Raw genomic sequence first — 72,089 nt, forward strand, 5'->3', positions numbered from 1 at the left:
AGACAGGTGTAGGAACTGCAGGAGGTTGGCCGGCACAGGGAGGGACCAGGGAGGTGGGCTGGCTGCGGGAGGTTGGCTGTGGGAGTGCACTGACCACCAGGGGGCAGCTCTGTGTTGAGCATCATAGTGGCTGGTTGTTCTAGCATTCCTGTCGCTTAGGCTTTTATATATACAGATTCTTCAGTAATATTCTAATTTCTTCTATTAAGAATATTCAAAATTGAAGTGAAGAAAGGAGAGGTGAAAGAAAGATAAATAAGTTGATGAGTGTATCTATAAGTACTTCACATTTAACTGGGGCAAGTATGACAATAGCTTCTAATACTAGAAAGATCAGAGCCTGAAGTAGATTCCATACTTGATATAACTTTTTCTTGGATAATGGCTACTGATTCTCTTAGCAAGGCTGGTTTATCCATCTAAATTCTCTCTGCTTGAAGAACAAGGATATGTTATTTAAAAGCCTCAGAGGCTTGAGACACTAACAGATGAAAATCTAAAGAAATCCACACACAGTCATATGTGGTAATCTTTTATTTCCCCCTCTAATCCTGCATCTCATTTCAGTGAGCATGAGCATAATGGAATAGACTCAGCAGGCTTAAGGTGAAGACAGCTGTTGTCCCAGAAGAAGAAAAAAGTTCAATTTCTTTGTCAGCTCTTGGTATATGAATATAGAAATATTTGGATTTTACAGGAAAGAAATAACATGTTTCAAAGATTTCTAAGAAATTTCATTAGAATAAGTTTAAAATAAAAAAGCATATAGATATTAAACATCTTTTTACAGCAAAGACAAGTAAGCAATTCTTATCAGATTGTTTCAAAATCATAGTAAGGCAAATAACTGAAGAATTGTAATGCAATTAGATAATACTGTGGATTTAATATTCAAAATAATAAAGTTAATTATTCTTTAATGTTTTTAAATAACAGTTTCTTTCATTACATGATAATGGCTAGTTATCTATGTTCAAAAACTTCTCTCAGAAATTATAAAAATACTGAAAGAGACATCCTATCTAATAAAAGAGAAACATGGTAATTGGCGTACGACCGCTACCCTTTTCATTGGCTAATCAGCGAGATATGCAAATTAACTGTCAGCCAAGATGGCGGCCGGCAGCCAGGCAGCTTGAAACTAACATGAGGCTTGGTTGCCTCAGTGATGGAGGAAACCAACGTTCCCCGCCTGCCGCTGCCTCTGAGCTGGCAGTTTAAGAAACATTGTAACAAATACGCCCAACTTCAGCCAGCAGATTGGCAACATTGTAAGCAAAGGCCAGAAACCTACTTTCAGCACCGGAGGGAGGCCTAAGAGCTGGAGCCAAGCCTCAAGCTAAAGCTGGCCCAGAATTAAAAAAAAAAAAAAAAAAAAAGGAAAAAAGGAGCGTTTGGGAGTTCAGTCACCCCAGCCTGAAAACAGCCCTCAGCCCCTAACCCAGGCTGGCCAGGCACCCCAGTGGGGACCCCCACCCTGATCCAGGACACCCTTCAGGGCAAACCAGCTGGCCCCACCCGTGCACCAGGCCTCTACCCTATATAGTAAAAGGGTAATATGCCTCCCAGCACCGGGATCAGCGGAGCCGTGAGGCCTCCCGGCACTGGAATCAGCATGACAGGGGGCAGCGCCCAAACCCCCTGATCGCCCTGCGGCTCTGTGTGTGACAGGGGGCGGGGCCACAACCTCCCTATCCACCCTGCTCTGTGCCTGATACGGGGGAGCTCCCCCCCCCCCACGGGCCCTGCTCTGTGTGTGACGGGGTAGAGCCATAACCTCCCCATCAGCCCTGCCCTGAGTGTGAGAGTGGCGGCGCCCCAACCCCCTGATCCGCCCTGCTCTGTGGGTGATAGAGGGCAGCACCCCAACCCCCTGATGGGCCCTGCTCTGTGCATGACAGGGTACAGAGCCCCAACCCCCCTGATGGGCCCTGCTCTGTGTGTGACAGGGGGTTGCTCCACAACCTCCCCATCGACCCTGCCTTGAGTGTGACAGGGGGCGGCGCCCCAACTCCCCAATCAGCCCTGCTCTGAGCCCGACCAGGGGCTGCACCTAGGGATTGGGCCTGCCCTCTGCCACCCGGGAACAGGCCTAAGCCAGCAGGTCGTTATCTCCCGAGGGGTCCCAGACTGCGAGAGGGCACAGGCCAGGCTGAGGGACCCCCCCTCCCCCCCCCCGAGTGCACAAATTTTTGTGCACCGGGCCTCTAGTCCATATATATAAAAGCCAAGCGACCGAAACAACTGGAATGACCAATTGCTATGATGCAAACTGCGGCCAGCCAACGGCTCGATGGGGGTGGGGCCGACCTGTCAACCTCTCGTGGCCCCTCCCCCCAGTTGGCCCGGCCCCGATCAGCCCCACCATCCCAATCAAGGGTGGGGTGGGACCAACCCCCCACATCTCCTCCCCCTGGCCGGCCCTGATTGGCCCCGATAGGGGCATGTCAGCTGGACCCCACCTGTGCACGAATTCATACATCGGGCCTCTAGTAAAATACTAACAGTAGTAGAGACCAAAGTTACCTATAAAAAGTCACCCTGGAGAAAATTCCCCTTGTGAAACTGCACAGTTGTACTAATTAAGAAATGTTCCATGTCCAGAGCTGTGCTGTGCAATAGTATAACAACCAGACACACGTGGCCAGTAAGCACTGAAATGTAGCTATTTCAAATGGAAACATTCTGGAAGTAGAAAAATACATATCCGATATCAAAGACTGGGAACAAGAATAAGAACGTAAAGTATCCATGAATAATTTTTGTATTGGGAATATTTAAATAATAATTTTAAAAATATTGGGCTGAATATTACATATTATCAAAATTTATTTCACTTGTTTTCATTTAGGTTTTTTTAAATGTGGTTAATAGAATATTTTAAATTACGTTATGTGGGGAACATATTTCTAAGGATGCTGGTCTAGGCCTGTAAACCAGAAACATGGCTAGAGAGAAATCAGACAAGAGAAAGTTTCCACTCTTTTCCAGGAAGCCCTCAAATCAAAGGCACGGGGCCAGAATCACTGACCTCCCTCTTCTGTAAGATATGTTCCCTGGGGCCCTAGCCAGTTAGGCTCAGTGACTAGAGGGACAGCCTTAGACCAAAGGGTGCCAGGTTCGATTCCAATCAAGGGCATGTACCTTAGTTGCAGGCTCAATGCCCTGCCCTGGTTGGGGAGTATGCAGGAAGCAACCAATCGACGTGTCTCTCTCACATGGATGTTTCTCTCTCTCCCTGTCCCTCCCACTCTCTCTAAAAATCAATAGAAAAATATCCTCGGATGAGGATTAACAACAACAAAAGATATACCAGTATTCTTTGGCAGAACCAGAATTGGTTCCTCCCTCCAGGCCTCCTCCCTCTAGCAATAACTTTCTTCCTATATTCACTAATGAAGCCACATCTGCTTGAGTTGCACAGAGGCCCAAAGTAAAGAGCATAGGCCATAAGGAAGTGCAGCCTGGGTGATAGGCAAGGACACGGGAAAAGCCATGGGAACACTCTGCTAAGGAGGGACTACAAGTTCCTCCTAGTGCATTATTCAGAAATAAAATCACCCCATCATATTAAAAAGAATAGGTAATAAAGAAAAGAGGCCTTTCCTTATGTCAAAGGAGTAGTAAATTTTAAAAATTTATAAAACAGAAATTTCTACTGTGTAGATCAAGCGTGTCACACTTGCAGCCCGCAGGCCACATGTCTCATTTATTTGGCCCGAGTTAGCCTTTGAGTTTGACATGCTTCGTATAAGATCAATTTCTGCTCCAGCATGTATTCAAAGAGAGAGACAGCACAGAAATATATAGTACAGAGTATCAAAACAAATGAACACACCTTTACCAATGGGATATTGGGCTTGAATAGGTCTTTTCCAATTCAAGAAGCTTGTGGACAGATTCCATAGCATGAAACAAGAATGTTAATCCACTTCAGATTTAGAGGAAAAGCATGCCTGTGAACATAGAAAATGTGACTCCAATTGGTTTTAGAGACTCTGTGAAATAAGGGATAAACTGATATGACAAGAAAGAACATTAGCTAAGAGTTAATAGATATAAGAAAATAATTTAGAAAAACTTAAACAAAATTAAAATATATATTGGAAGCAATGGAGTACAACACTAAGGTAGATAGAAACAAAATGTAGAATATCAGCTCTCTAATGCTGGTAACAAGCCAATTGCATCTGATTCACATGGACTGCTTTTCAAATACACAGACATGAGACCCTAACCTTGCAGAATGGGACCCAGTTGATATAATAGGGCCTTGAAAATGTTAGTGAAATTTCTCCAGGTGATTCTAAAATGCATGCAAGTGTGGGAAAGACTCATGAGGTGAACCAGAGGAGCTAAATACTAACGGAGGAGGGGTGGAGAGGTGAGAAAGAAAATGACAAATACAGAAAGAAGAGAATGAAGATAAAAATAATCAATTACAAGCTTCTTTGAGATAAAAATAAGGAAATCGAAATAATTTTAGGATCTTTAAAATAGGAAGATAGATAGATATTTTCAAATTGGAATCTGATTATAGAAGTCTATAGAAAATGAGTGGAAAAAGAAAAACATTCCTGTCATATCTTGGTGAGAGTCTTAACTGACAAAGGTAAGAAACAAATCTTTCAAATATCCACACCAAAAGTTACTTGGGGTAATTTCAAAGAATAAAAAAGCATGCCTTTTCTTAAAATACAAGAGATAAGTTGCCAAGAACATCTTAATGTTCATCTGGTACTAAAATTTCTAAACTAGTACTTGGGGTTTGGTGGGGCAAGACCAAAAGCATAAGTTTTAAAAATTTCATCTGGGAAGTGAAAGTAGATACTAGAAAAAGTAAGTAATGAAAAGTAAAGTTTGCACCTTATGGAGAAAGGAGAAAAAAAGCCGGAGAATATGATATTTGGTGGATATATAATTAGTAGCTTATTTTAAAATATAAATAAATATATGTGTTTAATTATAAGAAGTAAAAAAATAGAAGAGAACTTATTAAAGAAACTGTAAATTGGAGTAAAATTCCTAAATTTACATGGTTGAAAAGGGAATAATGACTTGATCAAGCTAACAATAATAAAGAAAAGAAAAATGAAAAATAGAATTTAAAATGGAGCACTTATAAATATGGATGCAAAAATTCTAAAGATAATATTAGCAAAAAATAGACAATAATTTATTAATAGAAGTAGAGAATTCAAGGTTAATTCAATATCAGAAAATGTATCAAAAAAATTCAGCATAGAAAAATGTAAATCAGAAAAATCATACTGATAGATGCTATGAAAGCATTTGACAATATTAAGCAAACACATCTAATAAAACTCTAAGTAGGAATAGAAATAGTCTATTTAAATATAAATAAATCTACTCATCAAATTTCAACAGCAAATATCACATTAAGAGATAAAACACTAAAATATTTTATTTATAGTTTGGAATTCAGCAGAAATGTTCACAGCTGTCATTATTTTTCAATGTTATTTGGGATTCCAGCAAATTCAATTTTAAAATGAAATAACTTATATGAATATTTTAAAAGAGATAAAACTGTCATTTGCTGATAATGCACTTGTATGCTTAGAATACCAAAGAGATTGTAATATTAAAATGACTAAATTTTAGAGAAGAGATTCGTAACATGAGTAGATAAGAGATATAAAAAAATCAATTGTTTTATATTATAAGTATGAATCTACATTAAGAAACATAAATAGGAAAAGAATAAAACAATAAAAATCATAATAAAATGAGTAGAATAAACTTAAGCTCCTAGGTCCCCAGAAAAGGCTTAAGAAGATTCTTACAAAATTTCGTTGACACTGTATATCTTTAAGAATCACTAAAGTCACCAAAATACCTAACAATATCATGTCCTGACCAGGATGTGAAGCAATGAAACTGATACACTGCTGGTATACAACCACTTCTGAAAAACAGTTTGCTAGTGTCATATGAGGTTAGATGTAATTTACCGTACAACCCAGGAATCCCACTCCTAGTTATTTACAAAAGGGAGATAAAAACATGTCAACACTAAAACCTATCAGTAAATATATAAGGCAGCTTTATTCATAATCACCACAAAATGACTATCACCTGGTAAAAAGAAAAACAAACTGCAACTATTCAATGGAATAGTTACTTCATGATTAAAATATAAACTACTCATACCTGCAACAACATATATACATTTCAAGGGCATTATGCCAAGTAGAAGAAATTCAATATGAAAGGCTACCTTCTGTAGGCTTTTATATTTATACTAGCGGCCCAGTGCACGAATTCGTGCACCTTGAAAGGAACTGTGGGCCACAGGGCTGCGGTGGGCACATGTTCAAGTCTTGGCCCATCCTCTGCCCCCCTACTCAGCCCCTCATGCCACAGCCCTCGGTCCCCTCTCTGCGGCAGCCCTGTTCCCACCACTGCCGCTACCACGTGCTGAGGGCGCTGGCCCAGCTCGCACCTGCTGACAGCGCAGAGCAATTGGGGCTGGTGCTAGCAGTGGGTGCGAGGGGCAGCTGCTGCCCTGATCACCCCTTAGGAGCAGGGGGAGGTAGAGAAGCCCTCAGGGGTGATCTGGGCTGGCAGCCGCTGCTCACATCCACTGATGGCACTGAGCGATTGGGACCAGCGCCGGGCGCCGGCAGCGGGTGCAAGCAGTGGCTCCTGCACCGGCTGTGGGTGCAAGCGGGGCCAGCACCAGCAGTGGGTGTGAGCGGGACTGTCACCGGCAGTGGGTAAGAGAGGCGGCTGACATCCCAGATTGCCCCTCAGGAGCAGGTGGGGGGTGGAGAAGCCCTGCGGGCGATCGGCACTGGCAGTGGGTGTGAGCAGGGTCAGCAGGTGCGAACGCCAGATGGGACCACGCTGCATGGGAGCAAAGAATTTTCAGTGACCACCAGAGGCTCACCCTGATAACGATAACAGCAACCGGTGCCCCACCTTGGTCTGGCACCCCCGCTCACCTGCTCCACCATCCTGCTGTAGCCGATGCCTGCCTTGTTCTGCACGCATCCCCTGCAGGTCAGCGCACACCATTGTGACATGTTGTTCAGTCTATTTGCATATTAGGGTTTTATAGAGAGAGATGATATTCTAGAAAAGGCAAAACTAATTGAATGAGAAGAAATCAATAGTTGCTAGAGGCTGGGGATTGGGAAAGACAATTAACTAAATAGGGGCATGAGAAAACTTGTAGAGGTGATGGAAATGTCCTATGTCTTAACTATGGTGGTATTTACATGACTGTGTACAGAGTTCATCAAACATATCAACACCTCAAAAATATGAATTTTACTGAATATGAATTATAGTTCAGCAAACCTCATTTGAAAAATTAACTGAAGGCCTCAAAACAAGGTGTGAATAAATGGGAAATCACACAATGCTCTTAGACGATGACTTAAAATCAGACTATATTAATTCACTCAAAATTATCATTTAATTAATGTGATTCCAGTTAGAATCCCCAAAGGTTGTTCTAGAATCAGATAAAATAATCTTGAACTTTATATGAATTAATTAATTTTCAAAAATAGCCAAGAAAATAAGAATGAATGATGTTAGGAGACTTGTCACACTGTTATCAGTGGAAGTGGAATTCTTGAGGTTCTATGAAGAAAATAATTTCCTAAGGCCCCCACAGGAGGATGGGATTTTGTGGAAAGCTTTATTGATGATGTAAAATTAAGGGGGTTCCCCTCCAAGGTCCCATCTCCCTCCATCTCACCATGGAAGAAGCCCAATCTTGTCTTCAGCAAGGCCAGAAGTAAGACCACTGCCCAGAATTTCTGTTCCATATTAAAGTCCAGTCCATTCAGCATTTGGCTAGCTTAGCCGGGTTCCCAGCTGCAGTCCATTGTGGCTTAGGTTCACATGGCCATGAGCTGTGTGACTGCTTAAGGCCACATGGCTATGGAGAGAGAAGAGGTGAGTGCATGGGAGAGTGCAGGTCATGGAGCAGGAGAGAACAGAGTGAACAAAAGTGAACAAGACCTAACCGGTTTGGGTCAGTGGATAGAGCATCAGCTTGTGGACTCAAGGGTCCCAGGTTCGATTCCGGTCAAGGGCATGTACCTTGGTTGGGGGGCACATCCCCAGTGTGGGGTGTGCAGAAGGCAGCTGATCGATGTTTCTCTCTCATCGATGTTTCTAACTCTCTATCCCTCTCCCTTCCTCTCTGTAAAAAAAATCAATAAAATATATATTTTTTTAAAAAGTGAACAAGAAAAAGAGCAATAGGACTATTTGGGGATTTTAACTTTCCAAGATTTTACACTATTCTAATGAGAGGGTCCACCCCCGAGCCAATCCATTGTTTCCCAGGCTAGACTGACAGGCAAGCACCTCTCCGACATCACCCTGACTTGCTGTGTATGCATCATCTCTCCCTTTGTTGGATCCCTTCCCTCAGTGATTTGCAGGGAATGAACCAGTGGTTCCCTGTGGAGCTTGCAGCTGTAGCTTCCTGGTGAAGCTGCACAGATGACCATGATTATAATGTCTGGCCTCTCCTTTGTTCTCTTTCTATTATTTATAGTAAGTAGCTAATTATGATGATAACAATACTAGATATTAAAATACATTATATTATGAAACCATTATAATCAAATATAGTATCAGCATTGGAATTAACAGACTGGGGTACAATAGAGGATATAGAAATGAATTCTAGTATAAAAGTTAATTTACTATGTAATAATTTTGTTAAAAAAGAATAGCTTATGAATTGATGAACATGAACCGCTTATCTAACTGAGAGAACACAATATGGAACTCCTATCTCATATCATAAACAGCAATAAATTACAGGAGGATAGAAGATCTAAATATTATAAAATTAATATCATTAAAATAATTAAAATTAAAAAAATGAGGGGTGGGAAGCCTTCTGAACCAAGACAGAGGAAACCCTGAAGCTATAAACTAGAGAGGAAACATATTTAGAATAAAAAAAGCAAATGATTTCTATAGGTAAAGATACCAAAAATGTTTTAATTTACATATGTGCAATAAGATAATATACCTGGAGTCCTTTAAAGTTTACAATGCAAACAACTCAATGGAAAAATGATCAAAGTATCATAAGTTTAGAAAATATAAATTAATGTAATGGTGAAATATCACTATATTATTCATACTGTTGACAATGTAAAAGAATGACACACATTGCTGTGGAACGTTATGATCATACTTTGCTGGTATAAATGTAAATTACTGCAATCTTTTGGAAAGCAGTGAGGCTGTATCTACTTCTTTTTTTTTCTTAGCAAGTCCTGCTCCTGGGGACATATTCCATAACAATAAAATCACCAGTACAGAATGTTCCTTGTTCTTTTGTTCATAATGGCAAAAAACTGGAAATAAAATTAATTCTCATTCATGAAGAGAAATGGCAGAATAATATGCCCCATAAAATATTATTCAAAAATCAGAATGGAATGAATTGGTTTGTACCAGCTGATGTGATAACATTTCCACAAGGCACTATTGAGTGGGGGGGAAAGATACATAAATGAATGTAATCTGATGCTTAGATAGATAGATGGATGGATGGATAAATATGTAAAAATTCTGATATGTGGGTATATAAGCATAGAGGAAAACATTAAAACATAAAGAAAAGACTGTTAGGTATGCAACAGAATTGGAAAGAGGTGGGAAATTAGGCAGATGACAGGAAAAAAAGGAGGGAGAAACTACTTGAAAAACTACAGTAATTTAAAAATTTGACATATAAGAGATTATCTCCTTTATGTACAATTATACATATAAAATATGTGTGATTCTATAGATGCATGAATTAATAAAGAGATTTGAAAAAACAAAATTATATCTAGTCTACTGATATATGGGATCATACATTGTCAAACAAAATAACTTCATGTGGGAAAAAAGCAAGTTCTTGTGTGTATGGATATATATATATATATATATATATATATATATATATATATATATATATCCATCCTATCTAATAATAGACAAACATGTTAATTGACTGTACCTTCGCTACACCTCCCATCGGATAATCAGCATGATATGCAAATTAACCCAACCAAGATGGCAGCCGGCAGCCACACAGCTGAAGCAAGCAGGAGGCTTGCTTGCTCCAGTGGTGGAGGAACCCAAGGTTCCCCGCCTGCTGCGGCCTGGCTCTGAGCTCCAAAAGCAAGAAAGTTTCAATTATAGAAGCTAAACAAACCCCAGATACCTGCTTTCAGCAGGCTGTGGCCTGAGAGCTGGAGCAAGTAGGAACTGGCTCTCAGCTTTAGTGACGGAAACAAAGTTTCAATTATAGAAGGTAAATAAATCCCAGAATTAAAAAAGAAAAAAAGGAGAGGCTGGGCGCTTCAGTCACCAGCCAGCCTGAAAACGGCCCTCAGCCCCTCACCCAGACTGGCCAGGCACCCCAGTGGAGACCCCCACCCTAAAGGGGGTGTGGCCAGCTGCAGACAGCCATCAGCCCCTCACCCAGGCTGGCCAGGCACCCAAGTGAGACCCCCACCCTGATCCAGGACACCCTTCAGGGCAAACCAGCCAGCCCCCCCCCCCATGCACCAGGCCTTTATCCTATATAGTAAAAGGGTAATATGCAAACTGACCCTAACAGCAGAAAGACTGGGAATGACTGGTCACTATGACACACACTGACCACCAGGGGGCAGACACTCAATGCAGGAGCTGCCCTCTGGTGGTCAGTGTACTCTCACATTGGGGAGCTCTGCTCAGCCACAAGCCAGGCTGATGGCTACCAGTACAGCGGTGGTGGTGGGCGCCTCTCCTGCCTCCTCAGCAGCGCAAAGGATGTCCGACTGCAGCTTAGGTCTGCTCCCCACTGGCAAGTGGGCATCCCCCAAGGGCTGCCGGGCTGCCGGGCTGCCGGGCTGCCAGAGGGATGTCTGATTGCCAGCTTAGGCCCAATCCCCCGGGGAGCAGGCCTAAGCCAGCAGGTGGTCATTACCCGAGGGGTCACAGACTGCGAGCTGTGAGAGGGCACAAGCTGGGCTGAGGGACGCCCCCCCCCCCCCCGCCCGAGTGCACAAATTTTTGTGCACCGGGCCTCTAATATATATATATATATATATATATATATATATATATATATATATATATATTAGCAAAGAGGAAAGTATAGAATGATACTAGGCTGTTAATCTTGACACCAGAGGTTTGAGGATGGGTGACATGGGGGAACATACAATAACAAGAGTATACTGTTGGTTTGTGATAATAAACTTTTCTCTGTACATCTTTGTAGTAATCAATTGTTGCAAAAAAGTGTGTATTATTATTGTAATTTGAAGAACATCGATGAAAGGAAAATATATTGTGATGAAGGAAGAAAATTACTATTTAAGGTTAATGCTAAACATGCTTTTGAGGGAGCAAAAGAGATCCAGGGAACTGATTTATTGTTGAGTCCCTCGGGGGAGCAGTTCATTTATAAACATACATTTAATTCCAAAGCAAACATATTAAGCATTTGCTTTGGGATACCATGGACTAGCATTTCTGAAAATGTGGACTTCAAATTACCTTCTTCAGGATCACTGGGGAACCTATAAAAAGGAGTATCCAAAAACTGCACCCCAGAATTTCTAAATTACAGCCTCCTGGGGTAAAACTCAGGAATCTACATTTTTATCAAGCCCTCTCACCTCCCAAAGATAATTCTATTGCAAAAAAAGTGGGGGGGGGTGGTCTGAAAGACCAGTGATTCCTATAGTTGACAGATCATAAGAATCACCCATTTTAACAGATATGATCCAGCATGTTTTGGAAACACAGCCTCAGGCAGCTTCAGCAGAGCTTCTATAAACAACTGATATAGCCAAGAAACAGGACCAATGCTTTACTGCAACGTGTTTATAATTTTACAGTAATATTAATAGTGTTTATGCAACAGACAAGGGAAAGTGAGATCACAGGTTGTTTTGGTGAGATATTTATGCTAATATTTTCTCACACTTAGAGTCTCTCTTTCCACACAGGCCACCTTATTATAACTATTATCTTCCTCCTAGCACATGGCTGATTCCCTCACCCATCATTTTTGGGCTTTTGTCACTGAGAGACTATAAAATGACAAAGCCAGAAATTTTGTTCCTTCAGTAAAAATTCCTGAAGGGGAACCCCTTGGCCTTTGTTAGAAACACATTTTTTAAAAAGCCCCAACTACTATAGGAGCTATTTGAGCAGAATTCATATTTGTGAGGACTTATATATTTTTTCCTTGTTCAGTTCAAAGCCTTACGAGTGATTAAGCCCAACAGCTCAGTTACCAATCTCTAACAAGTAGACACAGACTGCAAATCCAGTTTCAATTCCATCTCAAACTGTGTCCTCAGTGTCCTTGTCGTATGAAGAGAATGAACTTGAGGAACTTTACAGATGTATTTAACATCTTCTGTAAGTTTGAAGATATTCGGTGGAAGCTAGTTCTGCAGCAAATGCAATGCTCTGTGAAAATGTAGAGGACTTCAATAATGCAGAGATAAGCACGTTATAGGTGGAAGTGGGGTTCTTGGGGGTACTGCTGGAATAAGAATTTCCAGGGGCCCCCACAGGAAGATGAGATATTGTAGACAGCTTGATTTCTGCGGAATTATACCCCTGAGTTTCCAAGGTCCCATTTCCCTTCATCCCACCATAGAAGTCTAGCTGCGGCTTCAGCAGCTAGCTGATCAAAGCCAGTGTCCAGTTTCCATTCCTTGTTGGAGTAATCCAACCCAGTATCAAGCTAGCTTAGTTTACGTTCACTGCTGCAGCCCATTAGGCCATATGTGTGGGCTCTTCATGTCCACATGGCTATGAAGGAGCACAGGCAGGTGAGAAACCAAAGGAACTAGAGAGCCAAGAACCAAGAACCAAGACAGCCAAGCAAAACAAGAGAGCAAACTCCTTTGGGGGAGATTATGTATTCCCAAATTTTCATGGGCTTGCATTGGCCCTGCCTCCTCTGGCCAATGATCTCTGTTCCCAGGTTTGACTGACAGGCATCTTCTGTATGTCATCCTGACTTTACTGTGCAGGCGTCTATCTCCCCTTTGTCGGACCCCTTCCCCCGGTGATCTGTGGGGAGTGGGCCGTTGGTTCCCTGGGGAGTGTGAGATTGCAGCTTCCTGGTGAAGCTGCCCAAATGGCCATGCTTGTAATGTCCAGCCTTCCCTTGGCTCATTTCCTATTAGTAACTAGCTAATTACAATGGTGTCAAATATATCTTAAATTAGTAATGTTCTGGTGATACTATGTCATTTATACCATATCTTTTGTGGAGGTTGCCTTTTTGCAGTACTTTCAGCTTCTGGGTTCCCTTAATACCTATCCATGAATTGTCAAGCTTTGATTTTTAAATATAATGAATGTGGCCAGCATGGAGATACATGTGTAACAAGAAAAACAAATGTTTTAGCTGGTGTGAGAATTCTTAGAAAGAGAGCAGTCCCTTGTTCAGAACACGCAGCAGTAACTGTTTGGAATAGAAAGCGAGAAATAACAGGACCTGAGTATGAGTAAATTGTTCTGCTTGAGACAAGACAATGAACTGTTTGCCTAATAAAAATGGGAAGAAAGAGGGCAGAAAGGAAAGGAAAATAAGAGATGAAAATAAAGAAGAAAGTCTAGGTGAAGCAAGAAGACAGGCTGTGTAGTGTGTGATGGGATTTCTGTAGAGACACCATATCTGCATTAAAACCTACAAAATTTACAAAATGTTCACTGCTAGATTTAAAAAAGAAAAAAAGACAGAGAAGGCTCAGAGCTTTTCACATAAGTGACAAGGGGAGGAAATGAGGCATAATAATTCTCTGCTGAGAATTTATAGAAATTAGGAAAAGCATTCTGGCCATGCATTGGGGCTTAAATCAAGTTTATAGAAATTCTCAAGGAGCAGAGAAACTCATAAAGATGCCTACCTGACTTCAGTGTCTTTTCAAGATCAAGAATTAGTACATTATTAAGAATCTGAGGATTTCCATGTGGATCCAAAACAAATGACAGCATGTCTGCGTCAAATGCAGGCTCCCATTCCAGTAATGAAATGTGACTGTCTGAAGAATAACCTCATCATGCCTTAAAAGTATGAACAAATTTGGTTCTCTGATATCTGTACACAAATTAGCTCAAGCAGATAGCAATATGTGAAGTCTGTAACGAATGTAAAGTGTTTCGTCATGCAGAAAACGTCACCTGGCAAAACCATTTGTATTATCTAGACCAACACAATTTAAGTAGGAATAAGTAATATAAAAGCTATTTCATAATTGACTTTCAACATTTACATATTTATTTGTTCACTGGGTATTTATTGAACACCTGCATTCCACTGCAGAGTCCCTATGTAAGAATTCATTCTTGACGAAACTCAGTATCCAAGGAGATAGATTTTTAGACATGAAAGTTAAAAAGAAAAGAGTCAATTTAAAAAAATTTATTTGCTAGAAGATATTTTCAGAAGCTGAGTGTCCTTGGTTATATTTTAGGAACTAATTAATACCTAACAAGTCACACATAACAAAAGCTATAATATACCAGGTAACAGAAAGACCACTTTGAACTTAGTAATCAGTAAAGCCCTTACACAATGAAGACGGTACCTTTGGTTTGTATTCCAGCATAAACAATGATGTGGAGGTTAAAATGTTAAGACATCTTCAGGTCCGCTGGGCTTGGGGGAGGAACACAGAGATTTTTGGGAAGAGGAAAGGAGGAAGAATCAGGAACCTCTGGTCTACACCTCTCTAATTATGAGACCTGGGACAGGTTGCTTAACACTTTTAAATGTCTGCTTTTGGATTGTAAAGTAGAAATGAATAATACCTACCCCACCTTCCTCACAGTTGTGCTATAAAAATCAAATAAGTTTACATAGGTGGAAATAATACAAACATTTTAAAGTTTCATACAAACATAAGTTAATTTTCTTTTTGTTACTATCAGAGATTGCCCTACATTTTGAAGATGAATAACCTCTTGGGTTCTCAGGAACATCTTCTATTGGAGTTTATCTTAGCCATCGTGAAACCAAATACTAGTGACTTCTCTGACACCTATCTGTTCTCTCAACTTTCCACTTAACCCTGGAGTTTAGGTTTTTTTTAAATTTAGTAAGAACACTTTCAAGGAGTTCTGCTGCCTGTTACCTGACCATGATATGCCTCCAGACTTAATAAAACAAATTGCTGTCCCCTCATGCTCAGTTGACACTGACTTGGCCCATACTTAGACATAAAACCTCAATCACATCTGATGTGAAAATTACCATAAATAAACCTGCAGTGTAATGTATACTTTCAATCCTAGACTGTGTGTCTAGATTTACTCTAAAAATAAGAGGAACCAAAAAGGTTTTAAGCACATGTTGGGAAAGTGGCAAATTTACATATACAAAGTTTACATAGATTATCTCATACATATTCAAAACACTCCTTATAGATATTAATTTATGATACATCTTTTTAAAAATGTATTTTTATTGATTTCAGAGAGGAAGGGAGAGGGAGAGAGAGATAGAAACATCAATGATTGGAGAGAATAATTGTTTGGCTGCCTCCTGCATGCCCCTTACTGAGCCACCAACCCAGACATGTGCCCCAACAGGGCACCATAACCTCCTGGTTCATAGGTCAATGCCCAGCCACTGAGTCACTGCAGCTGGGCAATTTTTGATACCTATTATTTCAGAAAGAAATAAAGGCAGTTTACAAAAATGTATACAACATGATAAATTTAGATTTTAACAAAAGTAAGAGAAAATCAGATGGAATGTAAAATGAAGGTAGGAAAGAAAAGATAAACCCAAGAGTAAGTGAAGTTAATATCTAAAACCATGCTTCAAAGTTATTTATCTTTGTTAAAAAGAAGCCAAAATATATTTGTATATGTTTTACAGTACCCTGCAGAAAAAAGGAAAGGCAAACTATTTCATAAATTATTCTTATATATTTTTAAATAATACTTTATCATTTATTCAATGAATATTTATTGAGTATCTACTAGATGAAAGGTAAAAGTGCAGTTCAATGAGCTACCAGTATAGTGGTGATCAAGATAGACAAAATTTCTGCCTCTTGGAGTTTGCATACTTGTAAGGGAGACAAATAGTACATGAACATATATACTATAACATCAGGTAGTAATAAATGATAGGGGAAAATTAAGGTATGGAATTGAGAGTGCCTAACAGAGGAGGGTAGTTATTTTAGACCAGGTAGGCGATAAAGGCATCTTTGAGGAGGTAACTTTTGAGCACAGATATGACTGAAGTTGATTTCATTCTGCGTTAAACAAGAAACTACTAAAGATTTTAAATAAGAAATAATATGATCTCATTTATTTTTACTTTTTAAAAATTTATTGATTTGAAGAGAGAAACATCTCTTTGTTACTTCACTTCATTCATTCATTGGTTGCTTCTTGTATGTGACCTAAGTTTTTATCTTGAGTAAATGAGTAGTGGGTCATAATGGAACCTGTCACCCTGAGGGTTTCAGTTTCCAGAAGTCTTTTCAATAGTGGCCGCTGTTTATGTCAGCCCCTCCCCACCTCCCTGCAAACATGACTCCTGAGCAGCAGCCCTTGGTCATGGGCCTAAGTCTTGCTGCAATTGCACACTGGGGGGGGGGGGGGCCCAAGGGTGGTAACAGCTTCCAGCGGATGGGAACCTCCCGGTGCTTGGTGCTTCACAGGCCTTTACCGCTCCCACTCACTTGCACTCACTTCTCTAAACAGCCCCTAAGTTAAAGCCTCCCTGGTCAAACCGGGTAAGACAGACTAGTGCACAGTTTGGGAAGCAAGGGGGTCCAACACAGAGGAGGCCTGTGAGATGGAAGAAGCCAGGAGGGTCGGGAACCCAGAGGCCAGGAGGGCTAAGAATCATCCATGTCAGTACTTTTCAACTTGGTAATAGCTTCCTCTGAAAGGTGTTTTAGAAAGTTGTGCAGGTATTCTTTGTTCTCATAATAGGGAGAGTACTCCTGGCATTTAGTGGCCAAGAACTGGGGATGATAAGAGTCTTCCTATATTCTGGATGGTCCCAGAATATCAATTATTTTGGATGATCCCAATTATCAAAGAATTGCCTCATGTCTCAGTAGATTTGAATGCCTGGTTAAACAGTCATATAAGTTTCTGTGTGTGTGTTGGGGGGCGGGGGGGCGGGGGGGGGGCGGGGAGACTATTTGATCTAAGCTTAGTTCTTATTTTAACATAAAGTATTTTTGCACAGTTTTAATATATATTTTACCTTTTCAATTAATGCAAATGCCATGTAAATCAAAGAAGTTTTTATGGATTTACTTGAAAATTTCTGAAAGTTAATTTATCATTTTAGAAAAATTATGTTATGACAGCATGGTATTTAATCATACATTATAACACAGCCATTTCAGTCTGTAATTCTATATTTATTGCGAGAAGATTACTATTTGTTTATGTCTTCTTGTACAGTTGAGCTTGGACAGTCATACATTGAAGTACATATTATTTATATTACACATTGTTTTTTCTCAGATTACATTTGGGTAATTATATTGATGTTTTAATACTGTGTATGTTGTTAGAGGATATCAATGTAATTCATTTAAAAATGGTAAAAGGAGCATAACAATGGATGTTATAAAACAAAATATTTGTTATGGAGGAGGTATTGGTCCCAATACAACTGAATAAGTGATACACATGGACATTGAAATCTGTGAAAATGGTGACAGTTTACTCGTAAAGAGAGCCAGGTGCTAACATCTTCAGTGAATGAGAAGGGATGATTACAACAGTGGCTCTGAAGATGTACTTCACCTCCAATCATCTAGGGAGTTTCTCTCAGTCCTAAATCCCAGGATGGCCACATTAGAATCTCTCAGAATGGAGCCTAGGCATCAGTATTTTTAAAAATTCCTCAGTGCAGCCATGTTTTGAGAACCACTGAGCCAAAAGATCAGGAGAAAATGACAGGGAGGAGCTGAAGGTGTTGAAGTCTGACGGCATGCCATTTTTTAAATCAATGGATTTTCAGGACTAGGGGAAGGAAAGAAATGGTCCAAAATTAACAATGGGGAGCAAGGAGAACTCCCCACTCCAACTCGGGATCTGAAGAGAATAGCAGGCACTATTGAAAAGACTTCTGGAAAACCGGAACCCTCCTGGTGACAGATTCCATTATGAACAATAGTTGTAAATAAGAGGATGCAGTAAAGAGAACATTTAAGGATGAGGTTGGGGATGTAGGGATGTCTGCCAAGTTCCAGAGCCACAGAAGGATATGGAGTGACTGTGAAGGGGACAAGTTTAAGTCATATTAGGAAATCTCCACCAGAGAGCGTGCTCTGTGTGTGTGTGTGTGTGTGTGTGTGTGTGTGTGTGTGTGTGAGAGAGAGAGAGAGAGAGAGAGAGAAAGAGAGAAAGAGAGAGAGAGGGGGGAAGAGAGAGAGAGAGGAAGAGAGAGAGAGAGAGAGAGAGAGAGAGAGAGAGAGAGAGAGAGAAGAGATATCCAGGAGTGACCGGGAGAGAAGGATGGAATGCATGATGAGATCTGCCTGATGTTAGAGGAAGATGGGAAAACCGTTCTAATTATAGCCCCTGCAGCAGACACTGTCAGTGCTCAGACTAGAGCCACGAGGTTCCTTTACCTGGCCTGGTGCCCTGCCCCTAGATTCTTTGTGTTTTTGCTTATAGAGGTTGGCACCTGTAACTCTCTTCAGAGGATTGCCCTTGAGCCAGTGGAGCACCTGGCAGAGCTGGAAATGCCTGGGAGCTTATATTCCCACAGAGGCAGCCTTAGCCCATCAGTGACGTGCACAGACAGGAAGACTGGCTGCCTTGCCTTCTCAGGAAAAACTCTAGGTCTTTTTTCATTCCAGAGGGTGTGTGTGTGTGTGTGTGTGTGTGTGTGTGTGTGATATCAAGCTGAAATGATCCTTCTCACTTTGCCTAAAAGTGTCCCTTTGTTTGGCTTCTCCCACTTCCTTACAAGTTTCTCCTTGGAAACACTTTAATAAATCACTTGCTCTTATATTCTTCTCTTGGGATCAGCTTCTGGGAAATTTGACCCCACAGACTCTCTTTCTTATGGACATCAGGCAGGAGCAGGAGGCACCCTGGGAGACTCTGAAAGCACCGCTGAGGACATCACCGAGCAAACTGGGGATGGTGCAAAGTAGAATTACCGAGATGACTAATTCTGATAGATCACAGAGTAAGTTTTTCCATGGGACCTCGTAAAGAGGACAACATTCTCAGTAACACCTTTCAGAAACTCTCACACCTATTTCAGAAGGATGTTTCCTACACCATTATCATCACTTAATATAATAAAATGTTGTCATTTAGGAACAAGCAGCTGTGTAGGTTGTATGTGGTAGTCTGTATACCCAGCTGTCCTGTAGTTTACTTCATCTAGGGATAGATTTTAGATTGCTTAGAAAAAGAGAGGGACCTATATCCATCAGGTAATCCCCTTAAATATTGTTTAAAGTAGCTGAGCTTTCAATAATATTGAGTATCAGTCAATTCAAAGTTATTGTTTTCTGATTAGCATTTGTAACTAAACCCAAGTTGCTGATTCAGTGAAGAGCAACACATTTTAAGTGTCAATCAAGGTGGTGCTATAATTGTCAGCGATTATAAAATGGCATAAATGGTGATTTAATGCATCCACCTGACTTCCATCTTTGTCTTGCCCTCGCCAATATTCAATATTTTGGAGGCAGAGTTCAGATAATTGTATCAAAAAGGTTGTACTTAAATCCCAGAACTATCCCAACAAAAACAGACTTTCACAATTACTGCTTCATATTAGGAAATGCATAGGTTTTGTTTCCTCTCTCCAAAATACACTTTAAGTTCCAAAGGAAAGGGAAAAGGGGAAGAGATGTCCAAACACAGTATATATGTGGGTGAATTAGAGAGACAGTGGATACAGATGATTTTTAAAAAACACTCTGATGCTAGAGTACATCTTGATAAATCAAGTGATGGCTATAATATGGAATTTTTAATCAATAGATTGCAAGCTTAATAACAACATAATACTAATTTTAATTACCAGCATGATAATAGGAAGATGTGAATGTAACAAGAGCAAAGTCATCCAATTATTTCTAGGGGAAGGCATTTCCACCACTAAAAGTAGAAAAAATGATGGTAAGTATAACGTGAGGTTGCCAAAGCGTCAGCTCTCTTAAGACCTTTCTTCAAGGGGCAGTCCACTGAAATGAGGGAACCCCAACAGCAGGGCAATGAAGAACGGGTTGCTCGCTGTAGTTGGGGATGGGGAGGAAAAACTGTGGAGTGGAAGATGTCTCAATAAGACCATCTACCCAGGAAACGGCACAGGGGAGAATCCCATACGGAGCGCCCAGAGAACAGTAAAGTTGCTGTCGGAGAACATCAGCAGTATTTGGCAGCAACTGCAAAGCTGCTGTTAGATGATTGAGGAACAATCCTCTGATGAAGAGGACCACAGAGTCATCACTTTCCAACAAGTACTCCCACAGGCAGAACTTCTCCTTCCTTGATCACACACACACACACACACACACACACACACACACACACACTCTTCTGGCAGGCAGCAGGCACAGGTGCATGGACTATGGAGGAGAGAGATGAAGAAGAGGAATCAGGCTACAACGTAAATAATCTTTCTCAGTCTTGGAAGCCACGTATAAACTGAATGCTAGGTTTTTGGAGGATTTTCGTAACAATTGAAATAAATAAAAATGTGCTACTCTACGTCAGCACAAGTGATTAAAGTGCCACTTGTTGTCAATATTACATTATCATCTCAAAACACTGAAATATGCCAGCCAGTTCAGTGATAATAGAAAATATGCCCTGTTTTTACAATGCTGAGCTGCAACCTTGCATTTCTGTTAGGGTCTGACCTCTGTCAGTAACCTGGCCTTCCATTTGAGCTTTTATTAAAGAAAAAAAAAAAAAGCTGTGTGGCAGAAAGAACTACACATAGTCTAGTGTCAATCTGGCTCTATTCTATACCAAGTTTTATGATTTCAGACAAGTTTCTCTCTTTTGTTAAACATCGCTGAGTCTTAATTATCGAAAATTTAAAATGGGGTCGGTAACACTTACCTAAACAGTAAGCACTCAAGCTCAAGAAAAACTGGTTTTCATCCCACCCATACCCTAAACCTCTAGACCAATTTTAAATGCTACATTTTTCAAACAATGGACATGCATCACACTAATCCCTGTTACCTTTTAAATCAGTGAGTTATTTCCTTTTTAATCTGCTAAAGAAGTGAACAGATCGTTTCCCTCTAGGATTTTGTTTTGTTTTGCATCTTTAAGTGGTACTTAACATTTAGACAGCGATTGGACTATAAATCTGGAGTTTGTGTGAATTTACAGCCCCAGCTCGCTTTAGCTTGTTAAGTCTGAGCCTCCGCAGCTTTTGCAGAGCAGGAATACATGCCTAAGTGGTATGCCTTTCCGTGTGCATATTTGTCTTCCTTCATTGTTATTTGAGTTAGTCCCTTTCATTTTTTAAAGACATCAGTATATTTGCATGTGGCCTAGTTATAATGAGTTCTTGCTTTATCCCAGGACAGGTTTTCTTAGGCTGCCATACAAGTGCCCTGCATTCTGTCCAATGTACTATTTAAATATTTGGATTTTTCTTCTTGCTTTCTTATGGCTTATCTTCCTTCTAATTTTTGATGAAGATTGTTTCCTGGACTTCAATGGCTCTAATTTGCATGCCCTTAGTAACCTTATACTTAGCTGCTGTAATAGTCCACCACAGTGTTTGGAGTCTTTATAAATAGTTCCCTGTTGCAAATGATATCTATAAGCATTTTCCAAGGAGGGTAAGTCAACATGTTTAAGTGGGATGCCTCAGAAAGGACCTGTGTAACTCCTGGAGCAGAACAGAGATGCTGCTACGAAGCACTTTCTCCTCCCACTCAAACTATCGCTTGGCTTCAGTGTTCAGTGACTGACTTTGTGTGGGTGAGAGACACAGGAGGAGAAAAATTCTTCTGGAACCTATGATCTGTTTCTTTTTGCATCTTTGCATGAGTATAAACAGCTCTGGACACATCTCTTGAAATTCCCCTTCAGTTTCCCTTGATCTTGGGCTAATTACGTTAGTAAGTTACCTCTGTGCCTCAGTTTCCTCATCCATAAAAGGAGGATGACAATCCAATCGCAGTCTCTTTCCTAAGGTCATTGTGAGCGCCGAGTGCGTTTAATAATAAAAAGTGCTTAGAATAACCCGGTCCTCAGGAGGCACTCAGCAAATGTTCCTTACAATGTTCACACCTGCTATAGCCTGTTCCGTGCCTTCCTTGTCTCCTCCGCAGCCTAGCGAGTTCATAGGGCAAAGGAAGGTGGAGGACCAAACCCAAGGAGGGAAGGCCCATCCTGCTCTTGGGTTCACTCACCTCGGGCTAACTACCACCGTGGGTCTTTGTTTCAGTCCAGTGCTGAACACATGTAGCTGTTCACTTCTCTTCTGTCCCCTGCTGCCCCATGGACTCCCATATATCTCTTGAACCTTATTTCTGTGAACAAGACCACAAATAAAACATGCTATTTTTGCTTTCTACTTTATTATTTAGGACTAAAGAATGAATTAGGAGGAATCTGAGCTAGAAGAAAGCAAGTTGTGAACGCATAAGGATAGTTAGTGAAAAAACACTCTCCAGTACCAATTCCAATGCTCACTGCCCTACCACCCTCTTTAGTCATAACCGTGGGAAGAGCTGAGAGGTTTCTTAGAAAGCCAAACAGATGTTTGGATCCATGGAGGAGATTATGTTCTGGTCCTTAAAGGAGCAGCACACCACTCCCAGATGCAATTGACATAAATTGGAAAAAAAAAATCTCCCTAGACCTAACCTATTTAATAAACACACATCGAATACCCACTATGTACACTGAGGTATGAAATAATAAACTAAGTAGTCATTTGCCCTCAAGTAGTTCATGATCTAGTAGGAGAAATAAGCTAAGTATGAAAATAGCCATAATATAAGGCAGAAAATATTAAGTGCTGTGGGAAACACATAAATAAAAATCGTTCAGACAAAATCTGAAATGTATAGTCAGTTCATATGAATTTACCATGAAAATTTTTTCCCCCATCAAAATCTCTACTGAAATAGTGACTTCACCTTCAGATAAAAATTGACTCTGTGTCTGGTCTGAGCAAGGCCCTGTGGGTTCTATGCTAGATGCAAAGATTAACAGGTGACTTCTAATCTTGTCAGGGATGTAAGACATACAGACACATGATCATAGAAAACGCTGAATGTGAGAAGGAACATGGGAACCCAGAAAGGAAAGTCTTTCTAATCAAATCCAGATAGGCATCCTGGGTAAAGGGCTACGTCTGGTCCCAGCCCACTCCCCGTCTCAGTGGTCACCTGCAGGCCGTGTGCAGTGGCCTAATGGCTCCTGCTCTTTCCTCTGGCCATGTCCCCTTCCTCACACTGTGGCCAGGATGACTTTAAAATGTGGTTATTCCTTTTCTATGGCCCTTTAGCGGCCTCCTGTTGCCATGGAGTCAAACCCAGACACTTTCCCAGAGGCATGGGGCCCTGCCTGCTTCTCAACTCTCACCACGTGTCCACTCCACTTTATCTGTGCTGGTCCCTGGCTTTTTCAAGCATGTTCCGTTGGCAGCATCTTTGTACTTATAGTTCCCTTTTCCTAGACTCTCTTCTTCATACTCTAATCATAGGTTGTACCTGGGTTCTGGCCTTGCCTCTTGAGAGCTTCTTCTCTCCCCAAGTCATTGGCTTGATACTCTGCCAGCTTCTCAGGTGCTTCGGGACTGAGCTTTCCCTTTACTCTCCTTAGAACAGGTCTTAGAGCAGGCTTCTTAAATCTCTTACTGGGGCAAAGTAGCCGCATGTCCCATTGCCAGGGCAGTGACTTAGATAATGTCTCAGAGTACGATAACATAAGGGTCAGGTGTGAAACCTATGCTTCACTTCCAATGCTTCCACTCATTACCTGTGTGACCTCAATCAAATTATATGACCTCTCTGTCTTTGTATCTCCATAGGTCCAAACTTCTTTCCTTCATTCTTCCATTTCTTCATTCCATGCTTACTTACTGAGGGCCTATTCTATGCATGGTACTGTGCTAGCCCCAGGGCTGAGGTGTGAATAAGACTCCCACCATATATGCTCTTAGGAGCTTCAATTTGAGCACAGGAGATAAACAGGATGTGCAGATGGAATGACAATCTCCCTCCCAGGCCACTGACTGGGTGAATCCTCTGGATAGAGGAGAAAATAAATACTTGAAAATTTTCCAAATTCTGTTACAGAGACCAGTGGAAAAGAGCACTCTTCCTGGAAATTTAAATTGGCTCAAGGTACAGGAAAAACTCTCATTTCAAAGCTTCCCATAGTTGGTTATTTGGGTTGTTTCTTTGTTTTTCCTAAAGAGTAGATGGCTTTGTTATTGGAAAAGGCACAATAATGGGTCCTGCTTTTATGTACTTCTTAATGAACAGGTAAGCTTGTGAGCATGATCTGAAAGTAGGGAGTAAACAAAAGAAATGAGTTATCTGCAGTAACCATCATCTCCACTGAGAAGAGGGTAAACTGTACAGATTAAGTTAGATTTAGGGAGAGGTTTTTATTCTTTAATATGGATCTAAGCTAAGGCTATGAGAATTACTGTTTTCCCCTGGAGTGTGTGTGTGTGTAAAGTGTTCCAAAAGTTCCTTCCACAAGATTTAAAAAAGAAAGAGGAAAGTGAAACTCTGCTAGGGTTAGCTGCCTTGAAATGAAAAACAAAAACAACAACAAAAAAAACACCCTCTGTGATTTTATTTCAGATAGAATTCAGATTTTAAGAAGCATTCCACTATGCTATGCCTTAGCTACATCTTGTAAGTAAGAGAGGCAAGAATTATAAAGCAAGACCAGCACTTCTGAGTAAGTTGAACAAATAAATTAAACTTTACCCAAGACGATCTAAAGAGATCTTACTCTCTCAGGTGTAGAGGATGGAAAACCAGATTAGGAATTAAGGTTGCCCAGAAGGAAAATCTGTGCAAAAGTGTTTCTCTTAAACATTTGTAATGGTGATGTTTCGCATACAGTTTCAATATGTTTTTCTCCTATCCTACAGTTTCCTCTGTTAATCCCTTACTCTTCAGTAAAGAGCTAGCCATGGCCAGGCCCTTCCCCCCCCACTGACGCTCCCCCACTGGCCAACCTCCCAGGAAAGTCAGAGGGCAAATAGTCTCCTGTGGCAGAATGAGGGGATGGAGGAGTGTTACTTTGCACGTGCAAATCTAGCAAAATCAACAGAACCACTGATTAAAACCATTCTTGCTGTCATTGGAAATAAGAAACATACAACACATGCATTTTCAAGCAAAAAAAAAGCAAGTTACTTTTCATTAAATAATGACAATATATCTACAATGCATATCCAACTCAAAGTATATCTATAATGTTGTTTCCTTTATTTAGTGACAGACTTTTTTTTGCCTGATCAGTTAGCATCATGATAGCAAACACTGAAAACGGATATGCACACAGGCTGAGAGAGGGGGACCCAGCACATGCCTCGTACACTGTGCATGTTGGACAGGGACCTCACGGAGTGAAGTCATGGGAGATGAGGCAGGTGAGGAACAGTTTGACTAAACTGTTAAAAGAAGTTTAAATTTTAAAATGGTTTTCAAAAACCCCCAAAATTCTAACCTACACAGAACAATGTTATCTTATTTTTGTGTCCCTGGGACTTCTTCCCAAAATTCTTTACAAGATCTTCTAGTATTCTTCAGGTTAGTTCAGATTTTTCTATGCTCTAATTCCTGGAGCAAAAGGGGAAGGTGGAGTGGGAGGGGGGAAAAAAAGACAGAAAGGTACATAGAAACCCGGAAGAGCAAGCAAAACCTGAAGGTGTTCACCCTCAGATGTCCAGCTCCATCCAACTCTTCCTTTGGCCCTTTGCTACTCTGATAGCAGAACAATAAACTCCAAGCAGATGGCATGCCCCCTCCATCTGAGGTCTATCAGCCACTGCACTTGGCTTTCAAGAACCTCATTCTGTCTCACTCCTGACTGAACTACTACAGCACATCTCATGCTGCTAACATTAAGGTGCATGTACCATGCTTAATCAATTGACTCCATATTTTAAAATGTGACGGTTTCAGGTGAAAGATCCAGAGAATGAATAAAACAGTTATGCAGCCCCCATTATACGGTACTAATTGATTTTTAGTACCTCTTCTAAGGCAAAGAAATGTAAATGGGTTAATTTGGAATAGCTGTTAGCAACACTTAATCTTTTCATGCCTGAAATTCATACTCTGTGGTTAAAGTTAAAAAATCTCTTTGAAACACTTGGCATCAAATAAAATGGAAAAGATAAGCTGGACTTTGTTTTAAAGGCACTCGTTCTTTAATAGATATTTTGGTCTTTTTGCTAATAGAAAAGCAAGATAATTAGTCCACAAATGTGAGATCCACAAGAACAGATACTTTTATCTGTTTGTTCACTAATGTATTCTCAGTGCTGAAAACGGTGTCTGGCAATCCTAGATACTCAGTTAATACATGTTGAATAATAAATGAGTAGCTAAAGCCCCAAAAACTATCAAACAATTTAAGTATGAAAAATATAGTTAACTTATTTTAGGTGCTAAATAATAAATTAATATAAAAAATAACTATTACCATTTTTTAATATTTACTCTTTACCTCCCTGAGTGTTTTATTCAAAACACCTTATTTAACCCTTCAATTCTACCATAAAATGGGTGGTAAAATTTCATTCTATAGATGAAACAGCTGAGATAGCTAGAGGCTAATATTTAATGAACCCAGGATTCACATGCTCATCTATTTATCTCCACAGTCTAATCTCTTCAGCATATACCTACCGCTTGTATCACCAAAGAGTAACATCTCAAACCTGGAATTTAAGATTTACTTCTTGAATCAAAAGCCTCTCCTGATTTAGACTCAGCTTTAGATTTGAATGTCTGTGAGTCCACATTCCTCTAAGTAACAGTGCACACATTATTTAATTTCCTTGCACCTGTTTCGTGTGTGTGTGTGTGTGTGTGTGTGTGTGTGTGTGTGTGTTCTGTAGAATGTATTTAATTATCTTATTTTATAGGGAAGGAATTTATTAGAATTAGATGGGACATTCTTGTGAAGCTTACCTAGTACATAATCAGTGTTTGTTTTTATGATTTTGTGACCTTATCCACAAAAGCACAATATAGTAGATAAGTTAAATTATTACATTGTGAAACGAAAATGTGTAGAAATGTGATCTAAGTAATTCCAACACTGAAAACACTCATTGTCACATGATTATTTTTCCCCCTTTTGTTGGGTGGAGGTGGAAAAAGGTACCTGATTCCTAGGATCCCAAGGTGGACTTTGGCAATACAGACCCATCCTCAGGAAATCTTAGCCACTTTTGTTTTTTGTTTTTCTTTATTGATTAAGGGATTACATATGTGTCCTTATCCCCCCATTGCCCTCCCCACCCCCCATTCATGCCCTCACCCTCCTGGTGTCTGTGTCCATTGGTTAGGCTTATATGCATGCATACAAGTCCTTTGGTTGATCTCTCCCTCTTACCCCCTCCCTCCCCTACCTTCTGGCTGAGGTTTGACAGTCTGATCTTAGCCAATTTTGATGACTAATCAAGGAAGCATGAGAGGTCAGACTGACATTCTTGTTTCATTCATTTATAGCTTTATTTTCAGAGCACAGAAAAGTAAAGAGGCGAACATTGCCTGATAATTACTTTTTTACTAATTCCTAATTACTAGCTCTTTTTGTGTATTAAATTTTTTATTCCTTCCTATGATCACAGACATTTGCCTTTATTGCTTAATTTTTCCATATTATAGGTGAGCACAAGACGTCCTCTGGGAACTCTCCTCTCTGCTCTACTTGTACTGAAGGGCATTTTTAATTACTTAAGCCTTTCCATTTTTTTCTGAGAATTATTACATACCAGAGGAGAACATCATCCTAAAGTGAATACGATGTCTAAGCAAATGTCTGTCTGAGTTCCTCATTTCATTGAGGGCTTCCACCTAAGGGAGGGCAAGCCATGATGGGCAAGAAAAATAAGGGGGGGGGGGAGATGATGAGGAAGAAAAAATTAGCATACCCCTTATACTGTTGATTTTAGGAATGATTAGCTCCTTATAAATCTCTGGCAGGTAGCAGACAAAACTTGATGTACTGATATGACAGACACTAAAGTACCAGTGGGAAATAGAAGGCATAAGACAAGAACTTCCAGGTGACAATTTTTAAGAAGTGTTTAGGTATGAACCAAACAAGTGTAAAGCAGGAGTGCAGGTGAGACAAAGGAGGATGCTCTGGATTTGCTTGAGAAGACAACAGGGGAATGCTAGGAACACTGACAGAGAACAAGCTGGAATAATGCAGTGTTTCTCAACTTAGGCTCGTGGTGACCACCTGGGAAGCTATATAAAATCCCCATGCCTAAGCTGCCGCTTAGACCATCGGAATCAGGATCTCTAAGAGTAGGATCTGGGCATTCACAATGTTTTAAGCTCTTGGTGACTCCCGTGAGCAGCCAAGGATGAGGGCCACTGGCTGAGCAGGGGGTTCAGTGCATGGTTCCTCCCATCACTCTGAGTTACACAGAAATTTGAATGGGCTAAGTCTTTATTTTTAAAAGTGACAGCAATAGACCAAGCACATTTTTCTTATGAATTCCCTGACTGGGTTTCCTGTATGAATTCTTCTGACAATGAACAGCTCCTGTCCATTGTCTGAGCTGGTGATAATGCTACCCGTAAGAGCTGAATTGCTGCTCTGCTCCAGTCTCCTGGGTGGCAGACTTACAAACAGGGGCTGTTGGTGAAAATCTAGATCTCCGAGAGCAGCTGCCGATAGAACCTGTCTGTCCTCTTTCCAGCTGCCTCTGGGAACACTTGCCACCCCAGGCAGCTGTCCCAGGGCCTAACTGAATGAACCTCTGCCAGGGACCACCAACAGCTGCTGAAATCAGCTGCCAGGGAAGGTGAGGGGGCGAAGTGGGTGGGGAGCACTTCTGTAGCCATTGCCAGTTCCTTGGGGAATTCATGATCACTCCCCAGTGTTAACCTGAGTGGATGGGTCATAAAATGGAGGAAGCTTGTGAAACAACTATGAAAAAATATCTACAAATAGTTAATATTAAGGAGGACATGCTTTGATAGGAAGCTATTAATTACTTTCCATTTACTTGGAAGCAAATATCTAACATTTTAAAAATTGTCTTGAAATACTAAAATATATTTTAGGTTCACAGAACTAGTTCTTTCTTTTCCCTTCCATTGTTCCTTTTTTTAACAATCTGGAAATTAATACATTTTCCTTTTCGTACTTAACAGCTTTTATAACGTGAGCTAAGGCTTCTTTAAAAGATACTTTAAATGAATGAATATTTCTTTCATTTCAAACAGCAGCAGTTTACATATTTTTAAAATGTATTTTTAGTGAATCAGAAACTATATTTAAAAGTGTTAACAAATTCTGGAGCTTAAGACATATATTTCTATTTCACTGGTGCCTGGTGAGTGTTGCTAAGTAGTGAGAGTGAGTAAACCTCCCAGTCTAGAAAGTGAGCTTATTATCTTTTTAGTTCAAGATATGATAGGTTAACCAACAGAGCTGTAGTTAAAAGTATAAACAAAGCATAGGTTTGAAGTAATCACATAACTTCATGTACTTTCATGGTTCAGGGTCTATAGATTTTAAATGACACCAATTCTCTTCTATCTTAAAGCCTCGGGTGTATCAGTAAGGTTGCAAATGTATTTTAACTCCACCACCAATGTCTTTTTGAGGTCATTTTTTTTTTCCTCTGGGTAAAACCTATTTTTAATACATTTTTTATGAGATTGTTCAAGAGAGAATATATACATACTAATACATCTGTGAAATAAAGAAAGGCAGATTCAGGAAGAATCTAGTGAATTAGAGAAAAGTTCAAAGAAGCATAATGTTCATAGCCGAAAGGTGGAATCTGGAACAAACATGGGATGAGAGAGGAATAAGGGATATATTAGATCAATTTCTATTACAGATTGCAGAAGTCAACTCATAATAGTCTAAGCAAAATAAACATTAACACTTGAAAAGCACTCACATTTAGTTGAATGCATGTTTTGAAAGATAGCCTTAGGAATCCCATTCTTCCGTCTCCATTTTCCTTTGAGGGCCTTCATCCCTTCATCCCTACAGGAAGATCCATGCATACACAGCACCAGCTTAGTCATCACAGAGGAAAGAAAGCACCTCTTTCAAACATATCTAGTCTAGGGACTGAATTTCACTGAACCAGATCAGATCAAATGCCCTTCTCTGAGCTGAACTGTGGCTAGGAAATACGCCAAAATACCCAGGTCGCTTGCTGACTCCTGGATCTGGAGAAGGGTAGAGTCATTCCCACCTGAACCACATGGATTGAAAGTGGAGAAAGGTAACCCAAAAGAAAATGCGTGTTATGGACAGGAACACACACATGTATGCACTTGAGCACGCACACACACACACACACACACACACACGGAGACTCCTTATATCATTTAGCACCCCCTATGACAGTGATGGTGAACCTATGACACGCATGTCAGAGGTGACACACGAACTCATTTTTTTGGTTGATATTTCTTTGTTAAATGGCATTTAAATATATAAAATAAATATCAAAAATATAAATCTTTGTTTTACTATGGTTGCAAACATCAAAAAATTTCTATATGTGACACGGCACCAGAGTTAAGTTAGGGTTTTTCAAAATGCTGACACGCTGAGCTCAAAAGGTTCGCCATCACTGCCCTATGATATCCTCAATGTAGGATGATTCAAGAAAGCTTTGATAAAGGACTACTAATAAATATATGAACAGGATATAGAATAAAACACAGATAATAGGAACAAGAGAGGAGACAGCAGTTACAAGAATCTGGAAGAAGAGGATCTTTCAGAAATGGTCACGCTGAGAGAAGCAATGGCTTTTTGTCAAGTGACAGAGCCAGCCCAAGGCAACTTGGCAGGGAGGAAGCCAGAAGAGTCGATACACCAACCTCTCTTTCTTCTCCCTCCCTCTAATCTCTGTCTGAGATCCCCTTTGGCCAAACCCAACAGGAAGCCATATGGCAAGGGAGCTCCGAAGGCATGATAAAAAGAAGGGAGAGTGGATCTGGCAGAGCAAACATAAGGTATTTATAGCACATACACTCTCTACAAAAAGATAATCCATGATAGTGTTCAGTTGTAAATGTATAACAAAATGAATTCCATTACAATAAATGACATGAGAATAAAGATATCTGTATAACGTAAAGGAAATCCATCCTCAACCCCATATTATCTCTAGTCCCAACATTTATTTCTCTCTACTTTTCTTCATTACCAAGTTTCTTGGAAGAATAGCTAACACACCCTGCTTCTACTTTCTCACAGTCCGTTCACCCCATAATGGCCCCCTGCACTCTATAACAGTGGTTTTCCAAATGCAGCCTCCAGAACAGCAGCATCAATATCTCCTGGGAACTGGTTACAGATGCAAATTCAACCAACCCCCTCCAATATCTGCTTAATCAAAAACTGAGAAGCTGGGGCTTAGCAATCTGTGTTGTAGCAAGCCGTCCAGTTGATTCTGAAGCACACTTGAGTTTGAGGATCATCACACTACAGAAAGAGCTATTTCTAAGATGACAAAGGGCTCCACCATGCTAGAGTCTATGAGCACTTTTCTGTCTTTATCTTTCTTGACCCTGACCTTTGTGTATGAGATTTGACACTGTGATCTGATCTCTTCTGCAGGAAATCATCCTCTTTGTCCTCCCATACATCTAAGGTCATAGAGTAGAAATGTCCATCCTTGTAGAAATATTAGGATGAAAACCACTGTCTGTGTCTCCACTCATTATATCTCAAACCTCCCTAATACTGGTGAGCACCTGACTGATAATAAGCAGAGTTGAGGAAGTAAAAATAACCCTTCTCATGGATCCCCTGCCCCTTTTAAGTTGCCTACTTGCAAGTTTTACTTTATGTTCTTCCTTCCTCCTGTTTCTTCCATGCACAAAACTCAGTAGGGCACCGTGGAAAGGCGAAACCTGAAGTTTTCCAGCCATTGTGCCAGCTAATGAGAAGAAGAGTATCATTTGAGGAGTAAATAAGAAGGGTCACCTTTGGCCTCAAATCTGAGTCAAATTTCCCAATCTCACTTTATCAACAAATAATGCTGATATCCTTATCTGCATCTTATGTGTATTTTTCAGTGCAGAATCCATGAAATTAGGGGAGGAGTGTGGTTGTCATCCTAAATCCCACCACAAGATATATTAACTGGAAAATTGTGAAGATAGGGTCAAGACTTAATAATTGTTTTAGATCAAAATAAGACGTGGACAGATTGAACACTCTACTGTGGCTGAAACAAACACCTTCTTAGCTCTGAATTTTGAAGTCAGCAGAAGCTTATACTGTAGTTGCAGTCTACATGAGTATGGCTAGTGTTAATAGGCTTGGGCTATGCAGCTAAACTCTAGTACAAGTGAGCAAGTGGCCAGTTGGTGCTTTAAGCAAAACTTTAACTGATGGGCATGAGCTGAAAACCACAGTTAGGTTTAACCAGAGATTTGTCTTAGCAGTCATGATGGGTAATTCAGAGTCTTTAAATGAAACAAACAGAAATCTGGTCATAAGGGCAAACAGAGTGTTCTTTCCTGAGGTCAGGAAAGACTCCCTTCAGGAATTTAAATTGGAGATGAACTATCACTTATTCTGGGACTTGAGCCCATACAGCAAGAGAAAGACCTTTGCTAGAACCAGGAAAGACCACTATCAGGATGAGCAGACTTCCATGCATGTACTATTAGAAGTGGACTCAGCCTGAAATATGAAGTACAAGGCTGGAGTCAGCATCTCCTAATCAGTAGCAGATGAGATTTTTGGAGTCTTGAACATTGGTAGAAATCTAAGATTGCTTGTTCTAAGACTTATCCTGTTTCTTAGCTACTGCTAAATGACCCATAATCTTAAAAAAAAAAATTTCTAGTCCTGCTTAAAAAAAAAAAAAAAAGGATGTAAGTGGTACCGATGAAGCCATTGAAATAATACAGATTAACTAAAAATAAGGAAAGTGGCAATTTTAAAAATGGAAAGTTTATTTTGAAGAAGCACATGGTTATTGGTCTTTCAATGGACTTTTCTGAAGCTATGAAAACTCTGGATTGCAGAAGTGGAAGTATTGATAGCCAATTGACCACTATCATGGAGAAGTTAAAGCCAAAACTAGTTCTATCATTTTTTCTCTATTTGTTCTCCAGTTACCACTAAATGCATGACTCTTGACTGACATCCATGGTGAGGGTTTGGGTGGTATTATATTTTAACCCCTGGTTGTATTATTTTGCTAGGATTGCTACTGTGGGCATAGATTTTTGAGCTTCCTTAGTCATATGAATGAGCAAGTAGTATTGCAAAGATCCAGTGTATTCTACTGATTCTCACGCTCCTTTAAAGGAATCAGTGGAAGACACTATAGGCTGCAGCTCCTGAAAGAATCCTCACTTACTTGAAACCCCAACTCAATTGAAATCAGCAAAATAAAACATAAGGGAGAGCTAAATTTTGGATGTCAATTCCTTGGGCATTCAATGTAGAAGCAAATTTATACTGGGCATTAATTTCTCCTCAGTAATTTAATAATTAGAGGGTATTCTGACTATGCATATCTGGGTCATATTTTTACTGCTGGCATTGTGTTATTTGGAGCATTTTTATATTGACAATTGACTGCATCTGTAACTTCTGGTGAATTATATAAATGAATACAATTTGAGGTGGGGAATATAATATGGAATACATTTACAATTCAGCATAGTAGATAGATTTTTTAATGTAGTCTTCACCCATTTCATACCCTTCTGCAGCAAAATCTGAATTGCTCACTGTGGTTCAAAGAGGATAACAAGGAGGAATGGATGGTGACAGGGGTGACTTCACAAAGATGGAAACTAAACTGACCTTACAAACTATAGTTCTCCCCTGACCATAAGTTTCTCTTAGGCTTGACTGTCAAGCAAAGTGTCAAGAGCTAGAAAGCTGCAGAATATAAGAGAATTATTCTCTAACACTGATTACATTCCAGCTTCAACCCCTAATGTGGGACTCCTGCCTTCTCCAATCTCCTCACTCACTGCTCCCAATGGACGAAGGACTGACAGATATTGGTGAGAGCTACCCTTTCTTGGGGAGAGATAAAGTGATATAAGATTTTCTTGTGAACGCCCTCATTTATAAAACAGTATCTTCCTTTGGCTACTGTGACTCCATTCTCTTCAAACACTTTTCCCATCTCTTTTGTCTATTCTTTCTCAGTATCTTTCACCAGCTCCACTCCTTCTACACAGCCCTTCAGTGGGTTCTCTGGGGCACCATCTTCAGTGCTTTCAGAGTGATCTTTTTAAACCGCAAATGGAGACAACATTCTTCAGGTTAAAATCTTCCAATGGATTCCTTTAGCTTTCAGAGTAAAGTCTAAACTCTTTAGCTTAGTCTATGAAGCATAATCTAAATTAACATTAGAAGTATGAGGCCAACAAAGATGCCCCACACCCCTGCCACTACCAATTTACCCTGACACACAAAGAGAGAGAGAGAGAGAGAGAGAGAGAGAGAGAGAGAGAGAGAGAGAGAGAGAGAGAAGAAAGAAGAAGAAGAAGAAGAAGAAGAAGAAGAAGAAGAAGAAGAAGAAGAAGAAGAAGAAGAAGAAGAAGAAGGAGGAGGAGGAGGAGGAGGAGGAGGAGGAGGAGGAGGAGGAGGAGGAGGAGGAGGAGGAGGAGGAGGAGGAGGAGGGAGAGAGGATCTGAGTTATTTACATGGAATAGAAAGTATAGAGGAATTTGGGGATGGGGGAAAAAGTTATAAATAGCACAGTATCTCAATACATTGGTTAGAAAATTATCTAAACCCATCATCACTTTAATTTGATTTAATTTAATTACAGCCATCGAGCTGTGATTTCCAAAAAAGGGAAATTAAGCAAAACATTCAAATATAACCTAATCTTTAGTGGTCACTCTAGAATCTCATAACAAAACAGCCTATTGGCAGGCTTCGAAGAACATGATGAAACTTGGCTTATATCTGAAGTGGTGTTACCAAAAAATTGAAGCATAATGATTGCAAGAAATATGATGTAATGACAGTGCATCACTTTAACTCTTGATCCTTAAAACCTCCATAAAATCTATCACACTGTTATACACAAGTTTCAGGTGGTAATAATAATAATAACAATAATAGCTAATGCTACTGAGAGCTTACCCTGTGTTAGACACTTTGCTAAGTGCTATACTTATCTCATTTAATCCTCACTAACCCTAGAAGGGAAGCACTATTATCTCCATTTCACAGATAATAAAATTTGAATTAAGATACTATGATTTGGGGTTATCAGTCATTATGTAGTAGGATACTAGGGATCCCTTTGTGGCATTCCACATCAATAAGGGCCCATGAGGAAATACGTGAACTCTCTCCTGATTGGAGAATTGCCTCCAGAGCAGCCCCACTTTGAGCCAACTAAGAATGAAGAACTGACCCAGGAGGTCTAGGAGCTTGGGCCACAGTGGAACAGACGGGGCTCAGGAAGGCCTACTGTGTCTTCTTCCTGCTGCACCTGCTGCACGTCCTGCTGCTGGATGTTGCTGCCTGGCTCCTTCTTTCGTTTTATGGGACGTCCTTCGTGCCCTCCTCCTTTGTGCGGTGCTGCTCAGTGCAGTTCAGGCCCAGGCTGGCTGGCTGCAGCATGACCTGGGGCACCTGTCTGTCTTCAGCATCACTACGTGGAACCCCCGCTACATCGTTTTGTGATGGCCCACCTGGACGGGGCCCCTGCCCATTAGTTGGTGGACCCACATGCACTTCCAGCACCATGCCAAGCCCCACTACCTCCGCAAATGCCCAGACATCACCATGCACCCCTTCTTCTTTGCCTTGGGGAAGATCCTCTCTGTGGAGCTTGGGAAACAGAAGAAAAAGCACGTGCCCTGCAACCACCAGCACAAACACTTCTTGACTGGGCCCCCAGCCTTGCTGCTCTCTGCTCCCAGTAGTATAGTTTTGATTTTGTTATCCAGCAGAGGAAGTAGATGGATTTGCCTTGGGTGATCACCTTCTCCATTAGTAGCTTCCTCACTTATGTGCTATTATTAGAAGTGAAGGCCTCCTGGGCCTTTTCTTCATGGTCAGGTTCCTAGAAAGCAACTGGTTTGTGTGGGTGACACAGATGAATCATATCCTCATGCACACTGATCATGACCTGAACAGGTACTGGGTCTCCACCCAGCTCCAGGCAGCATGCAATGTCCACAAGTCCACCTTCATTGACTGGTTCAGTGGACATCTCAGCTCCAGATTGAGCACCATCTTTGAGCACCATGACACCTCGACATAATTACCACAAAGTGGCTCCCCTGGTGAAGTCCCAGTGTGCCAAGCATGGCATAGAGTACCAGTCCAAGCCCCTGCTCTCAGCCTTTGCTTGTTCACTCACTGAAGGAGTCCAGGCAACTCTGGCTAGACGCCTATCTTCACCAACCAGCGCTCCCATTGGAATAGGATCCTCTGGAGCCAAAGCAGAGGGGAACTTGAGGGGCAATGCCACTAACATTCTAATATTCAGAGGGGGTTGGTTTGAGAAGATAAAGACTCTGGCTCAAACCCCTCCCCTTTATCTTCTAGGCCCGTGGTCGGCAAACTGCGGCTCGCGAGCCACATGTGGCTCTTTGGCCCCTTGAGTGTGGCTCTTCCTAAGCCTTAGGAGTACCCTATTTAAGTTAATAACAATGTACCTACCTATATAGTTTAAGTTTAAAAAATTTGGCTTTCAAAAGAAATTTCAATCGTTGTACTGTTGATATTTGGCTCTGTTGACTAATGAGTTTGCCAACCACTATTCTAGGCAGATCTATGACCGAAAAAAGGGAGGGGAGTATGCAAGCCCCTGAAAAAGGAATGGAATTGTTGGGACAGGGATGCAAGTTTTGCTTCTTTTTTAGTGTGTCAGATGCAGATGGTTGGTGAGAAAGGAGGGAGTCAGAAAGGTGTTAGAAGAACAGGGAGGACCAACTAAGCCCAGACTTAGTGGAATTCCACCCCCCCCCCCCCAAAAAAAAGGATGAGCTCACCTTACTAGTCCACTTCTTAGTGCCTCTCCACACTTGCTTGAAAACCTCAGAGGTTCCAGGATGGAGGGAGATAGAGCACCTGAACCTTTTGAGCAAGATTTAGAAAGGAAGCATTAGTGCTTAGAATTCTGAGGCCTGGTGTAACGCAGTGCCTGGGAGTTGAGCTCACTGTATGGCTGTGACCTCTGTTTGCCTCAGGCTCCCGGAGAAGCAATTTCTCCCCTTTAAGAACGAGGCAGGGCAAAGGCCAGGACTGTGGTATTGAAGACATCTAGCCCCGAAAGACCCTGCCACTACTGATGTTGGTCCCACATTCCATCCAGAGTACCAAGAGAGCCTTAGGTCTTAGGTCTTGCCAAAATGGCTAGCAGAGAGTTGCTGGCCATTGAAACTCCCTTTAGCTTTTGATTCACCTCTTCCAACCAGCACCCAAGGAGCAAAACACTCCTAGGGCAGGGAGCACCCTTCTTGTTCCATAAACAAGTGAGCAGATGGGGCAACATCATTTTCTCCTCCTTAGAGACAAATGGGGACTCCTAATGGTTTCTCTTTGCTTCCCTAATTATAATTCCAAGTTCAATGCAATAGCAGTCGGTGAGTACAAGTGACCAAGCTGGGAGATACTGAATTACCAGTCATGAGGAAAACACAAGTTTGATCATAAAGAATAGAAGGGCTGTGAGAAATTTTCTTAACATAAGTTTATAGCATTACTTGTGAGCAGGAGCAGTGGGGTTAAAGGTAATCACTTCACAGTTCTAAACCAAAAATTGGAAGATAAAAGCATAGAAGTTCATGATCATCTGTTGCTGTCCTTAGGCATCTTAATCAACTCTGTCCAAGCATCTTTCTCTGCTGGAGATCAGGTAGGAGTTTAGGATAATCTCTTATCAGTCTAATACTTGAAATGCCATTTTTTAATCTCTTGGTTTTTAAAAGATAAAAACAGTTTCACTCATCTCTAGAGAGCAAACATAGGAATGTGCCCAGGAGTCTCACCTTAATCCCAGGGTTTGTCATCAGCATTCACACCCTCCTCCCTCCCAACAGCCATGGCCACTCAGTCCACATGAGAGGATTATTTGCCTGTTCAACATCATCCTATATAATAAAACCCTAATATGCAAATTGACCAAACTGCAGAACAACCGGCAGAACAACAGGTCACTAGGACGCACACTGACCACCAGGGGGAAGATGCTCAACTCAGGAGCTGCCCCCTGGTGGTCAGTGCACTCCCACGAGGGAGTGCTGCTCAGGCAGAAGCCGGGCTCATGGTTGGTGAGCACAGTGGTGGTAGCAGGAGCCTCTACCACCTCTGCTGCAGGCAGACTGTAAGGAGAGAGGGGTCCTGGACTGCAAGAACCCTGGACTGTGAGAGGGATGTCTGACTGCCAGCAGACATCTCCCAAGGAATCCCGGACTGCGAGAGGATGCATGCCGAGCTAAGGAACCCCGCCCCCCCCCCCCCCCCGCCCGCACAAATTTCATGCAATAGGCCTCCATTATAAGCATGTTGAGCATTAGGGACACTCGGAGGAGGGAACCTCAAACTAGAAGGAGAAAGCAGAACCCTGGAAGAGTTTGCATTTAGTTTTGGGAATGAAGGTGCTAAGGCATGTTGGAATGGGACAAGAGGCACCATCTATGGAAAGGTTTACTTGGAGGTTTGTCAAAACAAAGAAAAATTTAAAAAACAGAGAGATGGGGAGAACAGAAAAGTTCAGATATTTCTCATTTGGGCAGAACCTGCCTTAAATTAGAAGCAGAATTGAAGAGTTCCATTTCATTGGCTTCCTCACTCCAAAATAGGTGCTGATCCTTCCCCATCCCTGTTCCCTGCTACCTAAGTTTTGCATGTGGTGTCACCAGCCTGTCAAGCTGTCTGGCTTTGGGCTCAGGCTGAGCAAACCCAGTGAAGCCAAGTCCACATTCTCACAGCACCTCAAACACGTGGCCTTCTCTCCTTAGCCTCGTCCAGTGTGGTCTCACATGGCCACAAAGGAACACACCAGTGACAAAAGGCTCTGCTCGCTGTCACTGTGGTAACATGAATGGTCTCAAATCCGATGGCAGAGGAGAAAACAGGCTTAGATAGGACACGTTGCCTCCAGTCACAGACTGTGGCAGACCTGGCATTTGAACTCACTTTTGAAAAACTCTAACTTCTGTGTTCGTCTTTGTTACTTCCATCTTCCTACCACTTTGCCAGAGGCATCTTCTTTAACTAAGCCCAATATCAGTACCCTTTTTGTACCATGCTATTTTTGTTAACACATCCCTATGAAGAAAAGCTGAAAAAGTTAATTTTGACCCCCCCTAAAAAAAAAAGAGAAATACTCAGTGATTAACTCAAGGCCACGTAGTAAAAAAGGAAGATCAGTACTTCAACCCACAGCTCTTTGACACACAATTCCATGCTCCTCACCACTAATGTATACCACCTTCTTCCAGACTTTCAAAAATGTTCATCCAACTGTAATACTATGCAGTCCCCAGCAAAAAAAAAATGTCTTTCACATAGATTTTATTAATCTTTCATGAATTCAAATCTGTTATGAACCTCTATATATTATTTTGATTATTTTCCTGGCTTTATTGTCTTTCGGGAAGACAGTCTCTGTGAAGTCTGAGTTTAATTTAAATTCAACCCAAGTTGAAAAAGGTTTACCACTCTCCTGAGTACTACCAATTTCTGGTATAGAATTGCTGACCTAGTTCTAAGTAAGACATAAATTCACACAGCTTAAGTGTAATCTTTAGGCTAAGAGTTGAGTTATTGTTTATGTCCCACTTATATAGAATGCTGCCCTTTCAAATAATCCATTTCTTATTGTAAATGTTTAAGGGATAAAAATAATTGTGCTTATACTTTAGCAAAAAAAATATGATGCTACTTTGACCTTGATTTTTATATCTTATAGTCTGAACACCCTACTTAGGATCAGTCTTAGGAAATATAGCACTATTTTATGTTGTGTAAGATAAAACATCACATACTCAACTCTATATCTTTAAGCTGGAAGGTTAAATAGGTAGGTACAAAATAGCTGTCTGTACTTACACTAAGTCTGATAAAGAAGAGGGGAAAGTTCATAATTATCTAACTATAGGAGTTTAAACAGAAGTTTTTACTAACTATTGTACTGATGGCATATAGATTGATTTTGGCTCATATAACAAAAATGTCAGCAACACTAAAAAATCTACTGATTAGAGATATCAAAATTATAACTTGTGACACAAGCTTCAGAATCAGCAAACGCCTCCAAGCTTCTCATTGTTTTATACTATTTATAAAGACAAATTATTTAAAGGAATATTATAAAATTTAGAAATTGTTACAAACTGAGGCATAAAACTCCAAATGATAAACACTAAATGGTAAAGAGAACAATCAGAGCTGTAGTTGTAGTCATCTTAATTAGGTATGAATTAATGAAAAAATAACTACATCCAATGTGATAAAGAGCTGTGGGTTAAATAAAAGAATCAGATATGGATACGTCAAGAAAAATATTCAGGAAGAATGTACAAACCCGTGATTTAGTAAGGGCATATTCAATTGCAAGACATAGAAATCTTCTAAATCCAGTGTAATGAAAACAGGGCACAACGTAAAGGTAAAAATGCAGGTTTCATGGGCATTCTGAGAGAGGAAATAAAGACTGCAAGGATCTCATAACGAACTGGAGGCAGGAACTGAGGCATGCCTCACAGACTGTTTCCGGAGCTCACCCAAGTTTCTACTCCCCTCTTACCACCTTCCTGGGCTTGCACACGACCCAACGTGGCCACATCATCATGTCGGCTCTCACCTCAGGCTGTTATGTCAAGCACAGCTGTGGATGCCTGAAACTGTGAATTGTACCGAACCTATTTATATATGACTTTTACTATATAGTCCTATGATAAAGTTTGACTTATAAATTAGGCACAGTAAGAAATTAACAACAATACCTAATGATAAAATAGAACAATTATAATAATATACTGTGATAAATGTGGTCCCTGTCAAAACATCTTATTGTACTGTACTCACCCTTCTTCATGTGATGACGTGATATGATAAAATGTCTACATGATAGATGGAGTGAAGTGAATGATGTTGATTACTACTGCCCTTCTCAGATACCCCAGAAGGTCAAAACTAGCACAGTTTTATAGATCAAAACTAGCACAAATTTCTTTTTCCTTCTTCACCATTTCATGGGTAGATTTGTTCTTACTGTAGATCTTAGCAACCTCATCATACATTATTTTATTTCCTTGTTAAGTCAAGAACTTCCACTTTTTCTTTCTGGAATTTTCTATTCACTATTTTCAGTCTTCAGTTGACAGCAGGTAGCTGAGACCACAGAAAGGGAAACTGCAGATAAGGCAGGATACTGTACTCACTATCATGGATGAGCTTGCTTCCCAGTCGCCTCAGACATGGGCCGTAAGTCTCTGGGTCAGGTGTTCCCCTTAAGGCACATTCGCTGCAGCAGGGGCCGAACTGAAAGACAGTTTTTAAGAAGGAAAACTTGATAGGAAAAACAAAACAAAACACCAAAGTGTACATCTACCTCCACCTACAAAAAGAACAACAGAAACAGTAAAAATTAACCTATATATATTTTAAGAACAAGTGGGGCCTGCCCAAATTTCAAAAAAAAATAGAGATTCCTAAAACAATTTACTTGGTCAATCTTTCTCCCATATTTAATGCAAATAAAACAATTTCATTTTTAGATTACTGTAAATTGAAAAACAAATGTTTAACAATGCTTTTGATTTTGGTTTTTGAGCTTGACAGAGGTTGTTTGAATACCATAACTAAACTTAACAGCTCCAACGTGCACATTTCAAATGTACAGGTCTCTGAATAACATGGAAAAATCATGAGCACGTAATTCAGGTTACTGTTTTCAAAAGTGCTTAAATGATATCACAGTAGGATTTCTATTGTGGTTCAAGCAAAACAACAACAACAAAAACCTTAGAGTTTAATGTAATTTACTTTAAATTGGGTTTTATTAGATGAACTCATGAAATATGAGTTATTAATTCAAAATCAAAATTTTCTAATATACTGTAATTATGCCATCTATGTTTATTTTTAATATTCAACTATCAAACAATGTATATATAATATTATACAGACTCTCACAAAACCGTCTGAAACTATCACAAGCACTTCTGCTTTTCATTCATTATAGAAATGTTTCTTAATTCATCTATTTTTTATTTTTTTTTAGAATCTATAAGTTATTTTCTATTTTATTTGGAATTCTTAGTAGCATGCTTTTCACAAAGGAGGCACTTTAAATTCATTGACTGATTTTCATTTGTGGTAGCCAATCTCTCCTCAACCTACAATTCCGTAAGTTTTATTAAGTGCCCACTTTGTGAAAAGCACCATACTTAGTGAAGCAATTAGGTTTTAAAATAGCTTTTAATCAGTGATTAAACTTCCATTTTACTCTTTCCACAGTTCCCTAACAGATGAATAAATACATACATGAACTGGTAAGTCCTTAGATAATTAAGGATTGATTACATTTCCTAATAATGTACCTACTTTAATTGGTTCTCCTTTGCTTCTATGTTCTCTTTATTGCAGGATTCCTCCCTTAGCAATTTTTCTCTGTGCACATTGAAATGACAAGTTAATGTCAAGGGGGGAAAAAACTAACATTTTTATATATAATTAATCACTAGGGTCATCTCGACTTGATCCTCTTTCTTTAAAGGGATCAATTGTAGAAATTTGGGTTATTTTATTTTTAAATGTTGTGAAGCTAAATTTACTGCTATTTTAATTAAGACATTTTTTTTGTGTGGATGGAAACACTACCAAATTTTTGCCAATAGCGCAAAGTATTCGGTGGTTTACAAATTGTGTATATCATTGCTGTGTACAGTATGAAAGTTTTACAAATTTTATCATCTACCTGGAATTTATGTCCCAGCTTTTTTCCAAGTACCTATTAATATAAACTCCCCACTTCCATTTCCCCGCTTGTAGTATTTTAAAAATATTGTTCATTTTGTATTAACTACATTTTAAATACTGTTTCACAATAATAACTCTAAATATGAAGCCCAATTATAGCAGGTTAATAAAACATTACTGCCTAAATTTTCAGATCCTAAGAGGTAGGAGCAATTCCATGAGGGCTGTTGACTTAAAGACAGAGTATATGTATCCAGAACAGAAAAGCTTTGGGTGAAAATTCTAGAGTAGCCTGACTCTGAGAGAGTTAGAAGAAAACAAACCACTTGTTAAGGCCAAATCAGGAGCTGAGTGTCCTAGCTCAGGGTGAGTAGGTTGAGGCCATTATGTACTAAGTAACAAATCCAAAATCAAAACCAAAGGGGAGGTCAGAGGTCAGTTCTTTGGTGATGGTTCACAACAATTTTTCAAAACTAAGGTTGGTGGCAAGAACCAGAGGCAGGAATGAAGGGAGAATGGGACAGATCTTCAGGACCAAATAAGAAAACAGTAAAATAGACAATACTAGATCCTAAAAAACAAAGACCAAGAGGATAGATAGCAAGGAACAGGTAGTAACAATAATATAGCAGCTATGTCCAAAATAATTTTCTGCAATAATGGAGAGTTCCACCCTTCATCATTCTAATCGTGGCCTATCCACATGTGAATTTTGAGCACTTGAAATGTGCTCAATAGATTTTGTACAAGTAAGAAACTGAATTTTAAAATTTTATTTAAATTTAATTAACATGATTTAAACATGTATAACTACTGTATTCAACATATCAAAATGACTAATATAAAAATATTGAAAATGCCAAATACTAATCAGGATATGGAAAACCTGATCACTCATAGATTTCTGGGGGTAATATAAAATGGTAAGTCACTCTGGTAAAGTTTGCTAGTTTCCTAAAAGAATAAATATTTTAGTGCCACAGTAGCCAGAAATTGTATTCAATTGGGGTGTTCAAGTAGCCAGAGAAATGAAGAGTTATATTTAAAGACAAACCTATATATGAATGTTTATAACTTTATTCATAACAGTAAAAAGTTGTAAACAACCCAGATGTCTTTCAATGGGTAAATGCTTAAAAATACTGTTATATCCATACTATGAAATACTATTCAACAATTACAAAGAAGGTAATATTAACATGATACCGTTGTAATAACCTGGTTATTATTCAACAGAAAAAGAATAAAGGAAAGACTAGATAATACAGGTATGCCATTTATACAGCTTTAATAATTTAACACTTTCCAAGTCTGTTCCCCACTGATTGATGGGGGAAGGGACTGGACAAAGGTAATTTGGACGCACGTCCGGTAAGGTCTCGGTAACATGGGGGAAGATGTTTATCTGTAAGTCACATCTGGGAACAGGTAATTGGCCAGAATAGGCGTGACCATTGCAAGGGTGTAACACCTTGGTTTTGATATTGTACTATAGTTTTATAAAATATTATCATTGGAGAAACTGGATAATGAGTATGTGGGGTCATTCTGTGTTATTTCTTATAACTCCATCTGAATCTATAATAACTCAAAATAAAACATTTAATTGAAAATATCCACAGAACTAAAAAAAATGTGTAGAACACAAGGAATGTTCAAGGTCAGGATGGAACATAAGGAATTTTCTTGGCATTGTTTGATAGATGTATATACTTGAAAGTGTATCATGTAAAGGAGGAAAAAAAGAAATTAAAGGATAAAATTCGAAAAAAATTATAGGAATTTAAAATAATAAAAAATTTCTATAATTAAAAATTATAGAAAACAGATTATGGCTCAATGGCAGAGAAAGCTTTTTAGTAGTAAACTAAGGGGTGTTCAACACTGGAATGGGCTTCCTAGAGGAGCAAGATTTATGTGACGCATTCAAGTAGGAAGGACATTGCAAAAGGCAGATCGAATTTGGTGGAGGTTGGACTTCACTGGGGCATCACAAATTCAAATGCCAATAGGAAACTAGGTAATAAACATGAACTACTAAAGCATTCTGGGAGAAAAATAAAGAACAATGTGGACCAGTGGGGCTGTGGAACCTGGAGGACCATCTGCCACTCAGCATAGGGAGATGACTGCCTGTGAGAATACTGACTGAGAGGAAAGGAGAAAGAGAGATAGACATATCAATGATGAGAGAGAATCATTGATCAGCTGCCTCCTGCATGTCCCACACTGGGGATCGAGCCCGCAACCCGGGCATGTGCCCTTGGCAGGAATTGAACCCAGGACCCGTCAGTCCGCAGGCCCATGCTCTATCCACTGAGCCAAACTGGCCAGGGTAAGGAGCTAGATCTTTAAAGGTTTTGAGAAAAGCCAGAAATGGCTTTCTGGATGAAACCTCCCAATAATTAAAACATCTTTACTAATTTGCTCATTATATTCAAATACTATGAGGTCTAAAACCATTTAGTCCAAATAAAATTATTATCTGGAACCCATCCTATTGTTTTAATTTTAGCACTTTACATGAGTTACAAAAAATGGTGTTTAGTATTGTATCCCTACATTTCAATTTCCAAAACCTCTTCTACTGATATCTCAGCTATTTCCATGAAAACGTCTTGAATAAATATCTTATTTGTTGCAATTTGTATTTTATATTAAAGTAACAATTAGACCAACATCTTTCTGTTACTCCCTGTATATGATGGCTCGTCTATATATATATAAGAGGCTCATATGCAAAGTGTCCCCTTGGAAGTTTGACCGGGAGACAGGGAGTTCAATCACTTGCTATGACATGCACTGACCAGAATGAAGGAAGCTCAGAATTAAGGAAGGCTGCAGCCAGCAGCTGGAAGCCGGGGAATGGAGGCCCCAGCCAGCAGCAGGAAGTCCCTGATCGGCCTTGATCACCAGCCAGGCCTAGGGACCCTACCTGTGCACGAATTTCATGCACCGGGCCTCTAGTTTATTATATTTTTGGAGGTCATTCATGAAAGTTCCAATTTTATTGCAGAATATATTATCTTTGGCACATATTCAGACATATAATAATGTTTCATTATTCAAATTTACTTCATGAAGGTGTGTGTATTCTTCTGTCCTGATTAAAACTTTCTTGAAAGGATCAAGTCTTCCATTGCCTTTTTCTGTTCTCATATTGCTTGCGTCACTTCAGATTACACTTAACGAAGTGATCAAAAGTGGTTAGTTTACAACAAGCATGTCAACGAGGCATGTGGCCTGCCAGCCGCAAGTTTGACATGCTTGGTTTATAAGGTCCTGCATCAAATAATATAACTGAAAGTATTCCTGACCAAAACGGGAGAAGTTGAGATAAGTGAGCCCAAAGATTCCCTCGGTCCTTCCCTCTGCCGACTTAGCAGAGCTGTCAGAACTCCCCATCCTGGCAGAGGGCCTTCCCCTCTTAATTTTCAGCACCATCAGTGTTTCCCCAGGCCTTACCGGAAGCTCTCCAAGGGGCGATGACTGAAGATATCCATTCACTGCTTTGAACTTCAAAGAGAAATAAAGAAAACAAAGCCTGTGTATTTTATGTAATGGTGGCCTTGGGAGGAATTTGCATTGTAGGGCAGCTTAAATGGGGTTAAATGAGGGAAATGCTCATTCCCTCCCTTTCTTCCAAGTTCAACTAGATGTTATGGTATTAGGGCCTACAATGCCCACGGTAAGGTCCTATGACAGAGGCAGGGAGCCTGCGCATTGGGTGGAGGAACCACAAACATGTCAGGTGGCACCGACAGCAGAGAAAAGTGATGAATCCCCATGCTTATGGTCTTCAACTTTTCCTTTACCCGTCAAGTACTGAGATTTGGAGCTGTGAAAATAATGTTGTGTTTAAAGAACATACGATCGACAGATTCATATAACTGTATGCTAAAGAGGAACACACACATACACACACACAGAGCACGCCTTTGTCCATCAAATAAAATAAAACATTGTAAAGAGCCACCCACAGGGCCTTTGACAATCAAATATAGTGTTTTTTAAACAAGTGGCAAAAGATAAAGCGTCTACGGAAGCTTAATCAAAAACCAATTTTAATAAGTTTTACTTCCACAAAAAAAGAAAGTAAGAGAATCAAAACCCAGTTTCAGAAATGCCCATGTACCGCAGTTTTGGCAGCACCGTGTTCACCGCCTGGTTCCTGAACTGGTGGAGATGTGTCCTGCCTCCCCTCCCAGGAAGCTTCACTTCCTTTAACTTACTTCTTCACTCATCAAACTTCCCCACACTTAGCGCATCCCTTTACCCCACGGCGGCTCCAGATGGAATACATCCTTTCCTTCCTCTGCACTAATGCGGCCACTCCTATTTGACTTTCATGAATACATGTCTTTATATAAAGAAGAAAAAAAAAAGACAAAAGAGGTCCATGTCCTACTGAGTATTTCAGCTTCAAAATTCAGTTCTGAGGACACAAGCTGCATTGAGAATGGCAGACCGGAATTCTGGGAAGGACAGCGTGGAAACCTCAATACCAGAACAGTCTTCTCAGATCCCGCAATGCTACAGCGCAGGACAAAGGAGAGAGGCGCGCCCTCTGCTCTTTCATGTAACCTTTTCGCCCTGAAAGAGCAAAGGTTACCAAACACCAGACAGTTTCTCTTTAAGTGCAGTTGCTCTGCTGACTCTGAGTGTCAGATCTAAGTCCAGTGAAAGCATTAGCAACAGTGTTACTAGGGCTTTTCTTTTCTTTTTTTTTTCTCTTCAATCTACAGAGAAAAGGTAGGCAACATCTTGTTTACCTGGATCACTGGATCAGCCTCTGAACTGACCTTTGCTTGCTTCCCCCACCCTCTGCAGTTTATTCTCCAAGAGCAGCCAGAGAGAGACCTTAAAACACATCAGACGCTAAACCTCTTCCACTCAAAAATGCAACTGCTCTGCCTGTCCACTGGGGTTAAAGCCCAAGTTTTACACCATCTGCTCCCACATTCATCTCCCTGACTGTGCTGACCGCATCTCCCACTCCTCACCCCTCACTCTGCTCCAGCCCCAAGCCTCTTGGCGTCCTTAGAACACGCCCGGAAGGCTGGTCCCGGGGCATCTGCACCAGAGGACCCCTCTGCTGGGACGGACCACTTTCCCATGGACGTCACTGGCTTGGCTCAAACATCAGCATCAAAAAACACCTGCCTCCACCACCCTGTAAAAGGGCAAAGTCCTTTTTTTTCTCCTATTTCTACTATACTTCCGACTCCTTAATCCTGGCTTACTTTTCATTTGTCCATATTATTTATTATCAATTGTATATGATGGAGGTCTACAAAGGCAGGGATCTTTGTTTTATTGGCCCATTTACTTCAACTACCTAGAAGAGTGCCTGGCATGTGCTTGGTAGGCAGTTACATTTATTGAACAAATAAATTAATGGTGAATTGGTGTGTGTTTTTTATTTGACGATAATAAAGGTACTATCCTGGCTAGAAGAAACATTATATTGTTAACAAAGTAATTGTAATTCACAATCACTGAATAATCAAAAACTATTTATTTTTTGAATTCAAAATCATGGACATTTTTCCCCCAAAGATTCATGGAAGGCCCTCAAAATCCATAGTATGAAGGTAAGCGGTTAAAATCCTATTTGATTTTGAGTTAGCAAGTAAACTGGAAATTTGGAGAGCATTTTTTAATTGCCTTTATCTAGGAAACCAGGCCTACCTTTGCTCTTAGACCAGTTGCCTACCCTCAGTGCAGAGATAGGGGAACTAGCATTTTGGCGCAAAATCAAAATTCTCTCCTGTTGTTTGGTGCCTATGCCAGTTGGTCAAACCCCTTGCTGCATCTAGAGCTTTTCCTGGCAACACGCTCTGGTCTGGGACCTGGGCCTGTGCCCCTGGCTTGTACTTTCTGGTCTCCTAGTTACGACTTTTAGCCCTTCTTTCTAATCTCCTTGCATTGTGCACACTCATGCCCTCTGCTTGTTCCTTGAGCCTTGGCTGATTCTCCAAATCCTGGCCCATGTGATCGATACAGAGATGCATCACTCAGATCCCCCTTTCAGGAATACTTGTTGGCCAGCTGTGGCAAGTACGATCGGCAGGCAGTCTCCAACGGCCAGCCCCACCAAGGACTGCCTCAGCTTCCAAGGCCGGCCTGCCCCACGGTCACACCTTCCCTAGGCAGCCTTCACCTAGTGATGGACACTCTAAGGAGCAGGGCTTGCTCCAGGGCCCGCTTTAGATTGGCCAAGGTGTTGCCAGGCATGATCATAACCCAACTTCTCCCTCTGCCCAATCCTGCTTCCACCGCTTCCATTTACAGGCATCGATCTCTAATAAACACCTGTATCCCCAAACACCATCTCACTCTCTGCTCTGGAGAACCCAACTGGCAAGAACCTCCAACTCTCTTGAATGTCAAAATTGAGAACTCCGAAGAGGCAGGCAGTGAAGCAGACTATCTGTGAGCAATGCTCGGGGGGTAACACATGATACACAAGAGACAGAAGCAATGTTATATCTGTAATGAGTCCTTGTTGTGTTATGTGTACTTAACATCAGCTAATAACATAAGAGAGCTATTTGCTTTTCTTAATGCTTTGTTTTCGAAGTAGCTTTCTTAAGGCTTGAGCAAAACTCTCTTCTCACTCACCCTCTGGAAAATTCTCATTTTAAATTGATCATTCTTATACAAGAAAATAAAACATCAATTCTGGAGATAATCAGAACATAATTTAGATTCTGAATGAGGACCTTGGGAAACTGAGCTTGCTATCTATATTATAAAAGGCCTGTGGCCCTAATGCTGTAATGACCAAAGACCGGCGCGCGTGGGTGGGCCTGTGTGATTTTGCGCGCTGGGCTTCTAGTATTATGTAATTCATAGGAATGTCGTCATGAAATGTATATATTGACAACATCTATTTGTAACAATACACTTTCAACCACATAACTTTGTTTCAAAACACTTTTCAGATAGAGTGGGTCTAAGATATAGTGAATTTGTCATTAATATTGTGAATACTTCTGGTTGGTATCACCTTATGTTGGCCGAAATCATTCACCCCTACTTTACTGTGATATTTCCCCATATTCTTGTAGGTAAAACTGCCTTTGTTCCAATGAATTTTAGCTAGACCCCCACGCATGCACAGGCACTGCCTCCCCCTTTCCTGAGGGTGAACACAGTTAGCATTTTCCAAACCTCTCCAGTCACCATGCAATCCTTTGAGTGGCTGATTCCTGTGCCAAGTCCATTGGGCTTGGCCCCTGATGAGCGGTTCTGAATTCCAAAGGCTGCTTGTTTGAAAATTCATGAGCTCCTCAATGAGGCGGTTCCTTTTCTGGCTGCCCCACTGCTCAGTTAGTTCAGACAACAAGCTGCTGAGGGATGGATAATTTTTCATTTTCGTTGCCAGAACCTACAGGGAAGTGGGTATTTTACTGCTATTGTGGAATTTTCAGAAGTTTGGGAAACAGAGGATTTATTTTTTTGTTTTGTTTTGATACAGGACAGTCTGACAATGACTCTGGCAACGATACAAAAATCTCCATGCTTGTAAACCAGAATACCATTTGCAGCCATCTGGCCTGCGTGCAGCACCCTCTGAGGGGGACAGATATAGAAACGGTTAGCAATTAAGAGGTTTAAAATGGCTTTCCCATTAATGTCTGAACTGAACTATCCCATGATAAAGGTATAATGGGCAATGAAGGGGTTGCTGATTCTTTGTCAGCACACTTCCCATCATGATAAAAATTCTCTGACAAACTGCATTTCTTAATTTCTCAACCCCTCTCCACTACCACCACCACCATTCGCCCAGATTTCTGGATTCGAAATTTCTTTTGTCCCAAATATCACATTCACAATCATGATAAACTAAAAAAATCCATTAAAAGATCCACAGTATGCCCCATTGTGTTTATTATTCTCCTTTTTTAATATGACCGAGGCTTGATTCCAAAGAACAGATGAAATCCCTTTAAACAGCATAATGTGAATCACTGGCTTTTCATTTTAAGTTTCACCTTTAAATGATAAGCACTGAATATTTTGCTAGGATAGTTTTGAACAATAAAACACAGAAGAAAGTTTTAATTCTTGAAACCTAAAGACATCGTTCCTATAGATCAGGAAATATGACTTGCGACCTCTTTAAAATTATTTACAGGTTTTCATAATAATAATTGGCATTATATATCAGGATATATAGATAGCACTATAAATTGTAGTCTTGTTACTTTCCAGGATAATAATAAGAGACCAAAGTTATCCAACGATCTAGAAACAAATTCTAAGGAGTTACACTGAAATTAAAGAGGAGAGAGAGAGAGAGAGAGAGAGAGAGAGAGAGAGAGAGAGAGAGAGACTAGGGAGAGGTTGTCTATTTCCTCCCACGCAGCCTGGGCCTCAGATTTCTGTCCTGCCTGTCCAGAACATGATCTGCTAGTAGTAACCTGCAAAGCAGGCTTTGTGCTGTCACTGATTTCGCACTTTTTACACACAGTCACATGTTTTTATCTGAGGCTTGCAAAGATTTCTCACTAACTTGTCAAGTTCAGAAAACCCAGAACTGGAAAGAGATCAGACAAGAGTTTTCCCAGACAAATGAGCATGTTGGAGGAAGCCGCTGTCAATGGCAGTGGGAATTTCCCCTATGCTTGAGCACACTTTGCAGCACCGTGAAGACATTAAGAAGTTATGGTTTCATGCACCTGGCTAGTGATTTACGAAGTTGCCTCCTGATTTAATAGAGTGCTAGGAAGGCCTGTTGTTATACCAACTAAAAGAATCATAAAACGTTAATGAATGTTATGAAACTTCATGAATATTTCATCTGAAGGCTGTTAGATTTATCTTGAGGTTAAAGAGCACATAGACCATAAATCAAGCCCAAGATGGAGTTGCTTGAGGTTCGTACTTAGTGAGAATGTTTACATGTTAGGTAAGGCTACAGGTGTTTATCACATTAGTCACATGTTAGAACCCAGTGACTGAATATAAAGTAAAAAAAATTCAGTTTTAAAATATATAATATTAAAAAGGATCACCAAAGGTTTCTAGGAAGCGTTTGGTGTTATTTTTTGAAACAATATCGGCTTTATTGTAATTTTTCATTCATTTATTAAGTAATTCAAAACTATAATCAATATTCAATAAAAAGGTATCATGAGGCTATTTAATAGGTATGTTAAATGAAACAATGAGTATAAAGCCTGTTCTTTAACTATGAGCTACATATAACCATTTACATTAAATCTTTACTATATCGTCAGTATCAAGGCAATTTCTCACTTGGAATATTTATAGTTAGTTTAAAATTCAGTAGTTATTTTGTTAGATAGGTATATTTTATTTCTTCCAAGAGAACAAAAAAAAATTATGCTTCCCTAGGCTATACTAGGCACGGAAGTGAAATTTACTTCAGTGATTATGGGATTTCCCTTCTAGCTTTGTAGCTAGGTGACAGCAAACCCCTTAACTCTTTTAAATTAAGGTTTTCCCTTGTCCTATGTTTTTCAAAGTGTGAGAAATGTTACTTAAATATGGATATAATCTTTCTGAAAAAGTTTTTATTTACCTGGCATTGGAAATGAAAACATAAGACCTCATTCATTCATTTGATCTGTCACTCAGAATATTTGTGAATGCCTAGTATGTGATGTGTACTGCTAGGTGATGGCGATGATATGGAGGATGGACAAAATGTGGTCCCTACCTGCAGAATGTTTGGCTTCAAAAGGGGCACATGTAATTAAATAAGAAATTATAAAAAGTGTGATAGCTGACATAATAGAAGCTGTGATGAGGGAACATGAGAGGGATACATGCCCCAGAACTTAGGGGTCAAAGATAGCACCTAGAGAAAATAATGTCTAGAATCAGACCCACCTGAACTATGAGTAAAGTCATAATGAAGTAGGATGTAGGCTAGGAAGAAGAAAAAACATGATCTAGCAGAGGAGCTGAGGAAAACTTGTAATGGATAAAGTTCATTGAATGTGCACTTTTGTGGAAGAGAATGGGAAGACGGAGGGAAGGAAAGGAGGCCATAGACCACACCTATAAACCCTGCCAGGAGCTGGAACTCCTCCTCAGGACAAAGGCCCTCACTGAGGGGGTTCAGCAGGGTAGTGATATCGTTAAACTTCCGTTTCATCTTGTTTAAAGTTACATGCCTTGTTTGGTAGAGAAAATGCTTTATATGTCTACTCTTCATACTAGAATGAACACCAAGAATTTGATCAATGTCTAAGGCAGTGACTGATGGTTTTGAAAGCAGTATTGTTTTTTTTTCTTTTCCTTAATGTCGCCCCATTCACAATACAGACCAAGCCAAAGGCCTGAGCTGCGGTGTATATGGGGTGGGCTTACTCTGCCTCCTATTTCTGTACAGTCAGTGTAAGAACACAGCCTGTGGTAAGCACCAGGAGGCCTAAAAGCAGTTTTATAAAGAGAGTTGCGAGTGGGAAATCCAATTATTTATGTAGAAAATGTTGAACATCACTAATGCTCTTAAATGGTGAAAAAGAGAATGATCAAGATATGTGTCTCTAAGAATAAAGTCAGATAAATAAATGTAAGAGGATTTTCTCATAAGAATGGAGTAGTTGCAGTTAGATCATGAGATTTTTTTTATGGAGGTCTTAAAAATATAAATTATCTTTCACTTTAAAAAGGAAAAAAGTGTCCTACATTTTTAAAAAATCATTCCTCAAGGAGGTGTATTTCTGAATTTCTGCACCCTCATTCTGCTCAATACCAAGAATATGGAGCATTAACATAATAACTAGTATTGATTAAGGGAATACATCAGTCCCTAGTACTTTACATATGTTAGTCTATTTAATCCTCATTTTTAAATCTATATAGTAAATACTATGATTATCCCTGTTGTAAAGATGAGGGAACTAGGCACAGAGTTAAGCAATGTGCCTACATCATCCTGTCAGTGAGCTGCCGAGCTGGGACAGGAGCCCTGCAGGCAGGCTCTTAACCACTGTTCTCCGTCGGGACATACTACACGGTGACAGAGTTTACACGGTTTTTATTATAATAATCAGTAAAAATGTCAATAAAATTTACTGCAAAAAAGAAATCTGTTCCTGTTTACCCTTTAATATTGTCTTATGATTGTTTATGAGGGAGTTCATACCTAGAGGAAGAAGAAAATCCAATTTGACTTTCTGGGAGGCAGACATACTTTTGCAGATTTGCCACCTGCAGCAGTGCCTTTGCACGCTGATAACAGTGGTGTGCTGCTGTGGGAACCACGCCAGAGACGCCTGATAGTCAAGGCCAATTAGAGCACAGAGGCCTTGTTGTCAACACCCCGAATGTCCAAGGCCCTCTGCACCGAGGCTAAGATACCATAAGCAGGTGCAAGGACACAAGCACAACAACCCCACGGTATACTGCGCATGTGTGTCCTTCTGTAGCCACAATATGATCGGTGTAACATTTGGCATGAAGCCTTCTTTGTCTCTGGAATAATATACAAGTTACTGACCAGCCAGTGTGCTGGAGTGTGAAGAAGTGTGCTGGAGCGACGGAGCTGAGAGCTGGGACTGCTACCATGTATGGCTAAGAGCTTCTAGAGAGCTCAGATATAGCTACCGTGTTAACCAGCCAGAGAGAAGCTCAGAGGTATTTACTGTGTGAGGCTGCAGAGACCAGCCAGTGTGCTGGGCAGCAGAGACAGGAGAAGCTGCTAAGGCGGTGAGTTTAGAGGCAGCATGTGGCTGCTCAGGTAATAGCTGTGGGTCCAGAGACTGCTACTATTCTAAAAAAGATATGTATTTGCCAGCTGGTGTGCGGTTAGCTATATGGACTTTGTTGTGAAAGACTGTGTTGTCTGATGCCTATATGGCCACTGGCTTCTGCAATAAAGACTCATTCTTACATACCCACAACTTTTCATGGCTTCTACATCTAAGACCCAACGTCCTAGGAGGTCCAGCCCCAGGCAGAGGGGCTCAGGCCCAACACCTGTAACTAGTGAGCAGAAGGTAAAGGAGGAACTGGGACTAAGTTCCCAACAGTTAGCGTAGTGAGTAGGGTTTGAGAAGGAACCTACTCTGGCATAGTCAGGAAGAATTTAGAAGAATACATGGACTCGGAACAACTCAGAGCAGCAGGGCTATGCAGTGCTCTTGCTGCACCTGACAGCTGCTTAGGACGGGGATATGTTGTGAGAGTGGCACCATCAGGAGATTCTGTGGTTGTGTGAACATCACAGAGTGCGCTTACACCAACTTCTCTGGTACAGCTTACTCCACACCTGGGCTACATGGTATATAGCCTACTGCCCCCAGGCGACAACCTGTACGGCATGTTATTGTACTTAATACTATAGGCAGTTGTAACACACTGGTAAGTATTTGCAAATATAAACACATCTCAACATAAAAAGATACAGTAAAGATATGGTATAAAAATAAAAACTTATAAATCTGTATAGGGCACTTACCATGAGTGGAGCTGGCAGGACTGGAAGTTGCTGTGGGTGAGTCAGTGAGTCACTGGGGAGTGAATGTGAAGGCCTAGGACATTACTGTCCACTACTATAGACTCTCTAAACATGACACACTGAGACTACGCGAAATTTATAAAGCAAGATTAAATCTAGCATGAGAGAAAATGAAGTCAATTTGTATGAGGCTATTGCTGAAACAATATAAAATGCTGTTTTACAGCAAACTTTTTTTAAATAGAAAGAATATACTATAAAGTAACAATAAAAAGTACAGTGTAGTAAACACATAAACCAGTAACACAGTATTTGTTCTCACTATCAATTATTATGCAGTGTACATAACTGTATGGGCTATACTTTGATATGACTAGCAGCACAGCAGGTTTAATTTCACCAATGTCACCACAAACACGTGAGTAATGTGTGGTACTATGATGTTACCATGGCTACAACATCACTAGGCGGTAAGAATTTTTCAGAATTATAATCTTATGAGACTACCATCGAATATGTGGTCCGACATTGACCAGAACATCATTATGGGGCACATGACCATGTCAATGAGTGCACTTTGTGTTCTTACTTTGGTACTAGTGTACAGTAAATGCATTAAGCACATGACATCATTTGTAAGGCAATAAATAATTTTAAAAACTTTCCTCCAAATAATATGTCACACTGAACTGTCACTCTCATTACCCTAAACTGAGTTATAATGTTATTACCTAGGAGATGTCATATTCTTCATTCTAAATGGAAATCATGGTTTAATTTCTAGAGGAAAACACCTTACATGCTTAAGCCCGTGTATAGAGCATAATACCAAAGTGTCCCTGATACAAAGAGTCATTTGTTCAATTTCTGACCTGCTCCACCCTAAAGAACAAGGAGAACATAGGATGACAAAATGTTTCAAGCAGCAACAGATTAATAGTCAAAATCTGTTTTCTATGTTTTCATTCATTTTGAATGAATCCAAAGTCTAATCTTAATGCTAATATAAATGCAGCAAACTGAACCATTAAATTGACCGTGTGATCTATCACACTTCACACTGCTTTATAAGCAAAATGTATCATTTTCAGGGGTTTTCTCCTAGCTAAATAATTGTAAGAAATATATCTTTTGCCACTAGTTTCATTGATAACATACAGCACATCACTTAATTCATCCTTCCACTGTTCTATTCTATCATCTACCAAGTGATTGGGATTCTGATCACCCTGTGTTCTGCTCTCAAATTGAAAGCCTCTATTTACTCATCTGTTATTCTTCACGAAACAAAGCTCTAGTGTAACATCTGTTTTCTTACTGAATCTTCACCAGAGACTCAGATGCCACAAGCACTAACCTTGGGTTTCCCTCAGAAATCCTTGAGGGTCCCTGCTATGTCAGCACTTGAATCTAAGAGAATTCATGGACAGAGGGCCGTTATGCGATTTTCATTTCTGAATTTGATTTGGGGTACATGAGCTTGATTGAATAATTACTGATCTTCGAGGCTAGACATCACTTGATGAAAAAATTTAGAAGCTGGAAGCTTTAGCTCCATACCTTTTCCTCCACTGATGTTCACCTAAGTTCACATCTTATTTTAATCTCAAGACACAGAGAACATTTGTTTTGTTTCAATCAGGTACTTTAATGAAATTCCCTGCTTCAAATACCAAAGGATAATTTATAATTTCTAGTCTGAAAATGGCATCAATTTTGGAAAAATGTTTTTGCATTTCTTACGGAATTTGCTGAAAATTTATTTATCCAGTTAATTCAAATTACTGAGAAAAAGTTACAAGTAAATTTAAATCAGAAGCAGATTTTGGTCGTAACACAAGTCTGAAGAAATATATGTCCTAGAAAATTTGTAGATATTGATCATTTTTAAAATTAGTCATAATATATGCTAAATAGCCAAATTGTATGGTTTACACTAATGTGTATGTGTGTGAATTAAGACATAAACATATTCACACAAATACTTAGACGTATATTCCATATTAATAGAATTGTTTTCAGTTTTCTTTTTTATTCCACCTGTATTAAGGTAAAATCCTATATAATAAAAGCCTAATATGCTAAGTGTCTCGTCGTCTGGTCATCCGTTCAACCAAACAAAGCATAATATGCTAATGATATGCTAAGGCCGCTCAACTGCACTGACCACCAGGAGGCAGACAGTCAACCGGTCGACCAGTCAGTATGACGTGCACTGACCACCAAAGGGCAGACGCTCTGACTGGTAGGTTAGCTTGCTGCTGGGGTCCGGCCAATCGGGACTGAGTGAGACAAGCCAGACATGCCCTGGAGCCCTCCTGTCTCCCTCCCTGGCCCCGATCATGCACCAGTGGGATCCCTCAGCCTGGCCTGCACCCTTTCGCAATCCAGGACCCATCAGGGGATGTCGTAGATCTGGTTTCAGCCTGATCCCGCAAGCCAGGCTGAGGGACCCCACTGGTGCATGAATTTGTGCACCGGGCCTCTAGTACACAAATAAAATTATAAAATATTTAAAGTGTACATTGCCATGATGTGGTAGACATATGCATTGTAAAATGAGAGCTCCCATCTACTGAACACACTGTATGCAGGAAACATATTTATATGTTTTACTTATACGTTTTACGTTGACTGGTAGTAGAGCGCGGGACACGTATTAATACGTTTTTTATAGACTAGCGGTAGAATGCGGGTAACGTATAAATACGTAAACTAAAGTTATCGTAATTTTACTGAACGTTGCCATTTGCGCAAAAAATTAGCAAAAATGGCCCACGCCACCTGTTAGCGCGCGATAAAAACTACCCGCAAACAATGTGTTAATGAACCCATTTAACACCTCATTTATTTACTAGAGGCCTGGTGCACAGATTCGTGCAACAGTGGGGTCCCTCAGCCCAGCCTGTGCCCTCTCGCAATCTGGGACCCCTCGGGGGATGTCGGACTGCCAGTTTCAGCCCAATCCCCACAGGCCAGGCTGGGGGACCTGCAGGGAGCGGGCTGAAAATGGCAGTCCAACATTCCCCCAAGGGATGTAGTAGTATGCGAAGCAGTAGGCAGTCGGAGAGTGGCCTGCCACCACTGCCACTAGGTAAGCTCACTGAGCAGCACTCCCACTGTGGGAGCGCACTGACCACCAGGGGGCAGCTCCTGCGTTGGGTGTCTGCCCTCTGGTGGTCAATGCGCATCACAGTGACCAGTTGACCAGTCTTTCAGTCGTTCAGTTGCTTAGGCTTTTATATATATAGATTAGGTGAGAACATTTAAGTTCTACTCTCTTAGCAAATTACAACTATAATAAATAAAATGTTAAAGCCAATATTAGAAGCAATGAGCCACCTACTGTTTCATTATCCATTATTACAAAATAATCCACCCCAAACTTAGCAGTTTAAATGGTAATTTATTATTGTTCATAAGTCTCTCAGTTGAACAGATTAAGCTGAGAAGTTCCTCTGCTTCATATGGCATTGGCTGGGGTCACTCACTCAATTCCTTTCAGCTCAAGACTGAGCTTAACTAGAAGGTCTGTGAAAGCTTTACTCAAACGTCTGGCACTTTGCTGCTCCTCCATGAGGCCAGTCCACAAGGTTGGTTTGGACTTCCTCACAGCATAACAGTCTCATCAGAGTTTTGCTTAGCAGCTGGATTCAAGAGGAATAAAGGAGAAGCTGCCAGTTCCCTCACGGTCTAGGCCAGGGACTGGATAGCATCCTTTGAGCTGCATTCACTGGGCAAAGCAAGTCACAAGGCCAGGTAAAATTCAACAGAAAAGAATGGACTCTACCACTTTGATTGGTAAAGCAACATAAATGTTGAAGAAAGGAAGATTGGTGACTATCTTTGGAAACTAACACACCTTCCTAAATTAGCATTTCGAAGGTCTCTGTTTTTTAATTAGAAAAGAAGTACTCTCGGTATTCTTCATTATACTACACAATAATTGGTTTTTCCAAAATATTTGTCTGTCTAAATCCCATGTAACCCCATATTTTTAAAAACCCATGGACAATTTGCTTGTGATGCTACCCTAGACATTTAAAATATTTTTTAAATATGCCTTTATTGATTTTTAGAGAGAGAGGAAGGGAGAGGCATAGAGAGATAGCAACATCTATGAGAGAGGATCATTGATCAGCTGCCTCCTACACATCTCCCACTGGGGATTGTGCCTGCAACTTGGGCATGTGCCCTGATCAGGTATTGAACCCACGACCTCTTAGATCCTGGGTCAATGTTCAACCGCTGAGCCACAACAGCTGGATAGACATTCAATAACTCTAAATATGAAATCAAATCTCATATTTTAAATGTACTGTCTTTCCCTCACTATTCTTCCAATCTTCACTAGTCTTTTCTTCATCAGTTTATATTTTCCCTTAGGAGATGAATTGAAACTAAAAACTAAAACTAAAGTCAAACTTATAATGTGTTTCTGTATATGAGCCATTCAATCCAGTCAACCCAACCACCTATCCAGAAGATCAGGCTCCAGGAGCCTGAGAGAGTTTGACAACCAAACAGTGTTTGTCCCCATCCATCTCCTCAAACACAACTGCTCCAGTTTTTAATTATCCAATGGTTTCTTCCATTGACAAAAGTCACTGAGAAGTGACTTTACATTTAAGAGCCATTTAATATATGTTAGTCACCAAATATTCTTTACAAATATATCAGAGAGTCATCCTGATTCTTTTGTGTGAAAACATTGATCAAGGCCTCAGTATATGCTAGACATCTACTAGGTGTACCGGTTAATAATGCGGATTTTTTTCAAAAGATGGAGTTACACATATGTTGATATATATGCAATTTGATATGTATGTTATTTTGTTATATTGACAAGCTTCAAAACTTCATATGTCAAATTTTCTGAAGGTGTTAACATCATAGATATTTTACACTTAAAAATGTCGAATTTTGTGCCAAAGAAAGAACATTTGTGGGGAAGTTTTAATTCATTACTTTATTTTGAAGAAAGGTGCTGCTAAAATTATTGTAAGCTTCGGGAAGCTTATGGTAAACATGCTCCATCTCAAGATACTTGTGAACACTGGTTTAAACACTTTAAAAGTGATGATTTCAATGTGAAAGACAAAGAATGTCCAGGTCAATTTGAACCACGCTTTGATCGTAAAACGTAGGCCAGAAGACACGGCAAAGTTATCTTCATGATAACGCACCATCACACACTTCAAAACCAGTTAAAGATACGTTAAAAGATCTTGCCTGGGAAGTATTAACCCACTCGCTGTATTCACCAGACCTTGCTCCTTCAGATTACCACTTGTTCCGATCGATGGCACACGCACTTTCTGAGCAGCACTTCAAAACATACAAAGAAGTGGAAAATTGGGTCTTTGAATGGTTTGCCTCAAAATAAGAAAAGTTCTATTGGGGACAGTATCCACAAATTACCTGAAAGATGGGGGAAATGTGTAGCTAGTGATGGACATTACTTTGAATAGAGCACTTTTGATGTTTCTTTTGAAATTATCGTGTTTTCTTTGATTTCAAAATCTGCATTATTAACCACTGAATCTATATATATAAATATATATATATATATATATATATATATATATATATATATATATATATATATATATATATGAAAGCCTAAGCGACCAGCCAACTGGCAGACCAGCTAGTAGCTATGACATGCACTGACCACCAGGGGGCAGATGCTCAATGCAGGAGTTGCTGAGCGACAGCAACTTTGCAGAGTGCCCACTTGCACTCTGGGACCCCTCAGGAGATGTCGGACTGCTGGTTTCTGCCTGGTCCCCACAGCCAGGCCAAGGGACCCCACCTGCCGAAGGGACCCCACTCACTCCGCATATGCCCTTAGAGCCCTGGCGCCACCCCAGGTGCAGCTGGCCAGGGAGGGACCACGGGAGGTTGGCTCCAGTGCGTGTCCAGCCTGTCTAGCCCAGTCCCACCCTGCCAGCCACATTCTAATTAAATCGTTTCAATGTGCACAAATCTGTGCACTGGGCCTCTAGTTGGGACTATAAATGTAAATTATCTCTCTTATAAAGTTTCAGAAAGCTAAAAAAACATAAAATACTTCCTGAGGTTTCTAACTTTGTTTTTTAATCTTTAATTTAAAATATGAAACAAAATGACCTCTCATCAAAGTTTTATTCACAGTGTTTTCAGAATCCTCAAGTGAGATTAAACCAATGAAACTGCTGCATGACATAAAGATATTTAATAATAAAGGGTTTCTAAAATAAAGGCAGAATGATTTCAGTGACAGGTTTCCCATCTGCAGATCAGAGTTTTAAGGGCTATAAATCTCATGCAGAGAAGTGGTCTGTAGATCATTGCACAGTGGGAAAGTCAGCTCCCAAGCAAGATATGAATGATACAAGGAGGGTTTGCTTTATTGGTTGATTCAATACATATTTATTGAGCACTTACTATGCGGCTGCTTGATGCTGAGTGTGCCATGGAAAACAAAAAGATGCAATCTCCACTTTCACAGAGCCTCTTATCTAGCATAAAACACAGGCATGCAGGCAATCAAGTGTGGTATGTATTAAGAGTGAGTAATCTGAAGTCCTGTGGGAGCAACAACGGGATCCTCTAATCTAGGGCAGAGGGTTAGGAACAGCCTCGATAGAAAAGGCTGAGCAGAAATGGGTTAAATGGAAGTTTGGGGATGGGGAAGAAGAGAGTTCAGGCAGAGGCAATAGAATGTGCAGAGGTCCAGAGTTAAGAGAGGATGTTTTCTGGGAACTAAACACCCTTTAGTCTGGCAAGAGCACTGTTGTGAGAGGAAATGGTGGGATAAGGGTGCAGCTTCAGCAGGAATGATTCCTGGGGAGTGGGAAAGGAGGATTTTAGTTAATTTTAGTTATTGAAGGACATCAACATCCCTGCTCTGTAGATTTCCATCTATACTAGGTACATTTTTAGCTTTGAACAGAATATGTATATGTAGCCCGGCCTGTATGGCTCAGTGGTTGAGCGTCAACTTATGAACCAGGAGGTCACGGTTCAATTCCTGATCAGGGCACATGCCCAGTTATAGGCTCGATCCCCAGCGTGGACGTGCACCCTCATCCCACAATTTCCTCTCACAACAGTGCTCTTGCCAGACTAAAGGGTGTTTAGTTCCCAGAAAACATCCTCTCTTAACTCTGGACCTCTGCACATTCTATTGCCTCTGCCTGAACTCTCTTCTTCCCCATCCCCAAACTTTCATTTAACCCATTTCTGCTCAGCCTTTTCTATCAAGGCTGTTCCTAACCCTCTGCCCTATATTATTAACTATCAGTTTATGTCTTTACTTTGTACAATTCTTTTTTCCAAGATTGTTATAACAAGTCTTGAGCACAGCTAGAGCGAACATTTGTGTTTACATTTAATCTGGCTATTTCCACATATGCTCGCTGTGACTTTAGGGACAGAATAACAGGGGGGAAGTAAGACTACAGTCATTCACGATGTACTGATAACAGCAATTTAGGTTGGTTGACTAGCTGTGTCAAAAAGAATACTAATGTTAATATATATAACTTGCGTTTCTCCTGTCTTAAATCTACTACAGACATTCTAATGTTTATCTTTAGGTTGTTCTTGTGAGGAACATAGGTACCAATTTAAATAAAAAAGTAAAAACATTTATCTAAGCCTGTTCATTGTATCTAGTTCCAAGTAAGGAAAATATTATAGGTATTGGAAATTCCCTAAACTGATACTCCCTGATTGGATAAGAAAAGGTGTTCAGTTATGTATTATCTGTATAGCTGCCCACTAAATCAAAAAAGTGTGACCCTCAGTCTGCCTTTTGCCTTGTAAGTAGTTCTTCCAAATCTACCAATTATCAGTTTACTTTATTCATAATTTTTAAGCATACATTTATCTAGTCAAATAATTCACTTTTTTATAATAGCTTTGTTTCCATTTTGTTTTTGTTTTTTTTTAATATATTTTATTGATTTTTTACAGAGAGGAAGGGAGAGAGATAGAGAGTTAGAAACATCGATGAGAGAGAAACATCGATCAGCCGCCTCCTGCACATCTCTTACTGGGGATGTGCCCGCAACCAAGGTACATGCCCTTGACCGGAATCGAACCTGGGACCTTTCAGTCCGCAGGCCGACGCTCTATCCACTGAGCCAAACCGGTTTCGGCGCTTTGTTTCCATTTTGATTGAAAAAACCTCCCCTGCCTAGTCAATCCAACGATCTCAGAGTCAGAAATTTTTTCAAAGGAACAATAACAACAGCACATAAGGATTTATGTATATAGTATATTTAATACCTCATTATACGAGCAAAAAGGTCTGCAAAGCAAGAGCATGTCTAGCAGTAGGAAAGTAGCTGGAAAGATTGCTATTCTTCAGATAAAATGATTTTTTTCAAACACAAAAAGGATGGCAAAAACCTAGAGCAGCGGTCACCAACCGATGGTCAGTGGACCACTGGTGGTTCATGAGGTCCAAAAGGTTAAGGACCGCGGACCTATTTTTTTCAAGGCAATCCTTCTAGCTGCGATTATGATATATGTTGTGTAATTCTAGCATTGGATTTGTAATTCTCATCATTTTTCTGACACTATGTAATTCCTGAGAATATAATCTTGGGATCGTGAAGAAAAAACTATTATGAGGACAGGCAAACTTATGTCAAATTGTCCTACATGTCTATTTGGCTAACACAATATTTATTCTCTTATATACGGCACAGAGCTGGGAAGAAAATTTACCTGTTCAAGGTGAGCTAATAAAGTTTTCCATATATGTTAGAGAGTGCATTTTTACCTACAAGTACATCTGCTTATAGATGAGGGAGTTTGAAAAATCAGTGAGTACATCCAACCATTTCTGACAGAGAAATTGCGTTAACTACGACATCTTGCATACAAATTCAAATGTTGAATGCCAAGGCACTTGTATTTGAATTTCATGTGTTTGAAGAGATGAATACCATGTATTCACGAATTCTTTTTTATGTTTTTAGAGAATAAAATGGCTCACAAATCTATCCACATTCCTTAATTCTTACTAAAGGGATTCCTGGTAGAGATAAAAGCCTTTATTTTGTCTCAGATGTTACACAGCAAAGACTTTCATTTGATTATAAACTATTACCAAATGTTTCAGAGCACTTTATAAAAATATGACTCTAAAAGATAAGGGATAAGAGGAGATAAGGAGAGAAATGGGAATAGTTATACATGGACCTATCCTGAAAATATTTATGGCCTTCGAAGTGGAATAAGATAAACACACACACACACACACACACACACATACACACACACACATACACACACACACACACTTTACAAAGTAAAGTGCTAAATATAAAAAGGATGAAGCAGGATGGACTTTAAAATCAACCAATACTTGCCAAAACCGGTTTGGCTCAGTGGAAAGAGCGTCGGCCTGCGGACTGAGGGGTCCCAGGTTCGATTCCGGTCAAGGGCATGTACCTGGGTTGCGGGCACATCTCCAGTGGGAGATGTGCAGGAGGCGGCTGATCGATGTTTCTCTCTCATCGATGTTTCTGGCTCTCTATCTCTCTCCCTTCCTCTCTGTGAAAAATCAATAAAATATATTTAAAAAAAATACATAAAATAAAATAAAATCAACCAATACTGGATCTAATTTTCAGCTCAGCCAGTGTGATTTTAGACAAACTACTTAAACAATTTTGTTTCATTTCTTTTTTTTTGCTATAGAATGAGTGTAGTAGTGCATACCTTACATAATTGTTATGGCAACTAAATAAAGCAATATGTGTAAATCACGTAGCTTGGTGCGTATGCCAAAGGACCTGCTCTATAATGGTGACTATGATCATTATCCTATCTAATAAAGAGGGAATATGCTAATTGCTGCCTCACCCTCAAAGCTGGCTGAGCCCACAGCCAATAAGGAGGGAATGTGCTAATTGACTGCCACGTCCTCAAAGATGGTGGCTCCCACAGCCACAAGATGGCAGCACCCAGTACCCTCAGCCCTGCTGGGGCAGCAGGTGCCCGGCTGCTCCACACACCTGCCTCCAGAGTCCCCCAGTCCTCTCAGCCCCTCAGCTGCCCGGGCCGGCCTGAGGTTCAGGCAAGCCTTGGATGGTGGCTGTCCAGCCACCCAGTGCTGGCCCAAGGTTCAGGTAACCAGGGCTGGCCGGGGCTTAAGCTGCCGGCAGTGGCAGCAGCAGAAGTGTGATGGGGGCGTCGCCTTCCCTTGATCGCCGGGTTGCCTCCCGCCCCTGAGGGCTCCCAGACTGTGAGAAGGGGCAGGCCGGGCTGAGAGAACCCCCCCCCCCTCCAGTGCATGAATTTTCATGCACCGGGCCTCTAGTCTATATATATAAAAGCCTAATATGTAAAGTGTCCCCTTGCTGACCACCAGGGTGCGGCGCAGAACAAAGGAAGGCTGCAGCTGGCAGCCGGGGAAGGGAGGCCCCAGCCAGCAACCGGAAGCCACTAGGGACCATACCAGTGCATGAATTTCATGCACTGGGCCTCTAGTATGTATATAAAAAACTAATGTGGTACCATCAAATTTCTTACGAGAAATATGTAATTTTAAGAAACATTGTGGAGATAAAATTTATAAAATGTGTTAGAAGTTAAAATGTATTAGAAGTAAGGGGAAGGGAAGGGAGAGATGACTTAAAGGGGAGTGGTACCATCAACAAAGATAAATATAAATATAAAGACAAAGCCACCAGAGGGCAAGGAGATCAACCAATGTCAGGAACTTCTGTGTACAGAAAAGGCATCATTACTTTTTAACCATCTTGCATTTAACCAGGTATTTTCTTGAAGTTTAGAAATGGAAGAACATGAAAGTCTTTTCCCATGGGCCTATTTTAAGCAATGTAAATTACACATTCAGCAAAAGTGCTCAATACTATCCGAGAGGTACTTTTATGAAACTTCACCTGCACAGGCCTCCCTGGACCACACAGCTGTTTCGGAATTACCTGACTGTGTAAGAAAATGACTTTGACAGATTTGAAAACTGGCTGTTGAGACACGAATGTGATGTACCCACCTCAGAGATGGACAAAATCCAAATCAAAAATGAATCCAAAATTTCAAAATCCTCTAATTTAAAAAAAAAAAAAGAAAGAAAGACTTTGAATACAAGATGATGTAAGCTTAGGTTGGGAGATGCTCTGAATGATGAAATTCCCTGTGACATGAAGAGACCCACAGTAAGTGAAAGAACCCTCAGCTGGTTTTGCAAAGCATAAGTGACTTTCAACTTGGTGACCTACAGGAATGCTGATCAAGGTAAATTAGATTGGTAAAAGGATTTTTCTATTCCCTCTGAGTAGACTCTTGGTATATATCCAAACACTTCATATATTTTGCATTTTGCAATTTTTTTTCAGAGGTGATTAGCACAACATCTTAAATTATTCAATGTGTAAAGCTACTTTAAAACAATTCTTACACTGTGTTAATAGAGAAACAACTCACTGTGTTGGAACTAATCTGACTAACACATCCAGGAAACAAAGAAAGGGACCGTGATTATATGTATGAACAGTTTTCCCACAGAAAGTGGGCTACCTAGGTTGGCTGCCTGGTCACAGCAAATAAAGGCAGATTCTGTAGCAAACTAGTTAGCCTCTAGGAAAAGAAAGCACCTTTTTATTAAAAAAAAAAAAAAAACAAAAAAAAAACCCTGTTTGTTTAGTCTTTAGATTTTGCCCAAAAATAAATATTGTGGTTTTCTTGTTTTTCAATGTTCAGAAAAGTAATATGCATAGCATAGCCTTTCTAACTGTAGTTTTCCCAGTTAGAGTTCTAAAGCTGTGTAGAACCTACCTCTGCTCAATGCCCTTCCATACTTAAAAATGAAGTAATACCATAGTCATCAAATGTACATCCATAAAGCTATGGGATATAACACTTCAGCAATCGTTAAACATTCTTTGGGAAATGGCTCACTGGGAAAGTTCTAACAAAAATCTTTTACCTTATGCAATATGTGAGGGGAGTCCTTTTATATTTTTATTAACATTCATTAGTTCCTTTTTAATAATGAGAAAATAAAAACACCCCACAATCCCACAGCACATATAAGCTCTGGTGACATAAAAACAATATAGCCCTGACCGGTTTGGCTCAGTGGATAGAGCGTCCAGGGTCGTGGACTGAAATGTCTTGGGTTTGATTCCAGAAGAGGGCATTGGTTGTGGGCTCAATCCCCCATAGGAGGCATGCAGGAAGCAGCTGATAGATGTTTCTCTCTCACCAATGTTTCTAACTCTCTATTCCTCTCCCTTTCTCTCTGTAAAAAATCAATAAAAATATATCTTAAAAAAACAATATAAATAATATATATGAATGGGAAGATATTTCAAGTACTACTGAAAGGTATAAAAATAAAAGTTTCTTTCTCCATCCCAAACCCAGGCTCTTTCCACACAGATGAGCACTGCTAGCAGTTTCTTGCACATCCCTCAAGAAAATAATTGGCATATCCCGGATATTAATCTTTAAAAATTTTTAGGCCAAAGAATGATATAAAACAATTATTATGGGCTTTGTATTTTTATTTAATACATCTTGGAGTTCTTTCCCAATGAGTAAACAGATCTGTTCTATTTCTTGAAAAGAGACAGGTAGGCCCTAACCAGTTTGGCTCAGTGGATAGAGCGTTGGCCTGAAGAGTGAAGGGTCCCAGGTTCGATTCTGGTCAAGGGCACGTACCTGGGTTTTGGGCACATCCCCAGGAGGGGGTGTGCAGGAGGCAGCTGATTGATATTTCTCTCTCATTGATGTTTCTAACTCTCTATCCCTCTCCCTTCCTCTCTGTAAAAAATCAATAAAATATATTTTTTAAAAAGTAAAAAGAGACAGGTAGTGCTCCAGTGTGGATGAGCCATAATTACTTAACAATGTCCTTAATTTGTGATCATTCAGGGTATGTCCTATTTTATTTTGTTCCTCAATTACACATAATGCTGCAGTAGACACACTGCACATCATTTGGAGACTGTCCATGAGCATATCCATAGAAAAAATGTCCTAAGTGTGAACTGCGTGGACAAACATGTGCATTTGAAGTTTTCATAGATATTACTAAACTCCCTTCCAAAAGATAAGACCAATACACATTCCTAACATCTATCTGAGAATGCCTGCTTCCTCCAGCCTCACCAAACTTCACCAAAAAGTGTTGAAATCCTAACCCCCACTGCTGGTGAGTGTGCCTTAGTTGAAAACAGGATCTTTGCAGATGACCAAATTAAAATGAACTTATTGGGGTGAGCCTCATGCAGGACCCTGTCCTTAAAAAGGGGGGGGGGAATTTGAAGCGAGACAGACAGACTCACAGGGAGAATGCCACGTGAAGATGAAGGCAGAGGTCAGGGTGATGCACCTACAAGCCAAGGAGCACCCAAGCCTGCCTGCAAACCACGGGAGCCAGGAGAGGGGCATGAGATTCTCCCCCTCAGCCTCAGAAGGAACCTCCAGAACTGTGAGACAGTAAGTGTGTTATTTTAAGCCACCTAGTTTATGGTGGTGAATATACCTCATTTTTTGATTTGCCCTTAATTCATCCCTTCTCTTATCTTCATGTACCTTCAAACTTTTTCATTTTATGTTGTTCAGTGCCCTAATGCAGTGTCTTGCATGCAACAAAAATTGATAAACACATCCTGAGTGAATAATGCTATCATAAATAATCTAATAAAATGAGCAAAAAAGGTTTATAGGTGAAAATGGTAGATTATTATTGTTTTGATTGGCATTTCTTTGTGAAGTTGAGCATCTGATTTATATTATTATTGGCTCTTTGTATTTTTGCTCCTAAAAACACTTCTTCATATTGTATGCTCACTTTTCTATTGAAATTGCATTTTTATTATTGACTTGTACAAATCCCTTGTAAACCAAAGAAATTATTAGTTTGTCACATGTTGCAAATACTTTCCAGCTTCCAATTTTTTTAAATTTAATAAAAGCACATTATACTAATTCTTTTATATTTTTATAATATTTTAATGCAGTTATATAGCCAAATTGGTCAAAAGTTCAATAAGGCTTTTGAAGTCTGTGTCTTATTTGGAAACATCTTTATACTTAAATTTTAAATAAATACATTTTTATTCTAGTTTTTTCATTTAAATTTTGACTCATATATTAGCTCTATTCAAATAGTGGGTCAAAAATGCCAAATATTAGCAGTTTTCATATGCTTCAACTTAAGGAATTATTTCTCAGTATAAATAAGGCAGTTAATCTAGTTTACTTTTTTCTTAATGGCTATTCAGGTTCTAATATTATTTGATATGTAAACTATTTTTTCTCTAATGGCGTTTAAAAAAACCTACTATCCTAATATATAAAAACCCTGGGTGCATCACCAGCAGAGGCTCCACCAACTGGAAGTCAGTCCTGCTGTCAGCGCTGGGTTGCCTTGGTGACCCAGCACTGACTTGCTACGGCTGCAGGCACAGTGACCCAGCACTGACTGCTGAGGGAGCTGTGAATAAAGCCTGGAGAGAGGCCTGAAGAGAGAAGCAGGGTCTGATCTGCAGCCTCTGTGGCAGCTGCTGATCAGCACTTGCTTCTTTCTTTCTCTCCAGCTGCCGCCTCCACTTCTCTCTAGGCCTCCACCAGGGCTGCTGGTCAACCCCACCTTTCTGATCAGGCCCAGTTGATACGCCCAGAGACACTGACTGGCATAGAAACCGACCAGTCAGAACCAAATCTGGGTGAACTGTGAGGAGTCAATGGCTGCCTAGGAGGCGGAACTTTTGACACTGACTGGTATAGAAACTGACCAATCAGAACAAAATTGGCCAGCAGAGGAAGGCAGTTGGGAGTGAGATCAGGCCAGCAGGGGTGGGCAATTGGAAGCAACCAGGCCAACAGGGGAGGGCAGTTGGGGAGCACCAGGCCTGCAGGGGAGGGCAGTTGGGGGCCATCAGGCTGGCAGGGGAGGGCAGTTGGGGGGAACCAGGCCTGCAGGGGAGGGCAGTTGGGGGTGAGATCAGGCCAACAGGAGAGGGCAATTGGGGGTGAGATCAGGCCAGCAGGGGAGGGCAGTTGGGGGCAAGATCAGGCCAACAGGAGAGGGCAATTGGGGGTGAGATCAGGCCAGCAGGGGAGGGTAGTTGGGGGCAATCAGGCTGGCAGGGGAGCAGTTAGGTGTTAATCAGGCTGGCAGGGGAGCAGTTAGGGGGTGATCAGGCTGGCAGGCAGAAGCGGTTAGGGGCAATCAGGCAGGCAGGCAGGTGGCTAGGAGCCAGCAGTCCCAGATTGTGAGGGGGATGTCTGAGTGTCGGATGCCTGGGATCCGGCCTAAACTGGCACTCAGACATCCCCCGAGGGGTCCCAGGTTGGAGAGGGTGCAGGCTGGGTGAGGGACACCACCACCCCCTCCCCCCAGTGCACAAATTTCATGCACCGGGCCTCTAGTGATAAATATTTATTTAGTTATTTTTAAATATATTATTTTTATTTCAGAGAGGAAGGGAGGGGGAGAGAGAGAGAGAGAGAGAGAGAGAGAGAGAGAGAGAGAGAGAAACATCAATGATGAGAGAGAATCATTGATCGGCTGCCTCCTGCACACCCCCTACTGGGGATCGAGCCTGCAACCCAGGCACATGCCCTTGGTCAGAACCAAACCTGGGACCCTTCAGTCCGCAGGCCGATGCTCTATCCACTGAGCCAAACCAGCCAGGGCTAGTGATAAATATTTAGGTCAATTTCTGTTTTTTTCTGGCCAGTATAGTCTTATTTTAATACATTCTATTTTTATAACTATGAGAATTCATCACCCCTCATTATAACTATAATAGAGAATATCCCTGCATATTCATGAATATGTATTTTTGCAAATGAACTTAAGAATCAATTGATCAATTTCTCATCCCTTCTCTGTAAAACACACACACACACACACACACACACACACACACACACACAAAACCATTTGGATTTGGATTGAGTTTGCACTAAATTTGTAAAGACTATAATTGGAAAAATAATATTCTTACAAAACTGAGTCTTATTATTCAAGAAAAAATTATTCCTTTCTACAACTCAGCCATAAAAACAAAGGAAATCTTACCTTTTGCGACAGCATGGATTGGATCTGGAGAGTATTATGCTAAGTGAAATAAGCCTGTCAGAGAAAGATAAGTACCATGTAATTTCATTTATATGTGGAATCTAATGAACAAAATAAACTAACAAAATAGAAACAGACTCTTAGATACAGAGAACAGACTACCAGATGTCAGAGGAGAGGGGGTTTGGGGAACTGGGTGAAAAATGTAAAGGGATTAAGCAGCAAAAAACAAGCAAACAAACAAACAAACAAAAAAACCTCATAGACACAAACAACAGTATGGGGATTACCAAAGGGAAAGTGGAATGGAGGAAGGCAGGAGAGGGTAAAGGGGCATAAATGGTAATGGGAGATTTGACTTGGGGTGGTGAACACAACATACAATATACAGATGATGTATTATAGAATTGTACACTGAGACCTATATAATTTCTCCTGGAAAAATTTTGATACTTT

General features: G+C 40.3%; 1 non-coding gene and 1 pseudogene across 1 annotated transcript; one reads left to right on the forward strand and one right to left on the reverse strand.

Annotated features, from left to right (window-relative positions):
* Nucleotides 1–21,837: 21,837 nt before the first annotated feature.
* LOC132238835 (acyl-CoA (8-3)-desaturase-like) lies at nucleotides 21,838–36,618 on the forward strand (annotated as a pseudogene).
* A 16,787-nt stretch (nucleotides 36,619–53,405) lies between these two features.
* LOC132238970 (small nucleolar RNA SNORA51) lies at nucleotides 53,406–53,537 on the reverse strand. The gene has a single exon (XR_009453934.1). It is a non-coding gene; the product is annotated as a small nucleolar RNA SNORA51 (small nucleolar RNA).
* Nucleotides 53,538–72,089: the final 18,552 nt, after the last annotated feature.

The sequence above is a fragment of the Myotis daubentonii genome, chromosome 7 (genome assembly GCF_963259705.1).
Source record: "Myotis daubentonii chromosome 7, mMyoDau2.1, whole genome shotgun sequence".
NCBI lineage: Eukaryota > Metazoa > Chordata > Mammalia > Chiroptera > Vespertilionidae > Myotis > Myotis daubentonii.